The sequence below is a fragment of the Abrus precatorius genome, unplaced genomic scaffold, assembly GCF_003935025.1.
Source record: "Abrus precatorius isolate BTA unplaced genomic scaffold, Abrus_2018 Scaffold4, whole genome shotgun sequence".
NCBI lineage: Eukaryota > Viridiplantae > Streptophyta > Magnoliopsida > Fabales > Fabaceae > Abrus > Abrus precatorius.
The window spans coordinates 10,165,219-10,237,307 of NW_020874384.1; the positions used below are offsets into that span (position 1 = coordinate 10,165,219).

At 30.9% G+C, this 72,089-nt stretch overlaps 4 protein-coding genes and 1 pseudogene across 6 annotated transcripts; 2 read left to right on the top strand and 3 right to left on the bottom strand.

The window, feature by feature from the left end:
• The first annotated feature begins 3,671 nt into the window (after positions 1-3,671).
• On the top strand, positions 3,672-24,652 carry LOC113865967 (probable leucine-rich repeat receptor-like serine/threonine-protein kinase At3g14840). 3 transcript variants are annotated; one of them, XM_027500800.1, is made up of 24 exons: positions 3,672-3,860; positions 3,989-4,163; positions 6,116-6,187; positions 6,283-6,351; positions 6,620-6,691; positions 6,812-6,883; positions 7,019-7,090; positions 7,334-7,405; positions 7,511-7,582; positions 7,668-7,739; positions 7,881-7,952; positions 8,180-8,251; positions 8,916-8,978; positions 19,910-19,975; positions 20,060-20,095; positions 20,227-20,267; positions 21,207-21,583; positions 21,830-22,025; positions 22,107-22,250; positions 22,512-22,630; positions 22,756-22,966; positions 23,068-23,317; positions 23,511-23,661; positions 24,073-24,652. In XM_027500800.1, the coding sequence occupies exons 1-24, from the start codon at positions 3,767-3,769 to the stop codon at positions 24,433-24,435; spliced, it is 3,003 nt and encodes a 1,000-aa protein (XP_027356601.1). In that variant the 5' UTR covers positions 3,672-3,766; the 3' UTR covers positions 24,436-24,652. The 3 variants fall into 3 exon arrangements, with proteins under 3 accessions (XP_027356601.1, XP_027356602.1, XP_027356603.1); XM_027500801.1 differs by lacking the exon at positions 6,812-6,883 and having other exon boundaries at positions 3,685-3,860; XM_027500802.1 differs by lacking the exon at positions 3,672-3,860 and having other exon boundaries at positions 4,137-4,163; positions 6,116-6,201.
• Positions 24,653-35,125: 10,473 nt separating this feature from the next.
• Positions 35,126-37,559, top strand: LOC113866102 (protein trichome birefringence-like 42). Its single transcript, XM_027500991.1, has 5 exons — positions 35,126-35,388; positions 35,583-35,757; positions 35,866-36,050; positions 36,160-36,318; positions 37,292-37,559. The coding sequence occupies exons 1-5, from the start codon at positions 35,126-35,128 to the stop codon at positions 37,557-37,559; spliced, it is 1,050 nt and encodes a 349-aa protein (XP_027356792.1).
• Positions 37,560-42,752: 5,193 nt separating this feature from the next.
• On the bottom strand, positions 42,753-44,029 carry LOC113865959 (pentatricopeptide repeat-containing protein At5g04780, mitochondrial-like). The gene has a single exon (XM_027500793.1). The coding sequence runs from the start codon at positions 43,447-43,449 to the stop codon at positions 42,787-42,789; it is 663 nt and encodes a 220-aa protein (XP_027356594.1). The 5' UTR covers positions 43,450-44,029; the 3' UTR covers positions 42,753-42,786.
• On the bottom strand, positions 43,462-45,520 carry LOC113866103 (annotated as a pseudogene).
• Positions 45,521-51,522: 6,002 nt separating this feature from the next.
• Positions 51,523-54,933, bottom strand: LOC113864729 (50S ribosomal protein L13, chloroplastic). Its single transcript, XM_027498784.1, has 4 exons — positions 54,530-54,933; positions 53,722-53,907; positions 52,456-52,626; positions 51,523-51,904 (listed from the first exon to the last, which is right to left on the bottom strand). The coding sequence occupies exons 1-4, from the start codon at positions 54,788-54,790 to the stop codon at positions 51,788-51,790; spliced, it is 735 nt and encodes a 244-aa protein (XP_027354585.1). The 5' UTR covers positions 54,791-54,933; the 3' UTR covers positions 51,523-51,787.
• Positions 54,934-72,089: the final 17,156 nt, after the last annotated feature.

Consider the following 72,089-nt stretch of genomic DNA (forward strand, 5'->3'; position numbering starts at 1 on the left):
TATAATTGCAACTAATAATTTAAAACAAATATATTAAAATTAGTTTTATTCAACTTTAAAACAAAGGTTGTATTAAATTTTCACAAACAAGTAACTTGACAATTTGCAAAGTAATGGAAAACAAAAACAAAGACAGTGTGATATGAAAAAACATAGTAAACAACACCAAATAAAATATGAAATACTAGAAAAGATAGAATTTAAACAATTAGGTTGTCTTTGATGGTAAATGGGCTTGAAACCTACTTATTTGTTCATTGTTTCTTGCAAATAAACTTCCAAATCTGCTCCATCATTGGGATGGTATCCAAAATCCATACTAAGGAGAACTTTAACTTTTAGAAAAACAGAAAATCCAAAATAAATGCATTTCATTTCATACATCGCATGTAGAAAACTATTCTCCTTAATTTTGAGATTTTAGAGTAACATTTAATCATTTTTTTAGTAATAGAAAAGTTAATCATAATCTGACATAAGAAATTAGAGCAGAAAATAAAAGAGTGAATAGACAAAGTTATTTTAATCAAAAAAATAGAGATTATAGTGGGACAAGATAATAAACTAGAAACAACCAAATCAGTATTTATGCAACAAGTAAGATTATAAAACAATTAAATAGTACTACATAATATTAACAGAGTTAACATGAGTGTTGGCCGTGAGAAGCTATGAGTGTTGGTACTAATAAGCGACGAGACACAGTCTTGGAAGCAAGGCAAGGTGCAAAGCCTTGGAAGAGGAGTAGAGCTAGGTGCAAAACCTTGGAAGAGGAGTGAAGTAGTGGAAGAAGAGTGGAGGAGCGAAACGATAAAAGAAGAGTGGTGGAAGAGGAGAGGAGTAGTGGAAAAAGAGAGGCATGAGGTGCAAAGCCATGAAAAAGGAGGAAAGTAGTGTAAGTTAAGGTTTGCGATTGGAATGATTTGGATAAAATCTGAAATTTAGATAAGATTTTAAGGTCTGAGCTAACTCATAGATAACCCTATCCTAACCTATATATTATGATCTAAATAATTTAGGACCTAATTATTATATTTAATTAATATAATATAATAATTATATTTAATAATTTTTATATTTTTATTTTAGAGTTGAACAGTACTTACCTCAAGGCGTGGATCCTTTTTTACAGCTATAAACCTTCTTCATTTTTAATTTCCAAACTATCAATTATTATATTTAAAATAATACTAAAATTCTGAAATAACACAGTTATTTAGCTGTGTCAGTCTCTCACCAAAGGTGAATTTCTTCGGACATTTAACATCTTTGGCTCCTAGCCAAATTAATTATCCTACCGGTACCTAATTAAGTCGCCGTAAGTTATAGTTAGTCAAACTTATTTAGTTGACCGACCTCGACTGAGAGCAAAATTTTGGTGTTACCGGGAGGAAATAGTGGTCTTGCACATTTCCACGTAACAATTCTGTCATATTTTAGGGTGGATATGATTTGGAGGTTACATAACTTTGGATCTAAAAGTAAAGAACTTCTTTTTTACAGGAATGAATTTCGATGATGAGTAGAAAGTCACCTATGTTCTCGAGGGTGGAAGTTAAGCAATGGTGACAAGGAAATAGACAATTGATTGTAAATGTTCTGCAGCTATAAGTTGAAAAACTTTTTGGAAAAGTGAGGCAAAGCAAAAGACGCTGCGTTTCTTAACCTTTGACAAGGGTTGTGGCGTTAGAGACAGTGATGTTTCAATGAGATGGTTCCGATAACAGTTTGATGGTATTGATGGTGAGCTACGGTATACGTAGCTGGTTTCCGTGGTTGAAAGTGACAAGGATGGAGACACAGGTTGTGGATTTGATGATGTTATTTCACTTTCACTTTGCCTTTTATGAATGTATTTGGCGATGAATTTAATCAATGTCTATCTATCTATGTGATTCGAATATATCATTTTTGCATTTCAAAATTACATATCTATAAAATTGGTTTGATGCTAGTGTAATCATATTCTAAATGAATCAGAAGCAATGATGGTATGAGCATGATTAATCTAAGCCAAAATGAATGCTATTATCTCATAAATCACCGACAAACCAAATGTAACATAACATTCAAGGGGAGAGGACAGAGAAACCTTACCTAAAGAAGCAATAATTTAACAGCGATTTTCTATTTCTCTTGGACTTTGTCTGTCATCTTGGAGGAGAAGAGAGAGAAAGAGTTCAAAAAGAGAGAAAAGGAAGGAAAAGAAATGGAAGTTAACCTCTTTCTTGTTTGGATTATTATATTAAGATAGAGTGATAAAAGATTTAATTATATAAATAATATTATATTTTTTATTTTTATAAAAAATAAATATTTTTTTTTCTAAAAGTTAATAATTTTAAAATTAATAATTTTAAATTATAATTTTTATTTTTTATAATTTTAAAAAAATTATCACTTAAAAAATTAATATATATTTTTTAAAAAAAGTTAGAATTCTATATATGAAAGAGTATGAGAGTGTGAGAGAGAAAAAACTTTTAAAATAGAAAAATGTTAAAAATTAGCTTTGAAAAAATTTTAAATTTTTTTTTCTTTTAATTAAGTAACTTTTAAATAAAAATTAAATTTTTAAAATTTTTTTTCTCATTTTTCCTCTCCTTCTAAACATAACTTTAATGTTTGTATTTCTCTTTTAAGAATGTCTGAACTCGACCTCCTTCTATTTTGCCTAGCAAACTGCGTATAAACTACCCTTACCCTCTATTGTATGCTTTCAGTTTATAGGCAGAGGTGTGTGTGATGTTTAAAAATATTGAAATAAAGAATGCAGAAGGCTTTATGTACCAATATAATTATTTAGATTATAGTTGAAACAAATCACTGAAATGGCGTATCATTTTTAAAGTTATTCCATTTCCATGATTGCCAAACAAAGTATAAGCCTTGTTCATGCCACCTTTGCAATATCTTTTCTTTTTTCTTTATTTTTATATTTGCTCTCTTCCTTATGTGAAAAATAAGGGCACAGCTTGGACTTTTCAACGGGGGTAGGTCGTACATTGTTTTGTTCTTTCTTGGTCCAGAAGTCGTACATAGTTTTGAATTGTATGATGATGATAGGTTTATGCTGTATCTGTCACCGTGAATGGACTCCAAAATAATCTGGATATTTACTACCAGTACTTTTATAAGGTGAAAAATGAATCACGCATCAAGTTTTATTATTTAAATTATTAAATATTAATATATATTTTTACTATATTGTTAGATAAAATTATTATAAATTGTGAAATTTTATTTTTATTTATTTATAAAATAGAATAACTTTTATATTTAATCTAAATTTTTTATTTAATTTATATTTAATAAATTATAATTTATTACTAACTGTTAAATATAAATTAAATAAAAATTTTAAATTAAATATAAAAATATTTAAACTTATATTAATATAAATTATATATATATATATAATATTAAAAATTACTTTTATTTTTTTAAATTTTTATTTCTTTCAAAAATTCTAAAATTTCACCCCAAAAAAATATACACGGAGCATATAACATTTTTTATACGCATTTGCCGAAGTGAAAATTCAAAAGCTTTCGTTCTAGTCATATACCGGTTCAGCGATGACAGCTCCTCTTTATTATATATTGACCTGTTTTGTCCTTGCGTTGCGTAACCAAGTCTTCTTCAAAGCCTTATCCTTCTTGTATTCTAATGCTTTCGCCTTCACAACAGAATAACTCATTTCAACTCTCAACTCTAACTTTCCCATCCTCTTTAATTTGAGTCTACTAATTTACCATCCATAATTATGTGTAATACTTTCTCTCCATTTCCCCTTTTATTTTTCCTCCCTCTTTGCTTTGCTTCATTTGGATTTGGAGCTACTTTGCCAGAAGATGAAGGTAATACACATACATATATATCCATGCTTGGTCTCGTGCTTGGGGTTTTTGGTTATTTCTGGTAGTTAATTATTGCTTAGTGCTAATGTTTTTTACTTCATATTTGCATTATTGGTGTGTGGGATCAGTGCAAGGTCTGAGAGACATAGCTGTAACAATTGGGAAAAAGAATTGGGACTTCAACGTAGATCCATGTAGTGGAAAGAGTAACTGGAAATCGGCTATTCAATTGCAAGGTTCAGAAAATTCCGTGACTTGTAATTGTTCTTTTGCAAATCACACGGTTTGTCATGTTGTCAGCATGTAAGTCTCTCTCTCTCTCTCTCTCTGTCTCTTGTGAACGGTTAGATGTTAGATGCCAACGACATTCATTTACATTTTTTTTATATGTTTAATTAGAGTTGGAATTTTATAAACACCGATATCAAGGACCGCTACAAATTACTAAAATTTAATTTTAACTTTCATTCAATCGCAACATTAATAGTTCCTCTAATAGTACACCTAAATTTTGTATTTTTAATATTAGATTAAATTTTCAGTAAATTTTAACTATAATTAGTAACGTTGCGTTGTTTATGAACAACGAAGTGGTATTGCAAACGATAACAATCGATGTTAAATGTATTTTAAATTATTATGTATGTGATTAACCATTTAGTTGATCATTATATTAAGATTTTAAGTTAATTGGTATTTTATTATTAAATTAAAATTTCTGAATAATATATTATTAGTATTAAATATTGAGCAAAATATTATATGTTTCAATTATTGTACTGTCGTAATTATTTTTATATTAAAAAATTTTATTTTAGTTTTATAATGTTATAACAATAATAAATAATAAATTAAGGGAATGAATTTGAATATAATTATAGTTATGGAATCTAAGAGCTGATCTAGAAACTGTTTAAAATTTTTATTTTCATTTACTTAAAGAATATCATGTGACAGTAATCTGTTGTCCAATTCGTTAATTAATAAAACTCAATTGAGAACTATGACTATTTTTTAATAGGTTTAAAAAGTTAAGGACTCTATTCTAACACTATTTTATTAAGACTAAATTTAATCCGTTTAACTTTTGTAAGGACCAAGTAATAAATCCAAAGTTAAGTTCAACTATTTATCACTTTTAAATAACTACTAAGGACTTTTGCTCATTTAAACTACTTTTAGTGCGGATGCAATGATTTTAACTCATTTAACATTGTATTCGTATAATATATCATGTTATTTTCGGATAACAACCTAACCCTAATACAATATTATCATGATTAATCCATATAAAATGTTTCGACAAGTTTTACATTAACTATTAAATACCTAACACAATTCTTCTCCTTTGCCTAGGCTTGGACGGGCCATAGGGGGAGTTTTAGGGAGAAAAGAATATATTTGAAAAAAAGAAATTTAAAGTATATATAATTAAGATTTAAAATGAAAATAATTAAAATTAAGATTTAAGAATTGAAAACTTGATACATATTTAGTAACTTTATCTTGAAAAGCAACTACTTATTTTTTTAAAAACTTTTTATAAAGATGATAAAAAATAATAATTATCTTTTAAAAATAAACTAAATTGAACAATAATAAAATATGCAATCCAAAAAAAGCATGTTGACATAAAATGATTGTAAAATAATTAAGAAATTTGATGAAAACTAATTATTAATATCAGTTTTAGAGTATGAGTTTAAGTAATTATTAATAGTAAAATTTAATAAAAATATAAGTATTTATGATATTTTTATAACTTTAGGGTGAAAATGAGTTTTTTTAATATATATTTTATGTTTTTATATGTTTAAAGTTATTTTACAGAGCAAGAGTAACAAAATCTTAGAAGTTTAATCATGAAATGAAAGAGAGCAGTAGATTGTACTCCCTAGTATTCTGACTAATTTCAAGTCAAATGAAATGAACTTATTTAAAGAAATCTCTTACTTTAGACAATAGTTGAGCTCATATCATGATATCAATTAGAAGGTTTAAATGGAATCAAGTCTTTGCATTTGTACCAAGAAACTTTGGTTAGAGACTAAAGTGTACTTAATTATTCAACGTCTAACATTTTGCTAAATTACTTTATCAATAATTCTGATAAAAATAAAAGTTCTAGGTTCGCAATATTTTCGTTTGAAGGCAGAAAGGGAGGAGGAAACATTGTAGTCTGGAAAACAGTTAAGGGAAAGCCCGTTTTGGTGATTCTGCATTAACAAGTTTCATGTTTTATAATCACTATGCAGTGTTTTAAAAGCACAAAATCTTTCGGGTAGCGTCCCAACGGAGCTTGGCCGGTTGCCTTTTCTCCAAGAAATGTACGTCATATGATGTAAAATTCTTAATCTCACTATCATATTATATGGTTTCATGCACTTATATTTGATTGATTAATTCTTTCTCTTTGATGCAGTGACCTCACCCTCAACTACCTTAATGGTACAATTCCTAAACAATTGGCCACCTTAAATATTGTCAACATGTAATTATCTTGCTTTCTACCTTTGGTTACACTGTCAATTTTCCTTCCTCAGGCATTAATGGGCCCAAGCAATAATATTAGAAAATAAATACTGTTTAGTTAGTATTCTCTTCAGGATAGATGTAAGGTAGCTTAGAGTTTCTCTTCACTGACAAATGATTTTTGGTTTGTGCTTCATTTTTATGTTTCATATTTTTATTTTTTATCTTGTACTTATTTTCTGAGAGATAAATGATGAATCTAATTGTACAATTTTCCATTTGGTAAGTTCCTTTTATGGAAACCGTTTAACGGGTCCTATCCCAAAGGAGCTTGGAAACATCACCACTCTCAAAAGTTTGTAAGTTTCTTGATTTTATATGTTACATTTTGTCCTGTTTTTTGTGTTTTTGTGTGTGTGTGTGTGTGTGAGAGAGAGAGAGAGAGAGAGTTTTTATAGGAACTTAATTTCAATGAACAGGGTATTGGAGTTCAATCAATTATCTGGAAATCTTCCTCCAGAGCTTGGGAATCTTATCCAGATTGAAAGACTGTATGCCCTTTTCAAAATAGTCTCTCTATCATTTTTAATTTGGCTGATTGATATTAATTTCTGAAACTTTATTTTTAGTGTACTGGTTATTTGGTGCATATTCTATGTCTTAATTGATTATTTGATGTTCCTTAGGCTTCTAACCTCCAACAATTTCACTGGAGAGTTACCTGCAACATTTGCTAGGCTCACAACATTGAAGCATGTGTAAGGTTCTTGCTTTTACTATGCCAGATTGTATTGTTATTTGAAACTAACAAGGTATAGGCTTTTTTCTATATTATACTGAAATTCAACCTTATTTAGAAGAATGAGATTGACAAGGATTTAACTCTTGACCATTTTGATATAGAGGCTATAATAAGCATTTAGTTGACGCCTTGAAGGCTATGATTGGTTTTATTTCTAACATTATTAACTTCTATTTGTGGCTTAACCTCCTCAATGCAGTCGAATTGGTGGTAATCAATTCTCAGGAGCAATACCCAATTTTATACAGAGCTGGATAAATCTTGAGATACTGTGTGATTTTCTTCTCCCTTTTTTAATGAGCTTTAGTTGTTTTAAATTTTTGCTTTACATATTTTCAATTTATCTAAAACATTTTTGTCATTATATATTTCACAGCGTGATGCAAGGGAGTGGTTTGAGTGGGCCAATTCCTTCTGGAATTTCACTTTTGAAGAACCTTACTGACTTGTATGATTCTTTTTAATGTAGCCAAAGTTTCAAAATTAACTTGCTTTCTTAATGTGCAAATAAAGTCGTAAAATATGTTATGCAGGAGAATTACTGACTTGAATGGATCTGATTCACCTTTTCCACAACTTGATAACATGACAAATTTGAAAACACTGTGAGTCAGACGATCTGATTATGATTATTTCAAGTTAATGTCTTAATCAGGAAATGTTATAGGGATAGAAAATAAAGAGATGCTATTGTTAAGCTCATGTCTTGTTGCTATCATTATATATATTGTCTGACTGGTTGCCAGAATGTTGAGGAGTTGCAATATTATTGGAGCCTTGCCTGAATCTCTTGGAAAACTGACTACTTTGCAAGTATTGTAAGTGCTATTTTTCTTTTCTTATTTTTTTGTTGATGATGATAACTCTTGATTTTATTGCAGTTTTCAATTGAAACTTGTATAATTCTTGCATATTTCTCTAATGGATCTGATGAAGAAATTCGACATGCTTGTTTCATTTAAATGAGTTATAGGAGCTATGTTTAATGTTCCATTTAACTTTCTTCTTAGAAAAGAACATATTCTAACTATGATTTCATTTTCAGAGATCTTAGCTACAACAAATTAACTGGACCAATTCCGAGCAGTTTTGATGGTCTACAAAACATGAATATGCTGTAAGAAATTTTCTAATGTTTCCTTGACAATTACACCAAAATAAACTCATGCATTTCGTAGTAGCTAGATAGTAGTATACTACTATTCTGTTTTATTTTGTTAGCTTCACTTTTAGTTTGAAATTAGCAGAAGTTATAACCGAGCTGCTTCCATTGGGCATACAGTATTATGACATTGAAAATGCTGACTACCTATCAGTTTTTCAGCTAAGACAGTAGCTAATTGGTTTTTCTGTAATTCTTTCTTTAATTGAAATACACACATACATCCATCATTTTTTTTTTTGTTAATATTCAAAACAACCTATTTGTACCTTTGAAAGAAACATTTTTCTGTCAGATAATTATGTTTTCCCTTTTCTGTGAGGGGAAAGAGACAATCAAAATAAAGAAAAAAAAAATGTATAGGAAAAGAAGGGGAGTTGAGAGGAGAGGACAGAAATATCGGTGACTTAAATTATTTTCTTTCGTTTATTTTATTCGCTAAATTAAAATAAATATTTTAGTCGCTGAATTTAAAAAATTATTGTTGTGGTTTAACCAGTTAAGTCCTTAAGGATAGTCCAGATAATTTGGGATGTACATCACTAGTTTATTTACAATTTTACTGGTTTATCTTTAATTTGAATTATACGAATTGACTTATGGATATTGGTTTTACTAGATTTTTAGGTGGGAATAGTCTCACAGGATCACTACCTCAGTGGATAGATAAACCAGACTTTGTGTGAGTTATCTTTCAGATCCTATGTGATTTATTAATTTAAGTAATTTAAAAATTCTATCTGCTAAAATAGTGCACTTGCACTAATTATTTGTTGCCTTTTGTTTATCAGCTTTTGTCCTGGTGCATTTAGTGCCATATATGTAGAAAAATTCTAACCTCATCCTTAGGCGGAGGAGAGAATCCTCCACTCTTTTCATTGGATAAAAAGACTAATCTTATGCATTAGAAACAAATAATCTTTAAGTGCGTTGGTTAAATTTTATAGGAAAAGAAACTTCAAGCTTGGACCTTTCATTGTGGTTTCATCTTTGCATTTTGATAAAATTGCTATTTCTCCCTTGCCTGTTTGTACTATAAGTATAAAATCCATCTGACTGAAACAAAAATCTGAATATGAAGGGGAAAAAAACAATGTTTTGACAACATTTCATGCTATACTTTTAGCATGATACGAGCCATGAGGACAATCATTTGGGAAAAAATCAATTGCAGCAGCTACATGGATATTGAATATAAACTAGTAGACAAGCTCATTGTTCTGTTTCCCACTATTCTATTATTACTTCTTATAAGGTGAATATCATTATAAGCCACCCTAGTCAAGGTTTATCTATATTAATTTGATGTCAGATCTTAAACTGATAATAGTGAAGGTTTATATCTATATTAGAGTGAAGAGAAAAATAATACAATTAAAGAGGAGGATAAGATATTGGCATTACTAAGGATCAACTCTCCTAAAAGATTAAGATGCTACGTAAAGAAATATGTTAGGACCAGAGAGGAAGAACAAATGATTGACACTAACAAGACATCTAAAGTATGGAAAGTGTATGTTAGGAGGAAAGGAAGGAAGGAGCCAACGGTTAGTTAGTTAGTTGTTATTTGTTAATACCTTTTAAATAGAGTTAGGGGGAATAGGAGGAAATTATGCTTTTGTTTGTAGAGAAATACTGAGAGGAAATATTATTCAGTGTTTAGGGAGCTGTTAGCTCTAGAGGATTCTTGAATCCTTATTCTTTTCAAGGCATTAATAAAGATTATTAGAATTATTCAGTCTTTTGTTCATCTTTTTCTGATTTTAAAAGCTTTGCCCCTAACAAAACACGAATGGTTTTATATCTTCAGCACTATTAGATAGTGAATAAGAGAGAAAACTACAAGCAAAAGAAGCTTGCAAATCCATTTTCCTATCTGCTAGAGATATTTCCATAAAGAAATCATCTGTGGCGTGGGGTGACCCAAGGAAGACATCAATAAACAGTCTTGTCAGATAATAGATCTAAAGAATCTAACTAGAGCATTTTGCTCCAATGATATATACACCAAAGAGCAGCATAAACTTCACACTGCCATAAAGCTTTACACTCCTTGTTATTGCCAAAACCTTTGAACTTCACCAAAAGAAAATGCTCCAAACTCAAGGTAACATGCCCAATGTTTGTGAAAACTCTAATTTGATTATTCCATGAGGGAAGTAGTGATTGACAATGTAAAAGTATATGGAAATGCATATTGAGCTAGATTCACACATAATACTCATGTAAAAACAAAAGAGCTGCATGAGGCATATAAATATGTAGCACATTAGTAGTACTTTTGGACTTTTTGTCCTGTTAAGTATAGCTGTACTAACAAAGATTTGACATTATGGATATGAAATTGTAAATGGGTTTCTCATGAAGGAATTAGAACTATTGCAAAAAGTGGGAAAGGTAAGCGTATGTGTTAGAGTGGACATCTGTTTTGATCATTTACACTACATGGCAGAATTTTTGGTAGTATCTCTTGAGAGAGAAGAGGTTGAGAGACATAGAGTGAAATTCGTGTGTGTTTGATATGCAAGTGCAACAAAGAGCTTTATTTATAATATGATAAGAACCTTGGGAGAACTACACTACAAAAGCTAGCTATTTTAACTGGAGAACCCAAAGCCTTATAAACCCCACATTAGAATCCTATACTTCCAATGTGGGCTTCAAGTTCCAAACCTTGAAATTGGATCCTAACATCCCACCATGGTCCGCAGCCCCAGCGCTCATGCAGTCTGGCTGTGCACTAGCCCCTTGATTAGTCTCGGGCAAATACTACAATGGTGGTGTCACCACTCGTGCTGCTCGTTTGCAGCTGGGAGACGTGGTGGAAGGATTTGATACCAATTGATAAGAACCTTGGGAGAACCACCCACAAAAGGTAGCTATTGCAGTTGGAGTGCCCAAAACCTTATAAATCCCACATTAGAATCCCACACTTCCAATGGGGTACTCAAGTCCCATACCTTGCTAATGGATTCGAACATCCCACGACACTCGGCAGCCTTGGCACAGTGAAAAATTGCAAGCTTCTTTGATCTGTTACTATGGTAAGTCGCGTGCCCATCAAGTAGTGATGCCACTTCTACACTGAAAGCACCACTGCCATCAATTCTTGTTCATAAACCGACTTTTGTTGTGCATGTTCTGAAAAGTCTTGGCTGAAAAATGCTATTGGCTTGCCCTGTTGAGATAAAAGAGCCTCTATTCTTTTACTTGAAGCATCTGTTTCAATTACAAAGAGCTTTGAAAAATCTGGTACAGCCAGTGTAGGTAAAGGAGACATGGCTGTTCTTAATTACTCAAAAGCCTGAAGTGCTTCCTTTCCCCAGCTAATATTGTCTTTCCATGGTAGTTGAGTTAGACGTTTGGCTATTTTTGCATAATTCTTTACAAAATCTAAAATAATAGACAGTAAGACCTCTGAAACCCTCTTACGCCTTTGACATCTTTTGGTACAGGACAAGAACACATTACCTCTACATGCAGATTTGCTTACCAATTATTCTGCCAGTAAATTCCATTGTCACGAAGGGAAAAGGGGAGATAAAGTTCTTAGGAGAAAGAAAACGAATTAAGTTGAAGATTTAGATAAAAAGAAAGTTTCTAATTGAAAAAACATAGCATCAAAGGAGATAATATATCAACAAAGAATGGGAGAGTAACACTCGTACAATTGAGAGAATGACTATAGAGTGAGATTATGAACAAAACATGTAGACCTAAACACTCAAGGAGGAATAAAGCAAAGAGAGTGATGAGTATAGAGAATTTGGTGAGGAGGCTGACTCTTAAATACATTAGATGACTTCCTATTCCTATTGATAAGATGGCAGACAATAAGAATAATATCACTCTTGAATGATGAACATGTGAGTGAATGAGAAAAATCCAAGTAATTTCAATTAAATGACAATTTTTACGCCATGCTATCCCATTTTGTTGAAGAGTATGACGACATGAGGTTTGATGAAAATTTCCATGAAAGGCCAAAAAGGTTTGAGAATGTGTAGATAAGTATTTACAAAATCTGATACTTGAATGTGTTTTTCTGTGTATTGCATGTGACCCAAGGGTCTGAATTTATACATGTATAAGAAAATATATATTAATTACAGATTATTATCTTAATAAAGGTAATCCTGATATCATGCTTTAATTACACTATTTTACTAGCTTAATTACTATAATTACACATCAATCATGCCTGATTACTATATTTACATATCAACAGTATTCATGTGCATTGTCACTTTGTAACCTACAAATTAGAATTTCAAATATTTATTTCATTTATAAAAAAATTATAAGACAAAAAACAACTTAGATCAACTAAGTACATAAAAAAATCATCAATATAGGTAACAAGGTATTTAAATCCTGTTGTAAACATAATACAACTAAGACTCCAAATACCAAAGTGAACTAAAACAAAAGGAGAAAAAATAAAAAAATCCATCAATATAGGTAACAAGGTATTTAAATCCTATTGTAAACATAATACAACTAAGATGCCAAATACCAAAGTGAACTAAAACAAAAGGAAAAAAAAAAATCCTATTATTAGAATGACAAAAAGAAAGTACAAACGTGTTTACCTAATAAATGTGACTCACAAGACAATGACAACAATTAATAGACTTGGCACCATCTTTTGCAACTTGGTAAGTTTTAGATATCTTATCTGAGCATGAATCAAAAGAGGAAAGTCCACTACAAAACTAACATGACATGGTTTAAGTAGTTGGAAAGACCATGGGACTCACATGATCCAAAATTCCAGTCCTGCAGTAAAATAAGTTTTTTTATAGTAAAGAAAATAGTGCAATTAAGAAACTGGGTGAAACAACTTATGGAAAACAAGTTAAAAGGATCCAAGAATGTAAAGGACATTATCAACAGAAAAGAAAGAAAGAAGAATGAACAGTATCAATGCCTTCATATTAGGTTTGAGAATCATTAGTCATAGTGACATAAGGTAAATATTTAGAAGTAGAAAGGGTAAAGAAAAATGATTGATTACAAGTTATATGATTGGTGACCCTTGAATCAAGTACCCAGGGACCAAGAGAACAAGAATGAGAGATGTCAGCATAAGAATTACCAGTGTGTGCAGTAGGATCAGTGAAACCAAAAGCCTAATAGTTCCTTATACCACCTCAGAAAATCATTGTAGCTGGGATGTGGTGCCTATGAGGTGTAGGCAAGAGAGCATAAGTGGAAACTGGCACAGTACTCTAAACAACATGAGCACTGTAAGGAAGGTGTCCATGTAAAGCATAACACTTGTCAATGGTGTGATCAAGCTCGCCTGCCTTTTAAATGAGGTGTTTCTCATAATTTTGTCTACAAGCCAAAGACAAATGTCAGAAGTCCAAGAGGTATAATTCTTAACATTCAACAACTCTGCAAAGAGTGGAGCAGTGACGTGATTGGTAAAAGTAGTAGGCTCAACCTTTGAAGAGTCAGAAGATGCTATGGGCCGAGGAGAACCAAGTGCACAATAATAGTGTAAATAGTAGCAAACACCCTAATTCGAGGAGGAGGAAAGACCAAAATGAAGAAAGGAAGGCATATCCAAAACAAGGAGGAGAGGAGAGGTGAGTCCAACAAGCCAATCGCCGGCAAGAAAGGTTGTCGAACGTGCTTTCATGCACTGTATCAAAAATGGCAGTACATGAAATATTTGTGCCAAAAAGGAGCATCGTATGGTAGCTTCGATAACAGTAGGGCTATGTAATAAGTAAATAATAATAGTTTTAGTAGTTAGTTACTCAATCGGTGACAGGGAAACGATTGGATAAGGTTGAAGAGATGATAACAGAGGTCTTGAAAATTGTTGCAGAACCAAAGAAGAAAACCCAATCAAAAGAAGGTAATGACAGCGACATTGATACTAAATCTGTCCAAGATTCAAACAAGATTGTGGCAAGAACTCAGATTCCATTTCCCACCTTCGACGGCACAAATTACAGCGAATGGTGCACAAAAGCTGAACAATTTTTCGATTTGGAAGAAACTCCGGTGACACAGCGCGGGAAACTTCTGTTGTTATCAATGGAGGACAAAGCCTTCACATGGCAGAGACATTACACCCAACATGGCAAGGTGCAATTGAAGTCATGGACTCAGATTCTACAAGATGTTGCAGCAAGATTTGATGTAGGAAACTATGATGACCCTATAGCAGAGTTATCGAAGAGAAGATGGCAATCAGTTTTTTCTTGGGAGGGTTACAAACAACCTTGGAAAAATCCGTTCGTGTCCACAACCCTCAGAATATTCAAGATGCCATGAGAATGGTATGATTGCAGAATGATATTTTGAAGGATCTGACAACACAACTGACTCATTCTCAGTTGTTGCCAACAAGTGTCTCTAGGAGCAATAATAGAACTTGGAATTTGTGGAGCAATTCAAACAAGGCACCTCCAATCACAAGTTTGCAGCAACAACAAACTGTGAATGGTTCTAACCCCAATTCCAACAAGGACACAAGAAGTACTGTGGTTAATCAGAAGAAAGAGATGAATGACAATTTTTAAAGGATTATGCAGATTTTGTGGAGAACCATGGGAAAGGACACATAAGCAGAAGTGTAAGGTCTGGGGAAAATTGTCAGCAATCTTTGCAGCTCAGAACCGGATCACAGTGGAGAAGAAATTCCACAGGAAGATATTGATGAGTTATTGTCAATAGGAGAAAAGATTCTTGAAGATGAGGATGTTCATATTTCCCTTCATGCATTAAAAGGGATTGTAGGTGGGCAAACATTACAACTGCATGGAATCATTAAGAGGCAAGAGGTGCCATTTTTAATGGACACAGGCAGCACTTACAATTTTATGAGTGAAAAGTGGGTGAAAATTTTGGGATTTAAAACGGAACACATAAAGGAATTTCCTGTGGTAGTAGCCAGTGAACAGAATATAGCAATTACTAGAAAATGTGAGAACCGTCATTCAAAATTTAGAAGCCATGAATTTAATGTTGATTTTTTTGTGCTACTAGGATCTTCTTATGGTGTTATATTGGGCATGCAATGGTTCACAACCTTGGGGGAAATTCGATGGAATTGTGCCCAGTTGACCATGCAATTTGAACATAACAACAAAAATGTAATTTTGGAAGGTGAACAAGCTAAGATACATATATCAAAAGCAAGAGGAAAATTGAAAGCAGCATCATGTGGAGCCTTGTTAATGGCAATATCCACTCTTCACAACCCAAGTAAGGTCACCCATGACAAGAAATTAGAAACTTGGCAGAAGGAGCAGCTAGAATCACTTCTCAACAACTACAATCATGTATTCAAAGGGCCTACTACTTGACCACCAAAAAGGAAATATGATCACCAAATTACTTTAAGCAATAACCAACCTGTCACTTCCAAACCATATAGATACCCTCACTTGCAGAAGACAAATTTTAGAGATGTTAGCCACGGGTTTTATCAGAGAAAGCCACAGTTCATTTGCTTCTCGTGTGGTCTTAATCAAGAAGAAGGATAGCGGCTGGAGGCTATGCACTGACTACAGGAAATTGAATGCTGCAACAATTAAAATCCGGTTTCCTATTCTTTTAATAGAGGATTTATTAGATGAATTACATGTTGCTACTTATTTTTCAAAGCTTGACCTTAAAAGTGGATATAATCAAATTAGAATGGTCTAGAATGATATACCAAAAACAGCTTTAAGAACCCATAGTGGACACTATGAATGGGTAGTACTTCCATTTGGTTTAACTAATATGCTAGCAACCTTTCAAATTTAATGAATGACATTTTTAGGCCACAATTGAGAAAATTCATTCTTGTATTTTTTGATGATATATTAGTATATACCTAGTCTTGGAAGGAACACATGCAGCATTTAGAAACTACATTGAAGATCCTGGAACCCAATTCCCTAGTCTTGAACAGAAAAAAATGTAGCTTCGGCCAGAGGAAGGTAGTGTATTTGGGGCATGTGATATCTGCAATAGGAGTGGAACCAGATTCATAAAAAATAGAAGCTGTTTCACAATGGCCAACACCTAAGACAGTCAAGGAGCTGAGGGGATTTTTGGGACTTTCTGGGTACTACAGAAGGTTCATAAGGAATTATGGTGTCATTGCTAAGCCATTAACAGTGTTGCTGCAAAAAGGCAGAGAGTTTGAGTGGACAACAGAGGCAGATCTGGCTTTTCAGCATTTAAAAAGGGCTCTGACAATAACACCAGTACTTAGGTTGCCAAATTTTGAACAAGAATTCACTATAAAGACAGATGCATCTGGGATTGGCATTGGGGCAGTGTTACTTCAAGAAGGACATCCAGTGGCATACATCAGTAAAGCAATGGGGAAGCAGTATTAACTACTTTCAGCTTATGGAAAAGAATTCTATGCAATTTTGTTTGCAGTCAAAAAGTGGCAACATTATTTATTAGGGAAGCATTTCACAATTAAAACAGATCAACAAATCTTAAAACATTTGTTAGAACAACCACCTACCACCTTGATGCAAAACTGGGGGCTGGAGAAACTCATGGGTCTCGACTTCACCATTGCTTATAAAAAAGGGAAAGAAAACAAGGTAGCAGATGCCTTGTCCAGAAGAGCAATTGACAGAACCTTAAAAGCAATTTTTCAGGTTGGTTCTAATCTATCCAAGGAGGTACAAGCAACTTGGGAAACTGATCCAAAGCTGAGAAAAATCATAGATAATCATATTGACTCAACAGAACTATAAGAAGTATGAATGGGATAGGGTAACACTAAAGAGGAAGCGTAAAATTGTAGTAGGAAATGATGCAGACTTAAGGAAGAAGTTGCTGCACTACTATCACAATTCTGTCTTGGGAGGACATTCCGGTAGTTCACAAACATATAAAATATGAGAAATATTCTATTGGAAAGGGTTGCAAGCGGCAGTCAAAAGATGGGTCAAGGAATGTGAAGTTTGTCAAAGAAATAAAGCTCAATTAACCCTTCCAGCAAGATTGTTACAACCTCTACCTGTGCCTAGCCAAGCATGGCAATCCTTGGCCATGGACTTCATTGTGGGACTATCCAAATCACATGGATATAGTGTTATTTTAGTTGTCATAGACAGACTAACAAAATATGCTCATTTTCTACCATTTAGTCATCCTATTAATGCAGCTAAAGTGGCACATAGCTTCATGGAGACTGTGGTAAAACATCATGGATGGCCTGAAGAGATTATCTAGAATAGAGATCCAATTTTTATGAGCAAATTTTGGTAGGAACTATTTCAGAGAAATGGTGTGAAATTGCTGAAATCTACTGCATTTCATCCACAAACAGATAGCCAATCAGAGGCTTTAAACAAGGCATTGGAGGGATACTTAAGGTGTATGGCTGGGGACACACCAAAGAAGTGGCAGGAGTACTTGGGCATGGCAGAATTTTGGTATAATACCAAATTTCATTCAGCTACACAGATGACTCCATTTGAGGCACTATATGGGTACTCTCCAACATTGAGGAACCCATTATTAGTAAGAGAATCCATGGTTCAATCAGTTTCTCATATATTGAAATCAAGGGAGGAGTAGCTCAGCTACTGCAACACAAGTTAGCGAAGACTCAAGAAAGAATGAGGTTGTATGCAGACAGAAAAAGGAAGGAAAAGGTATATCAGTGTGGAGATATGGTTTATTTAAAATTACAACCATATAAACAACACTCTACCTAATTCTGCATTCCACAAACTAGCAGCTAAATATTATGGACCATTTGAAATAGTAGAGAGGGTTGGAGAGGTAGCTTACAGACTCAGGTTACCAGAGACATGCAAAATCCACAAAGTGTTCCATGTTTCTTTGCTTAAACAACATCACGGCTCAACTCCAGCAGAGGTTCACCTTCCAACTTTTGATGATGAAGGAAGTATGGTGCTAAAGCCTACTGCCATATTGGATCGCAGGGTACAGAGGAAAGATAATAAAGCTATCACTGAAATATTAGTACAGTGGGATCAAACAAGTCCGGAGGAGGCTACTTGGCATGAATATCACACTGTTAAGCAGTTATACCCGCATGTGGATTGGGCGAATGAATTGGAAAGAGCTGCATTAGAAAGACCTTGAGGGCAAGGTTTGTTTTTAAGGGGGGGAACTGTAATAAGTAAATAAGGAAATTACAGTTGTAAATAATAATAGTTTTAGTAGTTTGTTAACCTATAAAATCGGTAATTGATTGTACAAGCCTTAAAAGGCTATAAATACTCTTATAATTCCCTGTTATTAAAAGAAAGGAATTCTCAGTTTAGTTTAGCATTCTCTTTCAATAGTTCTTTCGGTGTGAGCATTATTGAAGGGTTGTGAGTGTTCTTGAGTGAGGATCTCAAGAAGGTTAGGAAAGAGAAAACTTTCTAACAGGCTATTAGGGTTTTTCCGATCGTCACTTGTGCTGGAACAGTGGCATGAGTAGCAGAATAAAAAGGAATTAAAAGTGGAAAGAAAGAGAGTTTGGAAACAGAAGAAGAAATATGGTTGTGAAAAATGATTTTCCCTAGTGTGTCATTGGATAAAAACACCAACTAGGTTTGTCTCTCGTTAAGGTCTAGATACCATGTTGAGAAAGAAGAGATGGGAGACATGGAGTGAAATCGTGTGTTTGATACATAGTGGAAAGCTTTATTTATAATGACAAAGGGGGAGAAATAAACCACAGTAGGTTCCCTACTCTCAATGTAGGACTCATGTCCCATACATTATAATTAGATTCTAAAATCCTACCATGCTTCGAAGTCCCGACACTCACAAATACACTAGCCTTTTGACTAGTCCCGGGAAAACACTGCCATGTTGGCATCATCGCTTATATCGCTTCATTGCAGTTGAGACATGGTAGAATTTGATACCAATTGATTAAAATTATTCTCAACAGTATTATCAAGATAAGAACCTTGAGAAAAACACACCTCAAAAGCTAGCCTTTGTAGTTATAGAGTGCAAGGTCTTATAAACCCCACAATAGAGTCCCATATTTCAAATGTGGGTTCAAGTCTCATACCTTGTAATTAGACTCTAACATGCCACCAGGTTTTGTAGTCCCAACACTCACAAGGGCTGGCTGTACCCTAGCCCTTTTGACTAGTCGCAAGCAAACACTGCTATGTTAGCATCACCACCCGTATTGCTCTATTGCACCTAAGACATGGTAGAAGACTTTGATACCAATTGATTAGAACCTTGGGAGAACCACACCACAAAAGCTAGCTATTGTAGTAAGAGAACCTAAGGGATGTGAAAGATATGTGTTAGTATAGTCTGCTGGTATCTTGGGAGAGGGTCATTCTGGAATATGTTAGTCATTTGCTGTGACCATTGATTGTGGTTGGAATTACTTCTTTTTACTTCTATATGGTGGTATTGGATGTCGCTGTATGCTTAATTCAGTAGTTAATAAGTAGAGAGAATGGGGAAACATTTTCAAACTTTTCCTTTATTGGTGTTTCACTGTAAATTTAATTACTAGATAATCAAGCTAAAAAGATTCCATATTTTTCAATTAATATTTTTGGAATTCTTCTGAGCAATGATGTGCATGAATTCAATATTTTGTATCATTTCACTTTCAAAATCACACATTCTGTGAACCTTACACAGTGATCTCTCATATAACAACTTCAGCATCAGAGGCATAGAGCAGCAGACTTGTCAACAGGGAAGCGTGTAAGATTCCTTGCAATTTTGTACTTTTTAATGTTGTAGGTTTAAGAAGCTACCTGAGCCTTGACCACTTTCCATATGCCTCAGGAACTTGTTTGCTTCATCTTTGAATGGAAACAGCTTGTAAGTTTTATATTCTTAATGCTATACATTTTCCCCAAATATTAACAAGTTTTATACAAGTCATAATGGGTGCTGATTTGTCCCCCTACGCCATCCCGTTCCACCTTTTTATGTTTTTCTTATTTTTTCAGAGGAAATGTTTCATGTTTGTCAAACATTCCGTGTCCTAAAAGTAAGTTGATTTATCTTGGATTTTACTGTAGGCTGTTAATTATTGCTTTGACATTTGAAGTTGATGGTTTTTAAATTATTTATATATTTTTCAAGTTAGAGATACAGCTAGAAAGGGATAACTATCCTTACATTAGATTCCATACTTCTATACCAAAAACTTGTAGGGTTTGGTAGGAGTTTATTTTCTGAATCCATATGAATGGTTTCCTTAAGGATGTCAATGGCATACTGTCTTTGTGAAATAGTGATACTAGCTTTGGATTGTGCCACCTCTATGCCAAGGTTGCACTGATTACAGTTTTCTCTTATCACATTCTATATATCTTGTTAAAATGAAAAGAATATGAGACATATTATCAAATCCATGTGTTTGAATTACATGACAAAGGTTTTACTATATAAAGGTAATGTAATTGCAAGATTCACAGGTATCCTAATTACTTTAAGTACAAGATTTGATTAACCTATTTACATGATTTCTCTAAAAAAAATAAGCTCATACACATCATAAAGCAATGTCATATATGTATTTAGTGATAATAAAACTCTACTTACCATGTATCTTACTTCATTGTGTTATTATCAATAATAAACTCCGTCATTGTGTTATTATCAATAATCAACTTAAACTCCATGGTCAAACTCAGTACCACTGCACCACTATCTTCCTTCATTCCTGTTGAATTTGGACTTAAGCCTAACTCCAAAAATTAGCTTGCAAGATGAGGATTGTTTTAACCTTTATAAGCTCTTATTTAGCCATATCTACAGCTGATATGGGACTTCAACAATCCTATAGGGATGAATAAATTTGGAGTGTTAGAAACAAGAGGATGTAAAACTGTATAAGGAAAATCTTGACGTATAATTTCCTAATATGGTTTATAATGGTGATGAATTCTTTAGGTAGTTGCTAACCAATTTCTACTTGTCCCAGCTTCGTATTCTCTCCATATAAATTGTGGTGGAAAAGTTGTAACTTCTGATGGAAACCAGACATATGAAGATGACTCCAATGCGACTGGACCTGCAAGATTTATTTACCCTGGAACAAACTGGGCACTTATCAACACTGGTCATTTCTTTGATAGCAGTCACTCAGATTACTATACATGGTCTAATACAACTAAGCTTGCAGTGGACAATGCTGAACTGTACATGAACGCACGTGTTTCTCCCAATTCTTTGACTTATTATGGATTTTGCCTGGGAAATGGAAACTACACAGTGAATCTCCACTTTGCTGAAATAATGTTTACTGATGATAAAACATATAGCAGCCTTGGAAGGCGTGTATTTGATATCTACATTCAGGTGAATAATTTTGTCATTTTCCTATGTTTTTCAACCACTTGTTAAATATTCAACATAGTGGAAACTAGTCTCTTTGGGGACTTCACGATACCAGATTCATATAAATCTTTGATTTAAACCAAATTTTCTCATAAGTTGTAACCACTTAATAATGAAATAATAATGTAAAATTGTGTTCTATAAATATTTTACAACATTTCCAGACTAATAATTTGAAGAGTTATTTTGTGGATTCTTAATTTGCAGAGGAAGTTGGTAGTTAAGGATTTCAATATTGCAAAAGAAGCAGGGGGTGTTGCTAAGGCAGTCATAAAAAATTTCACAGCTGTTGTGACTAATAATGCCTTGGAGATCCGATTATATTGGGCTGGGAAAGGAACCACTTCTATTCCATTTGGATCAGTATACGGTCCTCTTATATCAGCAATATCTGTTGATTCTGGTGAGTTGTACTTCTCTAGTTTTTTTTTCTGCCATCACCTTCATCTTCTAATCTAACGTAGCTTACACAATAATCATGCAGACTTTACACCCCCATCAGAAAATGGTAGAAGCATATCTGTAGGGGTTGTGGTTGCAATTGTGGTTGTTGGAGCAATTGTTATCATCTTTGTATTTGGCATATTATGGTGGAAGGGTATTATACATCTGAAAAGATCAGCCAGAGGTAATCACTTTGAAGTTAACTCTATTACCCAGATTATCAATTGTTGCTTGAAACAATAAGAAACACGTACACACAAAACGTGTATTTTAGATTTGTGGGACATGAATTGTTTCTAATGTTTTTCTATCAAATTAGTGGACTTTTCTTGATTATTTTGCTAACTCCCTTGATTAAAGGAACAGTACTGGGATGGTGGATCCAGTGAAGCCATTTGTTTTCCTAACATAGGATATCTATTAAATTTTTTGCCTCTATTGACAGAGTTAAAGGATTTCAATTCACCAACTAGTTTATTCACCCTGCGACAAATCAAAGCAGCGACAAATAACTTTGACAAATCCTTCAAGATTGGAGAAGGAGGGTTTGGTCCTGTTTACAAGGTATATTCTATTACAACCCGCCACTTTTGTTTGATCATAATAAATGAGATACTATAACTGTGTTAGTTTATGAAATGCTCTTTTCCAACTTTTCAGAAACTAACATACTACTCCCCAAAATTTAGGGTGTTTTATCAGATGGCACAATAGTAGCAATTAAGCAACTTTCTACTAAATCAAGGCAAGGGAATCGTGAATTTATAAATGAGATAGGCCTGATTTCTGCTTTGCAACACCCTTCTCTAGTGAAGCTCTTTGGATGTTGTATGGAGGAGGATCAATTGTTGCTGATATATGAATACATGGAAAACAACAGTCTTGCTCGTGCTTTATTTGGTAATTGTTTTGTTCCATTTTAAAGTTTTTCTTCAGCTTTCTAATAATGGAAATCTTGTATGTGTAACTTATATTCATATGTTGTCTAATTTCCATCAAAGTCAAAAGTGATGACCCTGAAAATTCTCCGTTGAGATTGGATTGGAAAACAAGGCAGAGGATTTGTGTTGGTATTGCTAAAGGCTTGGCTTACCTTCATGAAGAGTCAAGACTGAAGATTGTTCATAGGGACATCAAGGCCACTAATGTGTTGCTGGATAAAGATCTCAACCCAAAGATATCTGATTTTGGTTTGGCCAAGCTTAATGAAGGGGACAAAACCCACATGAGCACTAGAATAGCTGGCACTTAGTGAGTTCCCATATATTTGTTGTTTTACCATTATGCATTGATCTTTATTGAGCTACATTTGGACACACTATCAAACTATAGAAAACTAAAGACAAAAAAATAATATAGGTAATATACTAAAATACCTTATCATGGTTTATGAAAAAATAAATGTTCTTCAGTTACTGTAATTAATGATGTTTCAATACTGCAGTGGGTACATGGCACCGGAGTATGCAATGCTTGGTTATTTGACGGACAAAGCAGATGTCTATAGTTTTGGAATTGTTGTATTGGAAATTGTTAGTGGGAAGAGCAACACCATTAGCCAGCCTATGGAAGAGTGCTTCTCTCTTCTTGATTGGGTAAATTATGTCATTTTACTCATGCATTCATGCCAATCTTATTTTGCTAATATCTAGCATGGTTGTGTATGTTTTGCGTAAAGCTATACAACAAATTTAATTCAATTTCATCTTTTGACACCATTGAAGGGAAATACATTTTACAATTAAAGTCTCTCAAATCTGCTGTAATGTCTAACTTGAATAAACCTGAGTATTATACACCATCAATTTCTTGCATTTTGAGAAATTCTGGTGCTGACCCTACAAATGTGATAAACTACTTATCTGCAAACTACTTTTTTCCATACTATATTTTATATTTTTATTATAAATTCTGCACCTTAAATTTAAGTTTTTTTTTTTTTCTGTTTCAACTGTGAAATGAATTTGGAATCAAATAACGGTTGCATTTTATATTACTACTACTAGGTGGATGTGCTGAAAGAAAGAGGGAACCTAATGGAGCTTGTGGATAAGAGGTTGGGTGAAGACTTCAACAAAGATGAGGCATTGGTGATGATCAATGTAGCTCTTTTATGCACCAAAGTCTCTCCAACTCTCAGGCCCACCATGTCTTCAGTGGTAAGCATGCTTGAAGGTAGAACCGTTGTTCAAGTGGTGTCAGACACAAAAGAGGTAATGGATGATAGGAAATTTGAGATGATGCAACAATATTTCCAACACAGAGGACAAAATCACATAATTGAGAGTCAGAGCCAGAGTGTCCCAACAGATGAAACTTCTGGACTTCTATCTGATACGGGTTCTTCAAGGGGGGAGATCAAAAGTTAGAAAAATTTATAGAAATGAACATCTTATCATAGTTTTCTGTATAGAGTTAAAATATTATTCATTTTTCTACAACATTTTTATATAATATTTTTTTATTTGTATTTGTCACACATCACCCATTTCATTACATACTTCTCTCTTCCTCTCTCTCACTTGTGAGTATAAGTTGTTGTATAAAAATTAAGTACACGCTATATAATTTACCCACAGAAATTCCTTATTTCGCAATATCTTACCTTCATGAAAATGTATTTCCAACGCTTTACCTATGGATTTTGTTGAACCATATCACTTTCATGAAGTTGCCATTCCTGCTCCTATGCCTAACAATTCTTTATTTCTCAATTACAACTCTTCATCCCATCACGAATCTTCACCAAGACATTAACTCTCACAACCTTCTCTCCTCCATTACTTCGAAGATCAACTAGAAACACTATACCACTATCATACCTTCAAGATTACTTTTTCTCTACTTCTAATCAATCAATACCTTACATACCCAATTCAACAATTATGTCCTGAAAGGAACAGAATGATATAAAAGGAGACAATATTATTGATGAAACCAAAGATGGTGAGCCTGAGATCTTACCGGGAGAAAAGCTAGAGCTAACGCTAAGGCTCCACTGAGAATTAGGGTTGGTTTGTTTTTTCTTTTAAAATATAGTTTTTTGTTTTAAAAAAAAAAAAACTTGTTTGTTAATGTAAATTTTAAAACTATTTTTAACAATAACTTTTTTATTTTTAGCTCTTTACAACTGAAAAACAGAATTACAATTTAAAGTGTTTTTGTTTTTTTTTTTTCTGTTTTTTTTTTCTAAAACTAATAAAAATTTAACTAAAAATAGTTTTGAAAACTAAATTACTAAACAAATTTTATTTTTATTTTCCTAAAATAGTTTTAAAATGTAATGTTTAAAAACTAAAAATCAAAGATAAATCAATCAAGGCCTTACTATTGTCTGACCAACAACAACTCAAAAAGCAATTCCTACCTTTCTCCTCTCTGCCCCTCCTCCTGTAAGCATATTTTATAATGTAACCAATTGACAGACTCAGTAACATGTAACTAATAGTATGTTTGATTTCTGTTTTTAAAAATAAAATATAATATAAATTTATATTATATTTTAAAAACTGTAACTTTCACCCCAAGACACTTCTGCTTCATGATCCTTACTCATGTTTGGTACTGTATCATGTTCTTGCCATCTACAATTATTTCATCACATTGTTCAATTCTTGGCATGGTGCCAAGCCATGAATAAAGAAATTAATGCCTTAGAAGCCAATAATACGTGAACCTTGGTCCATCTTTCCTATGAAAAGCATTCTATAGGCTGCAAATAGAATTACAAATTAAAATATAATCAGGATAGCACAACAAATTGCTTAAAGCTTGCCTAGTAGCTATGGGCTACAATCAACAAGATGGATGGTATTAGAATATATTATTGTCTTCTGTTACTACAATCAAACACTAGATCTTGATTCCATTGCATATTAACAAAGCAATCCTTAATGGTGAATTGTTTTAAGAAGTATACATGGAACTCCGACATAACTATAAAATTGAAAATAAAGGCCTTGTATGCAGAATAAGTAGTTGTATGGCATAAGGCAAGTCTCTCATCAATGATTTTCCAATTTTTCTTCGCTTTAATTGTTCACGGATTCAATCAATCATAGAATGATTATTCTTTATTCACATCTGGCTCTAGGACTACTCTTGTTGTCTTGAGAGTATATGTCGATCACATTATATAAGCAAGACTATACCCGCTAAAAATTGTTGAAGCCCAACAACTGTTCAAACTTAAGGTAATTGATGACTTCAATTTTTTCTTAGGACCAAAATTTGTGAGGTTTACTAAGGGCATTTGTTTGTATCAATAAATATACATTAAATTTACTACAATGCACAAGTAACCTGGCCTCTAAACGAGCTCAATAACCTATTGATCTCAATCTCAAATTATCAACCTATGAAGGTGATCCTCTACCTGTTCCCCTAATATATAAAAGACTCGTTCGCAGGCTTATTTATCTAAATCTTTTCAAAACTGACATTAGTTTTGTCATTCACAAACTAAGTCGATATATGCAAAATTCTTATACTAGTCATCCCTATTTTGTTCACCATTTATTGGAGTATCTCAAATAGGCTCCAAGCCAGGGATTGTTCTTCCCTACCAACAACTTTCTTAATCTTTTTACTTATTTTGATGCCTATTAGGACAATTGCTTAGATACAAGGCGATCTCCTACTATTTTTTGCATCTCTTAATGATGCATTAATTTCCTAGAAATCCAAGCAGCTAAAAGTTTTAAAGTTTCTGTTTCTTCTGTTATCATTTTTTTGCGATAACCAATCATCCATTCATCTTGCATCGAATCCAGGTCATCCCAAAACGATCCAAGCACATAAATAATAACTGGCATTTTATACGCGAACTAGTTCAAGCGAACATTATTAAGCTTATTCACTTTAAAAAGTCAACAGTATTTGATCTTTTCACCCAAGCCCTTCTTTTACCACAATGTTCTTCTTTCGATCCCAAGTTGGAGACTTTTGAGATATATACATATATATAATCTTCTCACACTAGTCTACGATCTAATCAAATAGTTCATTAGTTAGACAGTTATGTTAGCAAATTACAGCTAATTATCAATCTAGTAGCTATCTAATGTCTTGTGCTATATATACCAATATGGCCTCTTGTAATTCAATTCAGATTATTGAATCATACTTCTATTTTTATTTCTTTCTTTACTTGATAATTTAACATAAATTGGATGATTAGACTGATAAATTGATCAATTCACTGGTGTAAGTAGCACAATGAATTAGAAATGTAATGAAATCAGGTTAAACTAGTAATATTTAACCAAAATTTTAAGAAACTAATGAACTAAGGATTTTCAACAAGTCAGATGAGTCGCAAATTTATAAAGGAAATAAAATAAAATAAAATAAAAAACCTTTTTCCAAGCAAAATGGTGTTGTTTTACATTGAATTTGAATGTTTAAGGTATTAATTGAATAACTTAGGAAGTTAGAGTTAGTTATAAAGTTTATTATTGTTAGCTGATAATCACTTCTATATGAGGCACAATTATGCTTAATTGTATCATTTTAGTTGTTTCCATTAATTATACATTTTCACCAAATTCTCTCAATCACTCTCTTAAAGCAAACAAGAAAGTCATTCATCAAAACTACACATTTTATCATTGTCCATGAAGGCCAACGTTCTTTCACTTTTGTTGTTTGGTCCCAGACATATAATGCGTGTATAAAAATGTGCATAATATCTAGAAATTGTGTATAAGATGGACACTTTTAGGGATGGCAATGAGTAAAGTACCCGATGGGCACCCACAAAATTTATCCACAATGGATAGGGTATTTACCCGTTATACGGGTATGGGTATGGGTGTGGGTAAAAATCCGCAAATTTTAATGGGGATGGGTGTGGGTATGGGTATGGGTATCTAAATACCCACCCAGCCCCATACCCGCATATATATATATATATATATATATATATATATATATATATATATATGCTTGAACTTTATTCTACAATTATGCATTGAATTTTTGTATTATTATATTACTTATGTGAAGTTATATAAGATTAATATAAAAATATATTTAATAATAAAGTAAACCAAAAAATTTATTTTAGTTTATATTTTTAATAGAAAAATTTATTTACTATTTTATATCATTTAATTAGGCTAACATAATTTAATTATTACATAGTTAATATGAGATTGACTTTTTTTAAAATATTATTTATATATGACACACATAAAATATTTTTTACACAAATATTTTTGTTAATAAAATCATATTGATGTTTAAATCATAAAGTGAATGATAAATTATAAATATATTATAAATATTTTATAAATTTTATAATCACCTACTATTACCGTAAACTTATTATTTATTAATAATATTTAAATTTTATTTTTATATTTTAATTTAAAATAATATTTTTCTATGCAACATATGTATTACAAGCACAACTATAATCTATTGAATCTAAATAATATTATTCTTACTATTTATTCACATTCAAAGAAGTTTTTGAAAAGATATAAATATAAAAAATTATTGTTAATTTTTATTTAAGATAAAAAAGTATAATTTTTTTAATATACACATATATTTCTTTATTATAAATTTTTATTGTAACTATTTATCTTTTATTCAAATTCTTTTTTTTAAATTTATATACATTATAAATATTTAATTCACTAAAATAATTTTTCAAAAATTTATATTTTTGATAAAATACTTTCGTATAGTATATGAGTTAAAAAATACTAGTATTAATATATATATATATATATTAATTATATTATATTATTTTAATTAAATCTATTATTGTTCTTACAATTTTAAATTCAAAAGTTAAAAAAAAATATTTTATGTATTAACTTTCTATTGTTAGTATTGAATTTCTCTACTCTAACTCTATTCTCATTCTCAATGTCTGTCTCATTAAAACTTAATAACTATGAAATGTTATTCATTAGAGTTAGTTGTCAATACTGTCATAAGAAGTTACTAAGTGATCCCACACGAAAGGACAATCATTGTACAGATCTATTTCGTTGTCGCTCTGACATTACCAATCAATCAAACCTCACACAAGATAGGATTATCACTGACAAATAACTTGTGTGTTTAGTTTTGCTTATTGTTTCTAAGAATTTTAGTTTAGAATATTATTATATTAAGATACATTTAACATTTATGATCTATTTGTTTTTTATCTATGTTTGTACCTTGTTCGGCAACTACATATTAAATTTTTGTATTATTATGCTACTTATGTGAAGTTATATAAACATATTTTTCTTTATAAATATTTTTTTTCTCAAACAAGCGCGGGTAATGGGTACAAAACGGGTATGCGGGTACCCAGAGGGTACGGGTACGGGAATTAATATTCATACCCACGCGGGTATGGGGCCGGGTACGGGTATTTTTTTAAAACGCGGGTATGGGGATGGGTACTGTAGTACCCTACCCATACCCTACCCATTGCCATCCCTAATACTTTTCAGTATGAATTGTCTACAAGATAGTACCATTAAATTCATATTTATGAAGCAGTGTCTTCTAATGAAGTTTCTTCTTTAATATCCAGCACCAGTTGTTTGAAAGGATTTCTAAAGAGCTTTCAAAGCCAAAAACATGTCTTCCACTACTTAAAATAATCTTGTAATGATTGAAAACTTATTACTTTTTCTGAACACGTGACTATTTTCATCATCTTTACATTGTCTTTTGAAGATTTTGATCAATCTCTTTGGAGTTGTAAAGCTATTTTGTGGCATATTAAATAGTCCTAGAAAAGAAAAGAAGAATTAATAAAAACAATAAAAATAAAGGAATGTTTCCTATTCAAGAGAAGAAGAAATCTCTGAAGTTACAAGGACATGACAAGCTAAAGTTTAAGTGATATGCATAAATACATGTTTACTCCTAGAATTCATATATATAGAGATAATAATAATAATAATAATAACAATAATAATAATAATAAAAGTTTCTTCTGTGAGAGTGATGAGTAATCAAATCTCATGAATCATAAATATGAGATATCAAGTCTTAACACATGTCCACATTAAGGGTAATGATATATTGGACTATCCCACTACGAGAACGTTGCATCAATCCTTACATGAATGTCATAAATAGTTCTCAATATGATTATGGTTTATGTATTGCTTGTAACAAAGTGATAATAAAGGCAATAATTAGGTATAATAAAAATCATGTTAAGGAATATGAGTGATGTAGAGGGAATTTACCCCTCCTATTTATCAAGAGTAATGTCTAGTACCACTTAACAAAGTAAGATTTTAAAATGCATGGTCATACTCAGAAAGGGTAAATATGAGATCTTTATTTCTAGAAAGTTTGTTCAAGTATTAAAGCATATAAATTGAACTATGTGAGGATGACATGTCTATGCCTCTTGTTCAATTTAGATATATGGATAAAGGGATCAATTATATAAACATAATCACATAATATGTTATGTCAATTTAAAGGCATTCTTAATATTTGGGTCATAGTGATGTATTGTTAGATGTTTCTTACTATATGTGAATATTAAACATATCTAATTAAGTTCAAGTGCAAGTTAGTAACTGCTGGTATATGCACTAAGAACTTGAATATTTATATTTAATATAATAATCAAATATAAGAAATATCTACATGGTCACACATATAGAACAGGTTCAATAGAAAAGTAATATTTCAGTTAGATTGAAATAATATTTTATCATATCAAACTCATTAAGGATGAGTCAGTCACAACTCGTAAGTGAAAATTAGGATTAGTCATCCTTGTGCTTACAAATAAAGTATAAGATATTAAACTTAAGATATATTTTAGAAAAACCTTATCACTTTCTATATATTTTTTTTCTCTCTCTCTCACTTCCACAATTTACTACCCACATAAAAAGTAATCTTTATTCTATTTTTTGTATATTTTGTTGCTTTGAAATATGTATGTCACAAGAGTAATTGAGAATCTTTAATATTCTATTGCACTATTAGTGTTCGGTTTCCATCATAAATACTTTGACAAAGTTTATCATATTTTTCTAACAAGTCAAGAAATATAAGACAAATCTCCAAAATAAAATTCCTTCCAAACATACCTTTAAAGTTTTTTTTTCTTAAAAAGTGTATGATCTAAATAACTGTATTTGACCTAAGAGCACAGACAAATCTCTACTTATATAGTTTTTTATTGACGATGATTTTCAACATTTGTTCAACTGTTGCAATTTAACTTACAATATTAGTTTGAAATAGAACTTTGTCATGCATACTTATTGTGATTAATAATATGTGTTTTGGTTTATAGCATCTAAATGGAGTAATCATGGCAAATTGGCACGTCCTTATTGTATTTACAATACAAAGGTTTTTTAATTAAATTATGATTAACAAAAAACTTGTGGTTAGATTGCCTTTTTAATTTTTGCAACGCATATTGCTCTTTCAAAATAGTAATATATATATATATATATATATATATATATAATTATTCAAATTGTATTTATCATTCTTAAATTACATCCAATAATTAAGGAAAATGTAATTGAGGAATGACACATAGGGATGACAATGAGTAAAGCACCTAATGGGCACCCGCAAAATTTATCCACAATGGATAGAGTATTTACCCGCTACATAGGTCCCTATATATATATATATATATATATATATATATATATATATATATATATATTTGAACTTTGTTCTACAACTATGCATTAGCTTTTTGTATTACTACATTACTTATGTGAAGTTATATAAAATTAATATAAAAATATATTTAATAATAAAGTAAACCAAAAAAATTATTTTGATTTATATTTTTAATAAAAATTTTTTTTACTATTTTATATCATTTAATTAGGCTAATACAATTTAATTATTACATAATTGATATGAGATTTACTTTTTTTAAAATATTATTTATATATGACACACATAAAATATTTTTCACACAAATATTTTTGTTAATAAAATCATATTGATATTTAAATCATAAAGTGAATGATAAATAATAAACATATTATAAATATTTTATAAATTTTACAACCACCTACTATTACTGTAAACTTATTATTTATTGATAATATTAAAATTTTATTTTAAAATAATATTTTTCTATGCAACATATGTATTACAAGCACAACTATAATTTATTGAATCTAAATAATATTATTCTTACTATTTATTTACGTTCAAAAAAGTTTTTAAAAGGATATAAAATATAAAAAATTATTGTTAATTTTTATTTATTAATTTTTTTCTCAGATAAAAAATTATAATTTTTTTGATATACACATATATTTCTTTATTATAAAATTTTATTGTGACCATTTATCTTTTATTCAAATTCTTTCTTTTAAAATTTATATACATTATAAATATTTAATTCATTAAAATAAATTTTCAAAAATTTGTATTTTTGAAAAAATACTTTTGTATAGTATGAGTTAAAAATACTAGTATTAATATATATATATATATATATATATTATATTATTTTAATTAAATCTATTATTTTTCTTACAATTTCAAATTTAAAAGTTAAAAAATTTATTTTATGTATCCACTTTTTGTGTTAGTACTTGAACTTCTCTACTCTAACTTTATTCTCATTCTCAATGTATGTCTCATTAAAACTTAACAATTATGAAACGTTATTCATCAGAGTTAGTTGTCAATGTCGCCACAAGGAGTCACCAAGTAATCTCATACGAAGGGCTACCCATTATACAGATTTATTTTATTGTCGCTCTAACGTTGTCAATCGATCGAATCTCACACAAGATAGGATTATTGCTGACAAATAACTTGTGTGTTTAATTTCGCTTATTGTTTTTAAGAATTTTAGTTTAAAAAATTATTATATTAAGATACATTTAGCACTTGTGATATTTGAATATTTATTTTTTTATCTATGTTTATACCTTGTTCGACAACTACATATTAAATTTTTGTATTATTATGCTACTTATGTGAAGTTATATAAACATATTTTTCTTTATAAATATTTTTTTTCAAACAAGCGCGGGTAATGGGTACAAAATGAGGATGCGGGTACCCAGTATTCATACCCACGCGAGTATGGGGCTAGGTACAGATATTTTTTTAAAACACAGGTATGAGGATGGATACTATAGTATATAAAAGAGGTGACTTTACATACATTTTAGTTTTACTATGTTTTTGTTATTTTAAGTGAAATTTTAAGATGAGAATTGTAACAGCCCCCAGGAACTTCCCAGAAGGTCACCCATCCCATAATTGCTCAAAGTTAAGCCTTAACTTTGAAGTTTTTAAGTGATAGGCCACCGAAAAGTAAATGCATTTTGTTGATATAGGTAATCCTAATCAATTCCTTTAAGCTATCCTCAACTGTATAGTCTCATACCTACACAGCTTCTGGATCCCTCTCATTCTGGTATAAGTTCGATTCATTCATGTGTCCCTTACTGCTGCAAGCCTGCCTGGTAGCTGCTCCTTGTCCGTGTTACATTGCACCGGCGATCACTCCTCGCCCTCACCTAGTGCCTGTTTGAATCGAACTTATACCAGAATGAGAGGGATCCAGAGGCTGTGTAGGTATGGGACTATACAGTTGATGATAGCTTAAAGGAATTGATTAGGACTATCTATATCAACAAAATGCATTTACTTTTTTGTGGCCTATCACTTAAGAACTCAAAGCAATTATGGGATGGGTGACTTTCTGGAAAGTTTCCAGGAAGTGTGCGAGTGAAGACAAAAGATGCTAAAAAGTCTTGTGTTGGTTTATGAGGACAGTCGTCAGTCCCGAATAAGTTGCCGGACTGTTACAAGAATTTTAATTTAATAATTAAAAGTTAAGAAATAAAATGAAAAATAAAAACTAAAATAATATTTTTTATATAAAGATAAGAGTCTTGTTAACTTTGAGAGACTAATTATAAAATAAGAAATAATAAAATTTTATTAAAATCTATATTAAAATGTATTAAATATTGTGAGCATAAAAATGTATTATATTTTTAATAAAATATACTTTTGTAGTTAACTAATATCTTAAAGATTTATTTGATGGATTAAAAGTAATTTTTTTATTAAAAATTATGTTAATATGTATTAGGAAATACATGGCAAGATTAATTAAAAATAAAACCAGTCTCGCCCTTATACTATCACAAAACCGGAAAAAATTTAAACCGAAATTTTTTTTCAAAATATTAATATTTCAATAAATAGTTTCTTAAAAAATAAAAAAAAGCCATTTTTAATATGCTCTCAACAGCGTACAATAAAAATATATAAATGATAACATTTTTTAAAATTAATATATTAATAATATGAGTTACAATAATTTTAAAAAATTATTTTATTAATGTTTTATTATATATCTTTTAATATATGTTAAAAAAATATTTTATAAATATATTACTCAATACACTTTATATAGTTAGTTTATTTTGAAAAATAAAAAAATCATTTGTATATTGATAATTTTTAAAATATTATTTTGAATTTCTAAAAAGTAAATCAATTATACAAAATATATTAAAAAGTGTGATTAAAAGATTGTGTTGCTTTAACATATGTAACATGCACAACATATGATTCAATTTAGGTTAGATTATATTAATGACTTAATTATTTTATTTTATATTTATTTTTATCTTATATTTCATTAGTTTTAAAATTTTTATTTTATTTTATGTTAGTCATTTTATCATAAATTTTTTTATTCAACGATTATTAAAAATAATTGATGAATTAGTTTAAACATTGTAATACGATCAATACATAAAAAAAATAGTCATTTTATGTGTTAAACTGATAAATTGAAAGTGAAAGTTAATTATCATTTTCTTATGAAACTTCAATTTTGAACACCTATTTTTTTTAAAAAAATTGCTTTCAATGATTATTAAAATAGAACCTAATTTGTACAATTAATTTTTTTAATTGGCTTTTATGCAGATAAAGTCAATATAATATGTAGCAATGTAATAATTTTCCTGAAAGGAAGCTTCCCTTTCTCTCTAAAGCCACTCCCACGTACCCAAATGGCAAAAGTACATGGTGTGAAAAGGTTTGGGACAATTTCAAATGGCAATCTATATCTGGTTATGTTTTCTGGCACAGGCCTTTGCTGTTCTATGGGCAGTGGCATCTCCACTGTATCATATTCAAGGCAATGATTGTGATTTTTCTCAGGGAAGCTGGGTTGTTGATGACCCTTACTACCCTCTATATGATGCCTCAAGGGATTGTCCTTTCATAGGCCAAGGATTTGATTGTCTCAGAAATGGTAGGCCTGATCAAGAATACCTCAAGTATAGATGGAAGCCCTCTGGTTGTGATCTTCCAAGGTAATGTTTTTATTCACCACTTTTTCTTAGTTTAAGATTTTCATTTTTCATGTTTCATCACTCATAAGCATTTTATTTTACTTTCACATTGAAGCCTTCATATGGCCCAAAAATTGCCCTTTTGAAATTAAAGATGAATTTTCCTTTTTCTTAAAATAAAAATGTCACTTCACATGTGATGTGTTGGTTAACAGGTTTGATGGAATGAATCTTTTGGAGAGTTACAGAGGGAAGAAGATCATGTTTGTGGGGGACTCCATAAGCAACAATATGTGGCAGTCACTTATTTGTTTGCTTCACATTGCAGTCCCAAAATCAAATTACACCTTAACAACTCTAACAAAACATCTTTCTGTATTCTTATTTCCGGTAGTTTTTTTGAGTTTATATTTTAATTTAAAGGGAAATTTTTGGCCTTGACAATTATTGTTTGATTAGTCACCTTATTAATAACTCTGTCAAATTATTGTGTTATAGGAATACCAAGCTTCAATAATGTGGTTGAAAAATGGGTTCCTAGTGGATGTGGTTCATGACAGAGAAAAACGCAGAATTGTAAAACTGGATTCCATTTCCATTAGATCTGGGAACATGTGGAAAGGAGTAGATGTATTGATTTTCAACACTTACCATTGGTGGACCCACGCAAGAGATTCTCAAACGTATTGTTATGATTTTGAACTATAGTTTTTGCATTTTTGGAAGCTAGGATATTTGTATTAGAAAAGTTAGGCATGTCGCTAATTATGCATTCATGACGATGTTTCACAGATTGGTTCACTTTCAATTGGGCAATGAGATAATGGAAGACATGGATCCCTTGGAAGCTTACAAGATTGGGTTAACCACTTGGTCTAAATGGATTGATTCTAACATTGATCCCTCAAAAACTAAAGTTTTGTTCCAAGGAATTGCTGCTTCGCATTCTGAGTAAGTTTAATTTTTAATTCCTCATTCCACTCCAATTAAAGTTCATAAAAGAATTCAATAATACATTTTACTTACATAGTTGGATATTATTAGCATTTATTAGTCCATGAATGTGAGTTACAATCCTTTTTATTTATTCCATGAAACCACCTCTTTGATGGAAGCAGATTTGATCTAATCATGTACTTGCCCATGATATAATAGACTTTACCACTCGAGCGAAATTAGATATTGTTAGTTTTTGAGACGGAGAATAAGAAAATTATAACAAAACATCGATGATGTAGTGTATCAACATGCATAACTTCCCTCACATGTTGATTTGAATATAAAAAATCTGAGATTTAATATGTGAGATGCAAAAGTTCCATCCGTAACTTCCTATTTTTTCTGTTTAATTTTTAAAAGCCCTTACAAAAGTCAAGCATAAAGGTTATAAGTATTATAAATTAACTAACTAGGTGCCATCTAAATGTTTGTGTATAGTATATCATTTATCTATCCATCTAAACTCCTACATGAATTTAGCAATTTTATAAGAGAAGGGAACCAGAAAAGGCAAAATACGAAGCTTTCTTCTCCCTTTTTTTGGTAAATCTTTTTGAAGAAAACAGACTAGAGTTAAAGCTCATTAGCATACTTTTACACACTCTCGAATAAAAGCTCACTATGCAAATTTTTTTGTGGTACAAAGCATGTATTCAAGAAAAATCTAAAGTACCCAAAAAAAGACTATTAGAAGGCCCTAAACCTTAACCCTTGACCACTTAGGCCCAAACTTAAATATTAAGTCTATACTAAAGATTGAAGTCATCTCACAACTAAGCCAACTTAATTGAACTAAAGGGAGCTTGACAAAGAAAGATATATTTAGAGAAATAAATCACTAAATCTAAAAGCTCATTATTATGGTTAATAATATTGATTGGAAAAGTTGTATTCAAAGACTCATATTTTGTCCTAAATTTTCAAGGGGAAAGGGTTGTCTCAATCAAACTCGCCCAGAGCAAGGATCAAAACCACAATATCCTGGTGCAGACACTGTGAAGAACATTTTGAGTAGTATGACAAATCCTGTTTATTTGCTTGACATTACATTCCTCACACAGCTAAGGATAGATGGCCACCCATCTATATACACAGGCAAAGGCAATGATTATGTGGACTGCAGTCATTGGTGTCTAGCTGGTGCTCCTGATACTTGGAATGAAATCTTATATTCTGCTTTGCTTAGACAATAATATTTTTTGTTTCATTTTTTATCTCTAATTTATGTTTTCTTCTCCCCTTAAGCGAACAAGACTCCTGCGATTTTGGAAAATGATCCCCTCTTCTTTTTTTTCTTTCTATGTTGTTATAGAAGAGAATTTTTATTTTGATTTATTTATTGTTTTGTAAGTTTAAAATAGTATTGACTATTATTTTTTAATTAGATCTTATCATTTATCTATATTCTACTATTTTAGTAGACTTATCAAGAAAGAGAAACAATGGTATGAGAAATATTAAATTAATAAATAGAAAAGATAAGAAAAGGCTATATGTTGAATTTACACTCTGCAGAAAATGGAGATGCTATCACCATCGACCCCAGAGAAGAAATCATCTACAGGTCTTTCCCACCCAGCATCCATCCGCAACTGGGGTTCAGCCTTTGCCCAGCACTTCGCAATCGCAACTGGGGTTCACCCTCGAGTCGCATATACAAGGATGTGATGCACGCGAAATTTGGCTCCATTTCCTGATCTGCACCCCTTGAGAAACAAAGCCAATGGGTTTGGACATACTACGGATGAATGTATTCAGCTAAAAGAAGTAATCGAGGAGTTCATCAAAGAACGCAGACTTAGGCGATGCCTATGCCGCGATGAGCAGCAAAGCCCAGGCAATGATTCAAGCAGCATAGGAACGACCGCGGTCGCAGAAAAACCAGAAGCCTAACCCGCGGCGGCGTGACTCGTGATAAATTTATAATTATAGTTTATTTATAAGGTTTAATATCCAGAATATTAGTTTAAATTAATTAAAAAGGCATGAAAATGATACGTTTCTAATTGAAATTTGCTTAATGATTGAAGATAAAAATAAATTCATTTAATTGCACGTTTTTATTAAATTTATGAGTTTTTTATGATTTTTAGGACTTTGATTATGAAAACAAAGCTTAAGTCCTTAAGCGAAGATAGTTAGCATTCCATCATTAGTGTGGACGTTTTAATGTTCAATCATCATAGAAGAACCAAAATGATGCATGACTTGGGCTTTTCAACGCTCAGCAATCAAGAAAATGAAATTTGAGCTGTGTTCCAACATGAATCTAAGCATTCCAATGCATGCATCATTTTTAAGGAATTTTTAAACAATAATTTTTTCATGTTTCAACGACTATAAATAGATGTTAGGAATGTCATTTTTAAATATTTCTCTCATTTTATTAAATTTCTAATTTTTGATATAAGATTTTTTCTTAGTTTTTTCTATGAAGATCTTTTATTTTTCTTTTGTCATTTTTATTTCATTTTTTTGTAAATTTATGTAATCTGATTTTGTTTATTCTAATTTATGTGATTCTTAATAAATTGTATAGTTTTTCTTTAATACCGAAAGTTCTAATTGAATTAGTCATTTGATAGTATTATTTTAGAATATTTTTTTGTATTGGACACATTGATTTAAACATCCTGATTCTGAGGCGAACTGCATTGATTTTTTCTAATTTCTTAGACAAGGAAAAATGAATAAGATTCTTTTAATTCTTATTTTTCATACTTTTCTTAATTGAATTTCACCAAAACATTAGATTTTTCCTAGCTAAAAGTTAAGGTATTTCACTAAGACACCAAGTTTACCGTATCAAAGAATTAGATAATGCAATTGTATCTTGAACTTGTATTAGAAATTCTTTTTTTTATACCTGAGTGATACTCCTATTGAAATATGAACTTTAATCATTTGTCACTCCTCCGTTAGTACTACCACCATTTGTAGCGGTCTATTGTCATAAGCCTCCTAATATGAAGGAGAATAACGTGTAGAAGCAATGATACTAGACTTGAAAGATCTTGATGAAGCACTCTTTTAGTTAAAATTTCATTTGACTAAGGCTCAAGAGCAAATGAAACATTTTGTTAACAAAAAAATAGCAAATGCGTAATTTTTTTTATTGGATAGTAGGTATTCTTGAAGCTATGTCCACGTAGGCAGTAATCAATTGCTCAATGCATTCATCAAAAGTTAGCTACTTGCTATTTTGGGCCCTATCAAGGCATTGAGTGCTTGGGAAAGGTGTTTTATTGGTTGAAACATCTTAGGGAATCAAAAGTGCTTCCTATTTTACATGTGTCGCAATTGAAAAAAGTTGTGGAAAATTGTGAGGCAGATGTTACTCTTCTTCATGACCTTATGGTTGAGATTACAGTGGAGTCTTATTCTATATTAGCTAATAGAGTCATTTCTCTAATAAAGGCTAATAGAAACTCTAGTACTTAATGCATTAGTAAGGTAAGTCTACAGAAGATATTATGTGGGAAGATGAATTTATTCTTAAGAGTTAATTTCCTAATTTCAACCTTGAGAACAAAATTGATGATTTAACAACTGTTGATAGGTCCAACAAGTCTATTTTCTTAGTATTAGGCCTCCAAGGCCTAATTAAAGTGTATACTACAAGAAAGAAGGCGCGAGAGGATAGGAATGCAAAAATGGCAAAAGTTAGTTAAGTAAATTTGTTAGAATATTTGGATGTATACAAGATGGGTGGATAGCATGATGAAGTAACCTTTTTTCTTTTTTCAGTAGGTTTTTGGCATTGTAAGAGACCTTGCTAACCTTTTGATGTAGATCTGTTTAGTCTCTAAGAAGAACATTTGGCATTGATAGGAATAAGATGGATCTTATTGATGACAACCTACAACATCATGACCAATGATTGTCCTAAAAAATCTTGACATAAAATCTATAGCAATTATGTCTTATTTCCATTTAGAATGCTTAGAGTTTTGATGTTTGTTTCTTGAGTTTGATAAACAAATTTGGCAACATAATAGTCAAAATTAAGATCCTACATAAAATAAAAAAAAGGGATCAAAGATAGAAGATAAAGACAAACACAGAAATGAGAAAAGGGAGCATAGAATAGGAGAAAAGAAGAAAAATAGGTTAGATGTTGCATTATAAAAATTAGTTAGAAGAATATTTTATCCTTAAAAATAGAGTATTTTAAGGATAAAAAAAGGAAGTTAGTTTATCTTTAAGAGATAAAAAGTCCTTTTTTATCCTTAAAAAACTCTAAAATATGTTGTTTTGGAGTAGAAAGGGAAAGTTGACATTTTTACTCTAGCGGAACTATTGCTTTGTCAAAGGCCGCGAGTTAAGTTGCCATGGCCGCAAATACCGATGGTTGCAATGCTACAGCAAAACACTCCACTATGGCAGGTATGTGGCAGCTGAAGGCCGCTTGACTAGGCACTGCCGCACTATCGACAATTATAAGACAACTGGGTCGAAAAAACGGGTTTGGGGTCCAAACACACGGACAAGTTAATGTGGACATAAAAGGATCGTGCCCATCTTGCATGGCGATTCCACGCGATCCTACAAATCTCCAATCTTGCTTGCAACCCAGCACGATATGGTGGTTCAGGATGATCGTAGAATTGCACGATTCCACGAGTCAACATGCAATTTTGACTACCATATTTGGCAAGTGCACCAGTCGTTTAGATAGAGCATAGAAAGTTATTATTCCCATGGAAATTGACCTACAAAAGCAATAATTGATATAGGATAAAAGAAAATAAACTCAACTAACATCTTTTTAAAACATGGAAACAAAAATGAAAATAAGCATTCTGTAGGCATAAAAGTAGGTTAGAGACCAAAATCATTCAGTGTTCTGATAATAAATAAACTGAATTAATATTTTCTGTTAACTCTGTTTTAAGAGCATGAAAAATGACCTTGCACAGAACAATGGGCTAAGATTAGTTTCCAAGGGCTAATTTTGTTTGACGTTGGGGCATTAAGGTATGATAACAAATGGAAAGAAACCACTTTGAACAAATACATAGGCATGATAACAAAACTCAAAATCTTTTAGTTGTTACTCGTAGGTTTCTTTGATTCAGATTTAACAGATCCATAATTTTCTCATTGTATAGCTGCGAAGACAAACACGTTTTGTTTCAAAAGGACTAAAATAACAAGGTTAAGCAGGCCAGCAAATGGAAAGAAATTATTCAGTCATTCAACCTCAAGAAAAGGAGGATCCACAGCACTATACTTGACATGTCAGTCAGAAGGCTATTTTGATCCTGCCAGAAATTCAACTGCAAACGTCGTGAATCACTGTATAGTGTATATAACTTAGAATGATTTATCAGGAATAAAATTCAACCCTTACTTCATTTATTATGGAAAAGAGCTGCTAAAAGATATCTGGTTTAAGACATTGTTGATCATTTGTTATATTTTCTTCCGACAAAGAATAGCCAGGACCATGTTGGAGCAAATGGGAAGAAACTGGTCCTAAGAAAATGCTGAATTATGAAATCAACCAAACAATTGTTTTTACAGAAGCACCCAAACAAGCACAAAAGTATCCGGTTGGAATCAGCAGGTGCATTAAACACCAAAAATCAAGTAATTTGAAAGAGTTAAAGATTCAGTTCAGCACAGAATTTCAGATCATGCGTGAGTATCCCTCATGTCAGACAAGATATCAAATGTGAAACTCTGGCCTTTAACGGAGCAAATCTGCGTTCATGCTGGCATGAACTCAAAATCACAATTTTAGGACAACATACAACCTTGCACGTCTCAATCAACATCCTCAACCATTATTGCCTTTTCCTTAAATTTTTCTAATATGAACCCAGCAGAAATATTGGAAGAAAAACAATGAACCTCAACTAAATTAGATATTTGACTTTTAAGTAGTAATAGGTGTTTGATTGATGTACCCACTTTGGTCATGAAACAATGTTAGGTAACCCCCATTAGTAGTTAACCATGATGTTAGTTAGGAAAATATTAGTAGTTAGTTATAATATATTAGATTAATTAGTTATTTAAAATATATTAGTTAATTAGTCTTATTAAGTTAGTAATTTGGGATGGTTGAGATTGTAAAAAAAATAAGGCATATTCCCTCTATAAATAAGAGGGAGGAAGAGAGAGGTCAGTTTGTCAATTGTTAAGAGAGTTAGGCCCTTTCACTTAGGAGTTGCAGTCCATTGAAGATCTGTTGTGTGTGTGTTTTATTCTGTAATGTTGAAAATATCTTCTTGTATTTCTTAATAAAGACATCAGTTTCTATCAAACAATTACAGTAGTAAAGATAAAAAATCAACGTATCTTGTGGAACAGAAAGAATGAGCCATCTTGATGATATTACCAATAATCGCCGCAGGAACATGATCCATCTTTAAAATGGTGGAATCTATTAATATCTCTGACAATAATTTCCCGTCAAACAATTTTACATACAAATTTGAAAAAGGTGTGGCAGTCAATACAAATTCGTAGATTCTTCTTCACCCTTATTGGGGCTGTAGGTGGTGTAGCAATTAATCCAAAGGCTACAGCAAGTTTCTCACTATGGTGATATAAGAGCTGCTCCTTTTCACTTTCATTCACATTATGTATATCAATCTCTATGATGGGTTTATATCCAGCTTTACTTAGAAGGTCACCCAACTGATCCAATTTAACATATATTTCATCACTTCTAGAATGACTTCTATCTCCAACAATGAAGGTGTATACCTTGTCTTTCACTTCAATCCAACTCATTGCAGGCTCCTTCTTCACCTTGCTATCTTTCATAAGCTTTCTAACGTTAGCAACATTACCCCACATCCCTGCTGAAGCATAGATGTTTGCAAGGAGAACATGAGTACCAGATTTCTCTGGCTCGAGGGCAAAAAGCATCTCCGCAGCTTTCTGACCAAGTTCTATATTTTTATGGATCCTTGCAGCTCCAAGAAGTGCCCCCCAAACTGAGCCATTGGCTTCAAATGGCACTGAATTTACAAGCTCCACTGCTTCATTTAATTTCCCAGCTCGTCCCAGGAGATCAATCATGCAAGCATAATGCTCTTGTGTGGGTTTAATCCCAAACATTGCCTCCATTGTTTCAAAATATTATCTTCCCTCATTCACCAAACCAGCATGATTACATGCACAAAGAACACTAACTAAGGTAATATGGTTGGGCTGCAAACCATCTCTAAGCATTTGATTAAACAATTGAAGAGCCTCTTTACCATGGCCATGCTGCGCATATCCTCCAATGATTGCAGACCATGAGACTATTCCTCTATTAGGTATCTCAGAAAAGGCATGATCCGCATCCTCTATGCTTCCACATTTTGCATACATATTCACCAGAGAACTGCTAGCAAATATATCAGACATAAATCCAAACTTGATGGCATGGACATGTAATTGTTTCCCATGCTCATATGCAGACAAATTTGCACAAGCATTTAAAAGAGAACTGCAGACAAGTGGATCTGGTTTGATATCTGCATTTTGCATTTGTAAATATAGCTTTAAAGCCTCCTCCCCATCCCTGTATTGAGAATATGCGGTTATCATGGATGTGTAAGCCACCAAATCTTCCCAAGTGCGCTCTTCAAATATTTTTGAAGCTTCATCTATATGGTTACATTTTCCATGTGTCCAGAAGACTGTTTATGACATAGAAATCCGAATAAATTCCAGATTTAATGGAAATTGTATGAATCTTCTTACAAACCTTAATTGCCTGCAAGCTGGCCACAGACTTGAGAACCGTTGACAAAGTAGTTTGGTTGAAATTTACATCTTCATTGTACATTTTAGTAAAAAGTGAGACTACTTCTGAGTCATCACAACACTAAGAATAACCAGAGATCAAAGCATTCCACATAACAATGTCCTTTTGCATCAAATCAAAAGCTCTCCTTGCATCATCCATCATTTCACACTTGGAATACATATCTATCAGTCCAACAGCAGCAAACAAATCTAAATCAGTATCCAATTTTATCAAATTAGAATGTAACTGTCTACCCAAACCCTTGAACCCCATTGCAGAACAGGCCTTTAAAGCACTAGATAACGTAAACATATTGGGATGAGTTCCTGAACTCTTCATCTCATCCAACAGCATCAAAGCCCAATCATTACACTCGTGAAGAACACAACCACCAATAATTGCATTCCAAGAAACAACATCAGGGTGCACAATTTCCTGAAAAACAGCCACTGCATCATCAATTACCCCTGCTTTAGAATACATGTCAACCAACGCATTTGCAGAAAACTGATCCAAATCAAGCCCCAACTTTAGCAAAAGCCCATGAACCATCCTTCCAAGACCGCCATCCCTCAACCATGAACAGGCATTCAATATGATAGAAATGCTGAACTCATTAGGCATAATTCCACTGATCACCATTTCCTTAAACAAATCCACAGCCTCGCGACACAACTCCCTTTGCACATAACAAGAGAAGAAGGCATTCCACGAAACAACATTTCGCTCGGCAATCCCACCAAACAACCTCCTAGAATCGTCTAGCTGCCCACACTTGGCGTACATAACAACCAAACTGTTAGTGACAAAGCCATCAGACTCAAACCCTGTAACCACGGTGATCCCATGAACCTTCCTCCCCATGTTCAAATCCCTCTTCATTGAACATGCCTTCAGCACACTGGGAAAAGTAAAATCATTACACTTAACACCCAACATGCACATCTCATTAAACGCCAAAATTGCCTCTTCCACTAACCCATTTTGCACATACCCAGATATCAAAGAAGACCAAGAAACCAAATCTCGCTCAGAACTTTCATCAACCAGTTTGCGGGCATCCCCAAAACGACAACACTTGCAATATAGAGTTACGAAGTGGCTCCTGAATCTTGGTTCGCGGGAAAATCCAAACTTGATCAAGTGGGCATGGAGTTCCATGCCTAAAGTTACGGACTTGGAAGCAACACATTGTGATAAGAGCTTGGTGTAGGATGTGGGGGGTTTTGTGAGGCTTTGTGAGCAAAGAACAACGTTGGTAATGGTTTTTGAATCTAACAAGGAGGCAAGATAAGTGGTTTGTGTAGTAGGGAGTTTGAATGGATGGTAGAGACGTTGTAGATTAGTGTGTGGGAGGAAATTGATGTACGAAAACCTTGGAGATGTTTTGTTGATTGACATGCTACAACTGTTGTTGAAGCACTTCCTTCCTTAAGTTACCAAAAACAAGAAAGTGCATTAAAAAAATAAAAAATAAAAACAAGAAAGTGTGTGTGGAAATTCTAAACCTAGCCACTTAAAACAATTACATACTTTTGTTTTAGCTTAATCTTACTGAAATAATGATATTATATTTTTTCTGATAGTGTGAAAAATAAATTATTTAATAAAACAAAATTAATTCAAAAGCATGCTTATTATATTGTATGCTTGGCTTGTTATTTTAATAAAATTTTTATTGTTGCACATTTTTTAATCAAAATTTATTTTAATGATTTTTGAAAAAAAATCTAAAGCATAATTTCCACGATAAAATTAATTTAATAATAATATATTTTTAAAATATTAATTTTTAATAAATCAAATGTAAATCTTATTAAATAAAAAACCTATATTATTTAATGGGTAGTATAAAATTTATTTAACGGCAGAAGATGTATTTAAAAATGTGTAAAATATATTATTACACTGGGTATCAAATTTAAATATTGACTTGAATCATTTTATATTATTTTCATGATTATATATATATATATCAAATTTTACATATTTTGATTACAAATATATATTTTAAAAATATATTGTTTGCTTAAATAAAATACTTCTGCATTTTACTTTTGTATAAAATTGATTTACTTAATAAAAATATTTAAAATAATGATTCAATTTGATAAATCTTGGCTTTTATTTAAATATTGCAATTTAAAAAATAAAATCTTTATTTATTATTTTTTAAACTATTCTTATGTCTATAGTGAATCTAGCCACATGGCAAAAGTTTTTATTAATATGGTTGGTAAAATTGTTGAATTTTAAATTTTTTAAAAATAAATTTTAGTACCAAATGTAAAATAAGTATGATTTTACTACATATCACAATTTTTATAATTTTATCGTATATTTAGTAAAATTAAAAGTAAATTTTGTTATCAACAATATGCAACTTTATGATGATAATACATGTCACCAATCGATGAGTTTTACTACAAAGATGGCACAACTTGTAAAGAATTAACATGTAATGCAAATTTAGCAAGATGAGCTAATGATATGATGAAACTTGCTTATAGATAAGATATTTTCACGTAAGTATATATTTAATATATATATTTATATATATATATATATACATATTTTTTTAACATAATAATACAAATATCATCTTCATTATAATAGTTTATATTTTTACCTACAAATTATTATTACATCATAATGACATAAATTTAAATTTATAATTATATATTTTATACAAATATCAGCAATAAAAAATCTTATTTTATAATTCAATACAAATTATTAGTACTTTTTAATTAAAAAAATTTAAATTATAAATTTAAACTTGCACTACGTGAAAATATGTACCTACCTAAAAATATCCAAGAGATAAGCAAGTTTTGCTATATTATTCATGCATTCCTTAAACTCACACCATGTATCAACTCTCCATAAATTATGCCATTTTCATGGCAAAACTTACTCAAACGGTTAGAAAGTTGCGCGTTTAGGGTGAAACTTTTTTTTAATTTTGTCAATCATATGCACTTATTTTGCATTTCTAGTGGCAAAATTTTTAAAAAAATAAAATTTAACACTTTTACCAACTGTATTTGTGAAACTTTTGTCACATGGTCAGATTCACCCAAAATAGGAAAATAGTTTAAAAAAAACTAAATTAAAAATTATTTTAAAATTATAATATTTAAATAAAAAAGCTAAAAAAATATCACATCTTATAAAAAGTTATTAAAAAATGTAAGTGTTAAAACTTATGCATTGCATAGGAAAATATTATATTTAAATTAAAATTTTAAAAATTAAAATATATCAATAATAATATAAATATTATAAAAATAATTGGTTATAAAATTTATAAAATAATTAAAATATGTCTATAACATTATATTCACTTTATGTTTTAAATATTAATTTTATTTAAAGCAATATTATTCATTTGAAATAAATATTTTTTGTGTTTCATATTTAAATTACTTTTATAAAAATACAAATAATCATTTATGTAATTTAGAAACTACATATTTTCATATCATTTTTTATTATCATATAATATAAATACTTAATCCTATGATATAAATTAAAATATTAAAATTTTAGATTAAATTATTTTGTTGGCCCCCATAATTTTTTTTTTATTTTTAATTAAATCCTTTGAGTACCATAGAGCACGTGAATTAACTGATGGAAAGATATTTCAATTTAACTTGTGATCTCGAGTTTAAGTCCTAACGAAAGCAACTATATTGAATACTCAAAAGGAGAGCTTTAGTTGGTAGAAACTTGTTCTAGCTTAATTATTGATCTCAAAGTTTGAGTTTGGGTAAATGCAACTGTGTTAAATACTCAAAGAAAAAGTTTGTTATCCATAATAGTCCTAATCAGTTAAATATCTGGAGGGAGAGTTTTGCTACCTCTAGTAGTCCTACTTGACTTAAACAGGATTGCCTATAGTAAGTTTAAATTTGTAATCAAATTCGTATGATTAAAATATTTTAATTAAACCTTTAACAATCAATTAAGATGTGATAAATCAAAAATTTGTTTGAATACTTCTTTCATCAAACTCTGAATATTTTATTTCAACAAATCAATAAAAGATTTAAAAAATTACTTTAAAATTTATCTCAATCAACAAAATCTAAATATGTTAACTGCGATATCTCTATTATTATTAATAATTCAATATCTAGTTTTGTAATTGTGTCATGTTAATTTATAAATAGCATGTCAAATTTTGAAACTAAATTTTTTTCTAAATACAAACACACATCATAATGCTATTATACCATGTCATGTTATTGGGACCTAAGAGTGTAAGATTCTAAGGACTTTCTAGTTTTCTTAATTTATTCAAATATATTACAAACTAACGATAAATGAAGGTTGAAGGAAAGTTCTAGGTATACATAATATACATAAGGGATCTCCTAGTAGCTCGTCTCTGTCTACTTCCTTGGTCCCTCTAGAGGAGGATTGTTGCACAATAAAGAGAAAAGGAAATCTCCACCCCAACAACATTGAACATGATTATGGGAGAAATATGAGGATTGTTAATTGTAATAATGGTTAAGATAAAATGACAGATAAAAGCAACCATTTGATTAAATGTATTATAGTCCTATCTGTCAGCCCATGTACTAAATGACATTTTTTAGTTGAGAATGACAGGTATATCCTCGTAATTTATTTTGCATTCATAACATAGTTAAGAGACATAAAATAAGAAAATGGTGAGTATAATCATCCATAAATATCACATAGCAATACCAATTGCTTAATGAATAAAATACATAACCAGTAACCCAATCAAACATTACAATGTCTTTGATCTATATTTTCTCTATAGAGTAATTAATTATCCATTACTTTAATCTTTGGGAGTTCTGTGTTTGTAGTTCGGATAGTGTCATAGGTACAACATCTCTCATTGGAAACACAAATTTTAGTACATAATTTCTATTATGGTCACTTCTAGTGGTTTACACCCATACCAATCATGGAATGCTCGATAACTAACAAGATAGTCTAGCATTTGTCCCTTATCACAATACGAGGTAGCTAATTCTAGTCTTTTGCTAATGCTCAGATACCTTACTATCTTCATTGGTAGATACGTTAACTAATCACTTTCTACCTTATGCTTGTATCTAGCATTTTCAATTACTTTCCTTGTGAAATTAATTTACAATTACAAGCCAAAACAAATCATTACTATGGACATGATTGTTGTAAGATTTTCTAGATTTTATGCACCAACTTGTAAAACTCATAACTTAATAATCAAACAAGTACAAAAATCATACAATCACTAAGGTTTTCTCTTCTTAAGTTTTTATTTTCATGTGATAATGCAAACATAAATTCAACACTCACAAAAAGTAATATGACACTTAATTCTTCTTTGATGTTCACAAAATATCATTTTCAGAACCTAGTTTATTAGAAAATTCATAATTGATTTATTATAACTCCAAAAATAATGAAATTAATGAGGTTATGTTCCTCTAAATGTATATTATCATGACAAAAAAAAATAAAATACTAATATAGACCAAACAGTTACATTTTTCAATTTGAGTCAGTGTTTGTCTACATGTCATAGGTTGTCATATTTCAATAATAAGTTCTTATAAAAATCATAACTTAGTCATTTTAATTTAAAAAATGATGAAATTTATTATGTTATTCTCCTATGTGAATCTATTTTCATGTAAAAATACTTGTATAAACTTGATATTCATAGAATTCTCTATAAAAAACAAACTTTCTATACAACTCACACGAAATCACTTTCACTTTTCAGTTTGTTAGAAAATTCAAATCTAACACAATTTATATCCAAAAATTATGAAACTATTGGGATTAATTTTCTATAAATATCTATTTTACACAAAAATATAATCACTATTTAGATACCTGCATATTTTCACACGAGCACAAACTTTCTCTGTAGGTTACAAAAGTTCTTTTTCTAAAAATAGTTTAGTAAAAAAATTATAATTGATTCACTTTAAATCTATCTTTATTAAAACTAGTGAAAAATTAATTTTAATTCAGTCCTTCATCTAAATAAATTGCCTATATAATTTATTACAAGATAGTCCCTTTAATTTTTAAAATTTACAATTTGACCTGTAAACTTTATTGATTTGCAAAAAAGTCTTTTTTTTTCAAAAATTGGTAAGTTTCAGGTTTTATAGCATGTTTCTTCTAGATTTCTAAGGTATTCTTTTAAGTCTCAACATAGTAAAAAATAATCCTTTGGTCCCACTACTCATGGTCCAATATTTTAAAATTTTAAAATTGTCAAAATCATGGTATCATCTCCCTTAAAGTTTCAACGTTTCAAATTTAATCCAATCCTCTTGTAATTTCATGTCCCTCACACTTTTTAAGTGATTCAAAGGTGTCCAAGGTTTCAAAAATTTATTAAATGATCACTTTCCATTTTTTGTTAATTTTCTCTTAACTGTAATTTATTTAATTTAATATTCAAAAATTTGGTTAAAATATTATTTAAATTAAAAATAATTCAATTAACTTTTTTATAGCTAACTTTTTTTATCTCTCTACCTTATATAGTAGAACCGCTCACACCCTTGTTCACGTTCCCTTTTGGTATAAGAAATGTTATTTTTACAATAAATTTGTCACATATTTTTTTGGCAAATTAGAGAAAAAAAAAGGAAAAAAAAAGAAGGTTGTTAGATGAGTAATATAACGAAAAAAATTAAAAAAATGTTTGTGAAAAAATTTTGTTCCAAGAATAATATAACTATTTTGGTATATCCATGCTACCACCTTTGATTCATTAATGAATTTGTGCCACATAATCCCTACCAAGTACCAACTATTGAAGCTTGACTATTTGCTAATGTTTATTATGAGATTTTTGCTTTATATATGTCAAGTTTGCTAAATGACAAATAAAATACTTAGTTTCAACCAAAGAAAGTTGGTCCAGTAACAAATAACTTGGTATCGTTTAAGCAAAATTTCGAATTTAAGTCCTTCTATATGCAAAAAAATCTCCGGTGATAAACTCACTTATCACATCCAGATGCGCAGGTCGAATCTGAATTAAACTAAATAAAAAACTAAAAAAAAAAAGAAAAGAAAAAATACTCAGTTTCATCCACTAGGCGAAGTTAGTCATAGAAATCTCAATGATAACTAATAAATGACAAATGTGAATTCTCCAAAGAAGTGACACTCATGCAATCCATATATTTCGGTCATTCTTGAGGGTTGGTTTATTCAGGTGCCATCCAAAACAATATAAAGAGATTAAAAAAGGGGAGGGGGGGGGGGGAAGCATCTTCAAGTGAGTATGATAGCCTCAATTTTGATTTTTTTTTTCTTTGATTCTTTATTTTCCCTCCATTTTAGTGGGGAGAGAGACTAAATAGGAAGAAAAAATGAGATGGAAGATTTCCTCCAAATGAAAATGTTGTCAATGAACTCAAGCATATTAAAAAAAAATTACACGTCTAAGATTCAAATCTACAACAAAATTATTATGAAGATTTGACGAAGGACCTTGAACAAAAACAAGTAATACAATATCAGTTACAACTACAGACAATATAAACATTTAATGGAAGACATCAGCAAAGGAGCAGCCAAAGCAAGAAACTCAATGTTCTGTGAAATGGATTTGCAACAATCTATGATTGTCATATTTCATTCCACATTCTCTGCTACACCTATGACCTATTTCTGCAAATGTATTCTCTTATCCCTTATTGGCAACTCAACGGGTTTCTGTGCTGCATGTGGATGATCTTGGCCCTTATAAACCTTCAGGTGAGTGAATAGTCTCCTGCCAAGCTGTATGCACCAACCATTGATTATTGTAGATTCGATTAAAGTGAAACGATATATAGAAAAAAAAGAATCAAAGAACGCATGAAATACTATAAGGAGGATAAGAAACCATCCTTAGAATATACAATTACCAAAAGAAACCTAGCAAAAGCTTTTAACCATGGCCATGAATGCAAGAGTTTTCCAGTCCTGAAATATTATCTAGGAAGCACCATAAAAAGGACTTGTGTGTTAAACACCACAGGGAGTCGATCTTCTCCTAAAGTATGACCATAAGTACATGTCCTTCAAAATATCCACACATTCCTTTCAAACCAAAACTTAAATTCTTCAGCTAATTTACAATTCTGGGATTTTTACTTCATTCTTCACTACTAAACTCATCCATCAGTTATGAGGATGAATCTTGCATGTGATATGCCATGAAAATTAGTAACATAAATTATAATTATGCTACCATGTCTACAATTACCATGAATCAACAATCCAGTTTAACATGTCTACTTCTTATATGTGTGTGTCTTGGAAAAATATTCAACAGTAGTTGAACCTACCCTCCCTTTTGGAAGCATGCCACGAACAGCATGTTCAATAATTCTTTCAGGAATTCTGTTTTGCAGCTGGGAAAATGTCTCCACCTTCATGCCACCAGGTCGTCCAGAGTGCCTCCTGTAAAGCTTTTGGGTCCTCTTTTTCCCAGATACAGCAACCTTCTCTGCATTTACCTTCAGCTCCCCAAGTTAAATAATAGTGGTTCAAACTTTGTATAGCAATAACATAACTTTGTAAGTCACAACACATATTCTTCACCACACACATCAATTCGAACAGAAGAAAACATAATCCACAACATTCATGGCTTAAACCTCAACAGAGGGTTCAGGCTGCTTAACATGGACAATCATGTGAAAAGTGAGTATTATGATTAGTATAGAATATTTCCAGAAAGGAAATCCTCTTTCATCAATATATATTTTTATGTTCTTGAAAAATTGTTTATCTTGGAACATTGGAAACTGTTGTAGGATCATAAGTTGTCCTCAAGCCTATATAATTCAAATCAAACTTCAACTGTAATACTGCACAGAAAATGCTTACAATCTAGGGAAAGTAAGATGCATAAAAAATCCTATCTTCAAATTTACATATTGTGGATTAATAGTGTTTCTTGCAGCTACTGCATATGATCCAAAAACAGGACAGGTTTTCAAACATAACTAGATTTAGGGCTGGATAATTAAGACTCTCCCAAATATGATGTTAAACAATAAGTTGATTACAGAATAAGCTGAGACTTGAGAATCAACATCCAAAAATGTGAAATTTAATCCAAGGCTCTTTGTCAAATAAGACAATATTACAGAAATAAAGTTAAGAATGATAATGACAATTTAATGAAATATGATATCTAGGGGTGCACATAATCCATTTTCATGGTTACCTACCTTTGAAAAGAAAGTATAAAATGCAAGAAACTCTCTCTCTCTTGCTTGCTCTCTCATTGCCAAGTTTTCGTGAGATGAGGTTCTCTTCCTCCTCAAACTCCTATACCAAGTGTAAAATCTCCCCATTTTCTCCCTATTCTTGATATAAATTGTCCACAGTTCTAAGTTCTAACTCATAACTAATTTATTTAACAATTGATACACTTATCAAATTGTTGAGTTCATTCTGACTAACTGCTTATATTTGGGCCATGTATCTAAAGCATAAATTATCTGCTGTAATGCACAATTTTATTTTAGCATAAGTGGTAAACCATAAAAAAAGTGTTTCCATTGTCAAACACAAATAGACAGGAAGAATGCAGAAATACATACCACAATTACAAATGCACCCATGTCCACACTAGGTGTGTACGTCGCTAAGTTTTTCCCTCGGATGTGAATAGCAATTGTAGAAGCTAGTCTTCCAAGAACTTTGTCTGTTGCATCAACAACATACCATGTTTTCTCTGTATTCACATGATCTGCAGCTTTTGGATACCAGGTCTTGTTCCAAATATCCTGCAATTATTATTATTTTTTCGTTGGGGAGTTAAAATTCATTAACAAAGCATCTAAAAGATTTAAAAAACTTCAAAAGAATACAACACATACAGAAAATGCATTTAGCTGCTTAAATTTACAATTATTTTTAAAAAATCACGACAAACACCCGGATACACTTTCAAGTTAAATTTATTTAATGTGAACTCAAAACTGAAGTAGAGATTAAAAACACTAAAAGATTTGAGTGGCTATGTAAGGTCGATATTATATTATGCAATAAATAAATAAAATAAAGAGAAAAAGGAAACAAGAAACCACTTGTACATTGCCAAGCTAATTACACAAGTAGAAAAAGAAAATGTAAGCACAAATTACTAGCACTCATGTAAATCTTACAGTTAATTTACATCAATTACAGCAATGAATACTTCAAATTCCAAATCAGAAGACAACAAAACTTAAATACTATAACTTCACACGCCACTTCCACTCCTTCTAACGCAAACAAAGAATCGCAAAAAATTCAAAAATTTCACAGTAAAACTTGAAACTTTTCTATTTCTTATGCTTAATTATTGAATACCCAGTAATGATTTCAAAAGAATCTGAGAAAAAAGAATCAAAAGATAGGTTCTACCGGTCCTTTGAAACGGGGTTCAGGTTCAACGCAAATGAAGCGAGGATCTTCTACGACAGGAGAAGAAGACTCCTGTTGACATCGGACAACAGGAGTTGCGGTTGCAGGTAAAAGGGTCTTAATAGAAGAAGATAACGAAAGCTTAGGTAGAGGCAATTGGAAGCCAACAAAGGAAGATTTTGTTGCAGTTTTGACATTCTTGTGAGAAAGGAACGAAGATGGAGAACACGTCACCGAAGATGAGCCACACAGCAGCGCCATTCTCTTCCACTGCTTCGTAACAGTGTGCTATCTTTTTATTATATCTATCTCTCTACCCCTTTTTGGCTACATGCCTTTGTTCCTCGCCTTGGATAATGTAGAGTGAGAGGAGACAGTAATTCATTGCCAGTTGCCATGGTCTTATTTTTACTATACTAGGTTAAAATTTATAGTAAGATTTAACATGTAATATTTTCTAATTTGGTTTTCATATAAAAAAAAAGAAGATATTCACTTTGATATGTATAAATAACTTTTAATTATATTATTTTTATTTCTTGTTATTAATTAAAATTAAAAAATATTAATTATACTATTAATCTTTTTTATTATAAAATATACTATTTAGTCTATTTGAATAATACTATAACAATTAATCTTGAAAATATTTTAATTTTTTTAAAAATTTAATATTTATATATGATAATATTATCTTAATTTTTTTTATTTATACATAGTCTAATTTTATTTATATGTCCTAATTTTTTGAATTATTTTACACTTTATTTTTTTTAAAGTGTTGAAGACACTATTCATCTACACACATTGTAGGTACGTGGATTTAAAAGGTGAATCGAACTCATAGTTAAAGAAGGGAAAACAAAGAAGGAAGGAAAAAGAAACAACCCAACTATTGAGGTGCTCAAAGATTAAAAGACTCTTTACTAGGACAGAAATCAAGAACTAAATGATTTTAGGGTGGCTCAATTAGAGGTATTTTCATTACTCAAGAAAATACAAACATGAAACTATATAGAAATGTACCATTGAAGGTTACTACACTATCCTGCAAGATCAATTGAAAAGCACTCTCTATCAAAAGTTCATTTGTTCAAAAGAGGAATACTTTTTAGTTGAAGGAGGAAGATGCAAGGCGTGTCAAACCCATTGGGAAGTCACCGATCACATTTTCTTTTAAATGCAAAGTAGATGTTCAAAGTGTGGACATGATCACATCTCAATTGGATGAGTACTGTAGTATACACACAACACAACTATATAATGACAATCTTTAATGCACATGTTTATATTTTTTTTTACCTAGTTACGTGATGTAATTTTGTTTACTAATATGTTTATAGATGTAAACAATAATGATAAGTGCAACAATTGTTTTAAAGGATATAATACGTATAGTTTCCAGAGGAATTGCATTTAATTAATAATTTATTTTCTTCAAATTTTTATTTGAGCTTTCAGGGCATTCATAAGTCATTTAATGCATAATTGAAATAGAAAAAATATAGTAAAATATTCTTAGTTTTATATTTAAATGAATGATAACAAAAATAACATAAACTATAAAGGAAAAATTAATTAAAAAATGATTAAGATTTGAATTTTTTCTATTTCTCTTTGTTTATCATTGATATAAAAAAGACTTTCTACAATAAGTTTTTATATCTGTTAATAAGAAACTGATTTAATAAAAAGTATGGTGATATTTTTAAAATAATAAGAACTTTTAACATCCATTATAAAAATAACTGATGTAGAAAATACTTTTTACGTTGGTTGTTTTTTAAACTCACGTAAAAAGTAGGAGATAAAAATTAAAAAAAATAGAGAAATATTAGAATTTTAGAAAAAAAAAAGTTTGTGTAAACTCTCTTTAGATGTTTGGGTTGGATAGATCTTGAAAAATTATATGAAATAAACATATAATTTGTATAAATTGGAGTTCCATGTTAATAGTTGTATAATTTCAAAGTTTATGACAATAAAAGCAAAAAATTACAGAATTTTTTACATCAACTGCTAAATAACTGATGTAAAAAGTACATTTTACATCAATTATTTTAATAACCAATGTAAAAAATACTTTCTATATAAGTTGTTTTGGAATCAATTCAAAATAAAAATATTTCATTTTTGCGCGCCAGTGCTTAATTACTACATTAGTTTCAAGAACAATCCATGTAGAAAGTACTTTATACATAAATTAACTAATGTACTGATGTATAATCAATTCAAAATAAAATATTTTAGAGATATAAGCCAGTGAAATAGCATAAATTGGAGTTAGCGAACATGAATTTTTACTTATGTTCTTAAGCTTCTATTAGAATTTTTATTTCATTCTATATTTTCTTATGCTATTAATAAACACAAACTCTTATCATATATATCAATTATTTTATTTTGCTCCATTCTGTGTTTTCTTCTTTCTTGGCAAACATCGTATATTTTCAACCGTTGTATATTTATCAATAATAAACATTGTATATTTTTTATTTACAAATTCAACAAATATCAACAAAAGATTGACAACAAACACTACATATCGAATACGATTGAGATTGAATATTGTATATTGATGAATATTGCATATTTTTCATTTACAGATTTAACGAAAGTTAAATATTAACATGTAAAAAGACGAACATTAACGAATATTGACACCACCAAAAAAATTGTTTGCTAATCTGTAAAAAGAACAATTACCATTGATGAACAAAAAAAAAACATTTTTTACATCGATTAATTAAAAATTTGATGTAAAATGTATATGTTTTCTACATTAATTGATTGGTTAACTGATATAAAATCTTCTCACTTATTATATTACATGTATCTACATTAGTTCATCAATTAAGATTAAAAGTTATTTTTAATTGTTGTAAAAGGTCTTTTCTTTGTACCTGTGTATATTAAAAGTTATTCAATCTACTTCCTACTCATGCAAAGAAAATCAAGTTCTCTAATACAGAGTCAGGTCCAATGTTTTGGATGAAAACTCCCTATAAAATCAACCAAAATTCCATAATCTCTTAGGCAAATCAAACTAGCACATGCATAATAATTCAAGAATTCAAAAAGACATATAGTTACTTAATTTAGACTTAAAAACTAATTTTTCAATCACGAAATCAAGTCCTAGATTATTTTTTAGTTAGTCGAATCCCAGAAAGTATCAAATAAAGAGAAATTCAATCAAACTATAAAAAAAGAAATAAATAAAAATTTAATATTCTTAATAATATAAAGGATTTAAATAGGAGTTCATCCCATCTTAATTTAAAAGAAATTAGTTAAAGATATATACAATTAACAACATAGAAAAATAACAAGATAAGAGACAAAGAAGTCTTTCAAATTCTTAAGAAAGAAAAGAAAAGAAAAATGAGAGAAAATGAAAAATAGAAATAACTCTAAGTGAAACTAATCAGAAATTCAAAATAAAAAATAACTATATATATCTAAAAAATAGTTCCCATTATATTTACTTACGGACTTTGAAGTATGTTAGGCATTACAACAGCGCAATGCGTGTTGGAATGTTTAGAAAATTTCGAACAATATTTTTCTAGGTTCTATGTTTGAACATTGAAATGCCCATAGATCATAAGATTCTTAATTTCTCTAATATTTAGCATTGGAATGTCAAGTTCTGGATGTTAGGACGCTCAAATGTTTGCAACAACTTGGTGTCTTTAATAATCAGTGATGAGATAGTGAGTTCTAATTTTTTTCATCTTTTACATTTAACTTTATTGAATTCTTCGAACTTTAAATTCTTACCGATCATTTAATAAATAATAAAAATGCATAAATTAGTTAAATTCTTGTATAAAATAGATAAAAAAATATTAAATATTCAATAACTTAGATAAAAATTATAAATGTTGATTATTTTGCAAATCTAGTTCATAAATCATATAAATTAAGATTAAATAGTCTCTAAAATATAACAAACCAATGTTTAATAACAACTTAATTGTGATTTCATTGATAGATACCAAATAGGTTTAGATCCTCTCCACTAAATTTAAGCGAATGTTAGGAATCCTGGTACCATGAAACACAACAATAAAAGTTGGGCTCACCTTTTCCCACGCTTCTCACCTAGCTATTCTACTGCCTGGAAAAATGTTTTCCACTCTTTTTGTACCCACTTCGTGTTTTAGCTTCTGAATGATCCAACAAATCTTGTTAACAGAGATGCAATCCTTTTTTAAGTTTAGAGTCTAACTGGGTCTATTGCTGATGCTCTACAAATTTGAAGGCAAAAACTAACGAAGTGGAAAACATTTAGCTTTGTGACAAAAGGGATTCTCAACTACAATTTTTTATCCCAGTTTCTCCTTTCAATTATGATAAGCATTGCTATGATCTAAAGCTCAATAAAACCTTGAATTTAATTTCTTCTGTTCTGGACTATACCCAAAATTCCTGATTAAAAGGAACTAGAATTTGAAGCCGTTGCCTTAACCCTTGTTTAAAAATTAAAATGCATGAAGTATGTATCTCACTTTAGTAATTTATATACAGGCTTGCTTTGCACATCATTTGTTTTTATTTTCTCGTTAATAGTTTTCCATTAGATAATCTTTACATGCTTATCTGGGTAGAAAGGATGACACGTTAATATAAGAGGAAAATTTATAAGGGTTGATAAAATAATGCTTCACATAGCCTCCAATATTTATTAGACTTTCACTAACAATAATCTGAAATAAATGCAATGGCAAGAAACCAGTTCACAACTTCACATCTTTACAAACATTTCAATTTTTCTTTTGGCTGCATGACAACAACATTGATAAACAGGATAGTTCCTTGTTTTCCTTCTACACATACCTTTTCTTTTCCATAAATTGGATTTTATTTTTCATTTACACATTAGTCACGTACGCAAAAGGCCACAAAAGCCTTAACAAATAAAGTAAAACAATGGTTTTTCTACACATCATCAGACTGCTCTCCCTTCATCTTTTTACATGTTTTTTGTTTTTCACATATTTAATTAATTATTTTGTACACCTAAGATCTAGTAGCAATATATCGAATATAAATGGTTAATCTTTCTCTAGCTTCTCATCAGGCTGAAGAGTGCATATATTCAAATTGCTCGATAGAAAGTGTTCCTTGATGGTAAGCAAAGAAATAAATTGTAAGAAAATTCCTTGAAATGAAATGTTAAAGGAAGAAATTGATCGATTAGTATTGGCTCCGCATAAGAGAACCAGTTAACTTTAGTCTAACAGTATAACAATTTCATATTGCAACTGAAAAGTAAACTGAAAGCTCAAACATGACATTGCATTTCACAATCAAGCAATCCTCGAAACTGTATTGGAAATTATTTGACCAATTTATAAGTTGAGTTCTACATATAAAACAACTCTATGCTCAAGTCTGCCAATTCATGTGAATAGATAATCGGTGCAATATTTATAATACCGTTTCCATAACTAGTGCAGCTCAAGTCTGCAACACTCAGGTCTGTCAATCTTGTGAACATGTACATATAAAGGTAGGTTCTTACCTCTAACTTATCACTTGAAAATTAATAAGAAAATAATAGCGTCAATACGAACGTAGTAGGATGCACAACCTAAAACTTGCAACAAATGATATGGACTCGTCAACTTTTCTTTATTTTTCTGAATCTCACTTTTCAATGTTTCATCCCAATCACTAACTAAAAGTTGAAAGTGAAACCATCACAAACTTTATGCTATGAGAACTCATTCCCCTATTTATCTGCAACAATCAAAATGCTGCATGCTTTTATCTGGAACGATTAAAATGCTGCATGCTTTTATCTGCAACGATTAAAATGCTTCATGCTTGCACTTTTGCGTGACTGAGGAACCCAAACTCAATTTGGTAATCAAATTCAGGTTGCATCTTCATTTTGGATTGCATCTTCTATTAACAAAATTTGTTGGATCGATTGAAATGAAGAGCTAAAACACGATGGTGAAAACTTTTTCTAGGAAGTAAAATAGGTAAGAAACGTTGAAAAAGGTGAGCTCAACTTTGACATTTGTATTTCATGATCTCAGGAATGGTTAAGCGAAAATGACTGGAATTTTCTATTCTCACGTAAGCCGGAGAGGATGTATTCAATGCAGGTAAATTGTTATGCATTGGATACATACCTTTTCTGTTCGGTGCTCCGAACTATTTTGCTCATCGTGATATTGCTATCTATTTCGTGTGCTTTTATATATATATATATTAGTCAAGTAAGTCATTCGTTAGCAAAATGACTTAATATAAAATTGATTTAGAAATTTGAATATTTAAAATTTAATTATTAATAAATTTTGTAAACAAAAAATCTCAATCTCTTAAATATTTAAAATAGATTTTTTTTTTTAAATATTTTTTTTTAAGGTTAAGAAAGAATATATTATTTATTCACATAAAACTATATCATATTCTCTCAAACTCACTCTCATCTTTATTTTAAAGACATTCAAGATTTTGTTTTGTGTTTCCAATGTAAAGTTTAACAATAAATTAAGTGATTACAGTTGAACTTTACTTAATAAAAGTTTAAAAAGAAAAATGCAAGGTAAGAGATCTAATGAAGTTAAGTAATTCTCTTTTGGAATATTGTCATATAAGCTTTGTTCAATTTTTCTTTTTTTAATTTCAATTCCTTCTTATTTCTCCCAAAACCCGTTTTTCACATTTACCTGAAACCCTAAACCTATATAACCATTTTTTTCTTTGGATTGTTATACTTTCAAATGTAAGGGTTTCCTATTTGAAAACATCATATACTCATCCCAATTATCTTAAAAATCATCATTTCAGTTTGATCAGGGGTAGTGCCTAAAAATATTTTGTTGAACAAGAAAAAAATACAGAGAATTCACTTCACTGTAATTTTTGCTTAAATCGGAGTTATCCGCTTAAGCTAAATTTAGACAGAGATAAATCTAAATTTTTTGTCAAAATTAGCTTAAGTCATAGCCTATTCGCTTAAGCAAATCAAAGACATATATGAATTTAACACACATTTGCTTAAGCTAATATCCATCGCTTAAGTCGTTATTGTTCTGTATTTCACCCTTTTCAAATAGGTTTTGCTTTAACTAGTTTAACTAAAAAAGACAACTAATTTATTTGGAAAACTGACTGTTAAAAGAGGTTTTAAAAATTAAAAAATAAATTAATCAATATCCTTGTATTAATCATTCTAAATCCCATAAAATTTGTTGAAGTATATAGTTGATGCCTCAAAAATAGTTTATATTGTGTATTAATGTGAGAGAAAAATATAGTTGTGTATATATCATGAAAAAATTTATCCTATTCATGACAAAGAGAATCAACAAGATTTTAAAATAAAAAATAACATGATTTTGAAACTCTAACATCCTCAAATCTTTATTTAAAGATAAGTAAATATTTATAGTACAAAAGAAAAGTAAAAGAATTATATTTTGTTTCATAAACTTAAAAATTAAATAAAAATCGAACTTACATTTTATTTAAGAAATTTTATAAGATTTAAGAGTATTTAAAACTTACAAAGGAATAGTTTTAAGATTTTAAAGTGATGAATAAAATTTTGATTTACATCTAACAATTATTTGATTCGTATCACATACATATAAGTTTAAAATACCATTAAGAACATTTCCAAATTATTCATTACAATAAAATTTTCTAAAGAACTTTAATTTCTCAAATCTGACATTTAAAATGATTTAAAAATCTTGGTCAACATAAAATGTAATTAGAGTAAAGTACTACAATTTCTCAAATTATTCTAGTCCCTATAGAGCAGTCTTCTTTATAATATCACTGGACTATGATCCTAGAACAGATTAATCATCTTTATTACCTCCTTATTCGCCTTCCTGAAAATAGTTAGTAAGGGTGAGTATTTCCCACCCTACTAAATATTTTATTCTATAGAAGGAAGATGAATATATATATATATATACATATATATATATATATATATATAATATTAAAAATATTATCTAATATACATTGGATTAACAATAACACTTAAATCATATAAATCATTATCACAATACAATAGAGCACACACATAACAACCAATCAATCATCTTTGCAAATAATTATGACATGCATTTTCACACTAGTCTGTATGTCATGATACATATATTATACTATGTCAATCAATATGTTACAATACACGTGCCCTAATTGCACCCGTCGATGTATTACAACACATATATCATAACAATATCAACCAATATGTTACAATGCATATATTATAATCATATAATTTCTATACTACATATTCACCACACTTTCACATTTATTACACTTTCGTATTCATTACCTCTGGGATTCCTTGAAAACTTTATAGCATAGATAGTTACTAGTTAGCCACAACGACACAAATACACATATGTGTCGATCCGGCCCTTTTTAGCAAAGGTATAATCAAGGTTTTAGGTTAAGAAATGAGTGCGAGGCTTGTGGTGTCTTTTCTCTCTATTTTCATTAATTTTGTGCAATCATGGAAAAACATCCACCACTCTCATTTCCTCTAGATCTTTACAATCACCCTCGTCTTCCACACTCCAGTGTATCTTTATGACTATCAATACTTATTCTCAGCATTTCTCATATCATTCTCATTCTTTTCCATATTCTTCTCATAGATCAATTTGTCATAATACACGAGTCTTGATCATATAATTTAATGTATTATAATACATATATTATAAGTACACATTTCAATGTACCACAATACCTATATCATAATAACATTCATCAATCTATCTGACTCACGTATTATAATTACGTCTCTCATACTTCTTTCATCCTGTCATATCATTTACTTTTATACATAAAACTCTTTCTTCATTTGAGAATAATATAACATTTTTCATCAGTAACATAATTTTACTCATTTCAACATACATCAACAAACATTCATATTTATAGTATCATATTCATCTAATAGAGAATGTCCTCAAACAATTTCACACAACACAGATCAATACAATGTGTCAAATGTAACGGGACTGAGACCTGACAATCCGACTACTTTTAGAAAACTTGACGTGTAATATATATAGATTGCTATTAAGAGTCTTGGACCAAATGAAATTTTTTTTTTACATAAGTGCATAGGATTATTTAACTTGGTTTATGGATATCACTATCATTCTTGAGTATTGAGAAACTTGCTTTTAATATATTTTAAAGTGACATGCAGTCACGGCATGGATCTTGAGTCTTCATGCACCTGATAAGCAACATTTTATAAAAATTCATGTCATACTCTTATTATTAATAATTACTTATGATATTTTGTTTTCTTCGTTTACTCATAGTTAAAACCTTTAGAAAATCATAATATTAGTAAGTACCACCTGAATAATATAGTCATACCATGTATTGACATAACTATGCAAGTGGACTCCAATCTTTTTCACCTACTCATGAGCCAATTACTAATAATATGAGATACAACATGTGGTTTATTACTTCAACTAGAACTCTCTTAAGGGACGAACCCATAGAGTTCACATTCATTACTTGCATGCATTGAAGAATCAATTTCCTGCCTATTTAATTCCATCCAAATAAAAATTAGAAGATAATTGATAACATAAACCTGGTCATATAAATAATTTCATAATTATCCAAAGTAACCCCCAAATTCTTTACGAGCTTACAAAACTGTCTCCAAAACACTAGTTGGTATGTCACCATATCAATTCATGTTTGGAAAGGCATGTCACCTGCCTGATGAGTTGGAACACAAAGTTTATTGGACTACCAAGTGGTTAAATTTTGACTTGACCAATGCCGGAGAGAAGAGAGTACTTTAGCTACATGAGCTGGAAGAATTTAGGCAATTTGCCTATGAAATTGCAAGACTATACAAAGAGAAAACTAAGAGAATTCCTGATAAGTTTATCTTGCAAAGAGAGCTTAAACTAGGACAACTAGTCTTATTGTTCAATTCAAGATTAAAACTATTTCTAGGGAAGCTCAAATCAAGATGGTCAGGACCTTTTCTAATGAAGGATGAATCTCCCTTTGTTGCAATTTTGATTGAAGATCACAAGACAAGAAGAGAGTTCAAAGTCAATGGCCAAAGACTCAAAATTTATAATGGAGAAACATTTAACAAAAACATCTCTTGCATTAAATTGGTTTCTCAATATTGAGAAACATAAGGCGTCAAGCTAATGACGCTAAAAAAGAGCTTTGTGAGAGGTAACTCACATTTCTAACTTTTAAATTTTGTTAGAATTTAGATTAGAGATTTTAAATTTTGGTTAAATTTGAATTTTAGATTTCTGCATATTTCTGAATGTTTAAGTTTGATGAAATAGTTGATTCTGAGTTTTTCATAGTAATAATTGTGTATAATTTGAGTTTTGATTTTGTAGGTGTTGATTTAAGTAGTAAGAAATGAGACAAAGTGAGTGCATTTGTGTCTAAAGGAATGTTCATCATCTAAGTATTCACTTTGAGGAAGTGAAGTTGAGGCGCAAAAGTTGTTTTTATGGAGTTCACCATTCAAGTGTTCACTTTAAGCATTTAAAGTGAACACGCAATTACTCAAGATTGTGTACCTTGCCTTGAAGTTAATATTTTATGCATTTGAAGTGATCACGCAAAGCTATTTTTCACTTGCACCACCCCTATCTCCATTCCCTCCCTTTCTCATTTCTCACACCTGCACAACCTTCTTTCCCTCCCCAAAATGGAATGATGAAACTAAATAAAAAAATACTATATGATATAGCATGCCACATAAGCTGTTAGCACTCCAGTGGCACCATGTGGAGCGTTGAGTTGACTTTCCTTTAGCTAGCTTAGCACTTAATAGAGGGGGAGATTAATGGCAAAGACTAAATCCTAAATTTCTAACTTTCCAGGGTTACATCCTAACAAAAATATTTTATAGAAACTTACCATAAAACTACTTATATTTATAGAAACCAATAATATATTTAAGCATTTTTATTATTATAAAAGATGTTGTAAAACATATATTGTCTTTAAATATTTTTGCATCAGATAATTTATAATTAACCATCATTTTACTACCATTAGCGCTGCTTACTCTTTTTGTAGTATTCTCAAAATATTTTATAGGTATTAACTCTTCTTTTATGTAGTTTACATCTTCACCTAAATCTATTAGTGTAATGAATTTGAATTTTTCTTTTTCAATTGCCAAGACTACTTCACATAACCACTTATAAGTAGTAATTAAATTTACTAATTGCATTTGAAAGATTTTTGGTTCTTTCTTCAATTATTTTAATTAGTTTGTTGTTCTATTAGTTGTTTTCCTTCTAGTATCATTATTTTATATTCTAAAGTTAGTTGATTTTGTTTTAATTCTATAACTTGTTATTTCAACCACTTAATTTCATTTTGCAATTCTTTTATTGTTGTTTGATTTTGTTTTTCTTTAAATTTAGATAATATCTCTTTCATTTTGAATGGTTTTACTTTTTCATTAATATGTTCTATTTTTTTTGTATTAGTTCATTGATTTTACTGAAAAATTCAATTTTTAATATGAATCTTCTAATTTTTCTTTAATGGATATTAAGACTCCTGTTTAATCTCTGAGGTCAACATATTTATTTGTAGACTAGTACATTAATTACAATCGTATAGTCTTAGCTCTCAAACATTTTTTTTGTTCTTACCTTTTCATAAATTGTATAAGAAGAATTATACAATTGGTATATTTCATTATTGATATCTTTTTCAACTTTATCTTCTTAACTTTCAGGCTTAAGTTCAAAGTTCATCATTATCCTTGTAGCATTAATTTTAGCTCTTCATTTCCTAGAGTTAATTTTTTGTTGTGCCCAACAATTTTTTGCAATCTGGCCAAGTTTTCCACATTTTTAACAATTATTATTTCTTACTTGTTTCTTATTTTGTTATCTATCTTGTCATTTTCCCTATACAAAGACTTTTATTGTCTTTACTTATTTTCATAATTTTTTTTTTTTGAAATTATTCACTACTAGAAAAGCGATATTTACAGACGAATTTATAGACGAATTTGTGGATTATTTTTTTTATTTTCTAAAAATTCATCTGTAAATATGTCTGTATTACAGACAGATTTTAACCCGTCTGTAGTTTGTCCGCCATTTGGCGCGAAATCGTATAGACAGAAATTACATACGGATATTTTCGTCTGTAATTTTATAGCGGGAGTTACAGACGGATTATCCGTCTGTAAATATGGCCGTTTTTAACCAACCTTTCGGGTAGCAAATTACAAACGGATTTTTTCGTATGTAAATTGGTCATTCCGTCTATAATTTGCCACCTGAAACGCACAATTTCATTAAACACTTTATAGACAGATTTTCCCGTCTGTAATGACTGAAACCCATAAAACGACGTCTCCCTCTTCCCCTTCCTCATTTTTTCATCTCTCTCTCTCTCTCCCCCCCTCTCTCTCTAGGAGTTCAGTGTTTTGGCCTTTGCGAGTGATTGGAGCATCTATTTGAAAGATTTTTTGCATCATTGTATTCCTGGTACGATACTCTAACTTTTAATCGATTTAGTTTTTGAATTTTGTATGTTTTTCAGAGACTTAAAATTTCTAAGATAGAGTTGTAGGATTGGAGATTGTATGACTGGGGGAAGGGCATAGAGGTCCTTCTTCGAACCTAATTATTGTGTGCTGTAGGATTGTTTGTGTTTGTGGAGTTTGTAGAATATGCATGTTGTGGAGTTACAAGGGGATGTGCTCTAGAACGGTTTAAGATTGTGATGTGTTTGTGTTTGATGTATCGATTAATATATTGTTATATAATATATTAGTTATATGTGGTGAAATTTTGATTTTTGTAAAAAAAATGGTAAACAAATGTAAGGAAATGGACATGTATTAGGGGAGATTCTGCCAAAATTTATATTAAAATTTAGTGTAATGTATAATAAAAGGTTGATACCACATTGTATATTTGTATTAGGTTTATATAGTTATTGAGGAAGATGTTTCTTAGAAATCGTCAGTGGATGTATGATACGTTGCACCCAAGTCGGGGGGAATAAAACCTAAATTCTTTGAAGGTGTAAAGGAATTCATACGTGTTTATTGTAATTCGCAGGAATTCATCACCAACCAAAAAGTTAGGTGTCCATGTTCTAAGTACAAGTGTAGAAAGTTTTTGGATATTGATTCAATTAGATATGATTTGTATAAGTTTAGATTTAAACTTGATTATTGGATATGGATTGAGTATGAGGAAGTAGTTAATTTGGAAAATCAAGTAGGTAATTCAAATATATTGCAATTAGGTGAGGATGTAGGTAATGTAAGTTGGGAAGAAAGCAATAGTCGTTATCAAGAAATGGTTTATGATGTTGTTGGTCCTCAATTTGGAATTTTTTGTGATTTTAAAGTTGAACAAGAACCTAATGGAGAGGTTGCAAAGTTTTATAATGTTTTAGAAGCAACAAACAAGCCTTTATAGGATGAGTGTGTGCATTCAGAATTATCTTTAACAGTAAGAATGTTAAGCATAAAGTCAGAAGACAATCAAAGTCAAAGTTCATTTGATCAATGAGCTACATTAATTAGTGAGTTTAGTCCCCAATTTGACTCCATCCCAACGGACTTTTACCAAGCAAAAAAATTAGTTTCTAAACTTGGATTAAAAGAAGTCAAAATTAATTGTTATTTGAAAGGCTGCATGTTGTATTACAAAGATGATGTTGTTTTGACCAATTGCAAATTCTGTGGAGAGTCTAAGTTTAAACCAAGAAGAGGTGATAGAATTAGTAAACATAAAAATGTACCACAAACTAGAATGCATTATTTGCCTTTGATTCCTAGGATAAAAAGGTTGTATGCGTCTATGAGTTCAGCTCCTTACATGACGTGACATGCTGAAAATAAAAGGAGTGATGAGATAATGACTCATCCATCTCATGGTGAGGCTTGGCAACATTTTGATGAAGTGTATCTTGAGTTTGCATCCGATCCTACAAATGTAAGGTTAGGGTTATGTGTTGATGGGTTCGCTCCAAACAATCAATTTAATAAACCATATTCTTGTTGGCCTATTGTAGTTACACCTTTTAATCTTCCTCCTGAAATGAGCATGAAAAAGTTCATATTTATTCTTGACTTGTATAATTCCTAGTCCAGAAAATTGAAAGGCTAAAATTGATGTATACCTTCAACCTTTGATTGATAAGTTGAAAGAGTTATGGTGTGAGGGTGTAGTAACTTATGACCTATTAAGGAAGGAGAATTTTATCATGAAGGCAGCACTGATGTAAACGATAAATGATTTTTTTGCTTATGGAATGTTGTTTGGATGGATGACTCAAGGGAAGTTAGCATGCCCACTTTGTATGGAGGATACAAAGGCATTTACTTTAAAACATGGAGGAAAAAATTCATAGTTTGATTGCCATAGGAGATTTTTAGATATGGAACATCCTTATAGGCGTCAAGCCTACAAATTTAGGAAAGCAACTGCTGAGAATGAGGACCCCCTCGTCCGTTTAAATGGTCTTCAAGTATGGGATAGAGTTAGATACTTGCCAAAAATAACAGAAATAGAAAAATCCATTAGGTTTCCTGGTTATGGGATGACACATAATTAGACCAAACAAAGTATATTATGAGAGCTCCCATATTGGAAGGACAACTTAGTTCGTCATTGTTTAGATGTGATGCATGTGAAAAAAAATGTATTTGATAATATCATGAATAATGTAATGGACATTGATCGAACTAAAGATAATGTAAAGGCAAGACAAGATTTAGAACAATATTGTAGGCGTCCAGAATTAAAGTTAGAACAACTTGCAGATGGTCGATGGTCAAAGCCAAAGGCAAGTTACACTCTGACTTTACCACAAAGGCAAGATGTATGTAAGTGGGTGAAGGACTTAAAAATTCCTGACAGTTACGCTTCAAACCTCGGTCGTTGTGTGAATGTTAAACAAGAAAGATTTTTTGGGATGAAAAGCAATGATTGCCATATATTCATGGAGTGTCTTCTACCTGCTGCATTTAGGGAACTACCAGACCATGTTTGGAAGCCATTGACTGAGTTAAGTGAGTACTTCAGGGACCTGTGTTCACCTACTCTTAGGGTTAAAGATCTAATTATGGAGAAAAATATTCCTATGATTTTGTGCAAACTAGAGAGAATATTTCCCCCTAGTTTCTTTTACTCCATGGAGCACTTGCCTATACACTTAGCATATGAAGCACGTGTATGTGGACCGGTACAATACAGGTGGATGTATCCGTTTGAACGATAAATTGGAGGGTTCAAAAGGATTGTGAAAAATAGAGCTCAAATGGAAGGATCATATGCCAGGCATATATATCAAAGGAGACATCAAATTTTTGCACATACTATTTTGAACCTCATGTTCAATCTAGGAGAACTCGGGTTGGTTGAAATGATGATGGGGGAGAAAGTAGTAATGAGCCAACTCTATCTATATTCAACCAAGCAGGTCGTGTATCTGGGAAATGCGATGAACGATGAATCTTTAGGTGATGAATCAGAGGCCGCACACTTGCACATGTTATTAAATTGTGATGAAGTTCAACCATTCAGAACGTAAGTGACTTATGATTGCTTTAATGACTTTTTCTGATCATAGTGATTGAAATCTAATTAATGATGTTACAATGTTTACAGATATTTTGAACAATTATATGGTCATGAATCCCTTAATCAATTTCCATCATGGTTCAAAAGTTATGTACGTCATGAAATTTCCCTAACATTTTAGTTTATCGACTTTTGAATATTATTCTGTATTCAATCAATTGACATATTTAATGGTATGTGTAGGTGCATGATCCTCGTAATGGTATCACAGATCTTGACCTATATAACTTGTCCAGAGGTCCAAAAAATAAAGCATATTGTTGGCTAATTTACTTTGTTAATGGGTATAAATTCCAAACCATTGAATCATGTAAAGAGAGAAAAACAGATAATAGCGGAGTTAGTGTGAAAGGAAATTCAAGTGATGGTGACTGTGATTGGTATGGAAAACTTCATGAAATAGTTGAACTTAAATATGCTGGTGAAACCATAAAAATGATTGTCTTATTCAAGTGTGAATGATTTGATCTAACACGCCCAACAAGAACACGTAAATATAACCATTACAATATACTTGAGATTAATCATACCAAAATAGAGGCTTTGACCCCTTTATCATTGCACAAAATGCAAGAGAAGTATATTCTTATCTTACCCTAGAAAATGTAATAAAAGTTGGAGGATTGTAATAAAAACTAAACCAAGGGGTCAAATTGAAAGTGATGAAGTAGATGATGAAGATGCATATCAAATTGATGACTCAATCCCTTCACGTGTAGTAATAGACACTGTTGTCCCTCCAAATTTATCTTCTCCTTTGAATGAAATTGAAATAATTGACCCTCTTACCCAAGTTTTGAGAAATAATGAATTGGATGACATGACTGAAGATGAGGAAGAAGGATTTATGGATGAACTTTCATCGACTGATGATGAAGGTAGTCTTGAACTATCAGAGTAAATGAGGTGAATTAAGTAGGTTTATCAATTTACTATATTTCCATGACTATTTATATTGACTTATCACAAATATTAATTATATTTTATAGCGATTATAGTATTTATCACTAAACATATATTGTATTTGATTCAGACATAGCAGGTAAAGGTAAGAAGGGTGTTACTCAGCGTCCTAATCGTGGCAACACTTCTTCACCCAGGGCTCCCACTTCGACCTCCATACCAGCTACAGTGCAGACTTTTGAGGTTATGGACAAGAGGAAATTATCATGGTGCCCAATCCAGGGTATATTGTTCCTCCCCCTCCAGTACAGCGAGTTTCACATTCTGCACTGCCTACTACATAGGCCACACAGTCACCTACTACACAGGGCACAGGAGAGGGATCCACTGTTGTCCCAGTTATAAGTGGGCAGCAGTCATCACAGGCTCAGACATCATTGAGATCGTTACAAACTTTGAGATGGGATGGGTCCACTTGGTAAGTTTCCTTCAAAATATGCCAAACATTGCGTATTTTATGTGAACGTTAGTCCTGATGTTTTATTTTATTGTGTTATCAGTTGGATACCACTACAGAAAGATCTCCATCAGGTCACAGATACGATTAAGAAGATGTTTGATGCGCCTTACACAAGTTTTGCAAAGGTGCCGAAGGATACAAAGATGGAATGGTTCAAAGATTGGAAGATAATAATAGTGTATTAATTTTAACTAAGTGTAATTACATATGACTGTTTGTACTTTCTCTAATGAAATTATGTTTTTTGTAGAGCAACTTCTCCATTCTCCTCCAGGACGAAAAGATGATTTTCAAGGCTTGGAAAAGTTACACTGCAAAGCGACTAAGACAGATGTACACTGAGGCTCGTCAGGACCCTTCTACTGCTGATTGGATAGCACCCAACTTTCTTGATGCCTTGCAGGAGTATTGGGGTGCGGATGAGTTTAAAAATCTCTCCGTAAAGAACAAGACAAACAGGGCATCTAATAAGAGGGGGTCACTGCATACTGGTGGGTCTACGACT

What these genes read in the sequence shown, in the direction of transcription:
- LOC113865959 (XM_027500793.1), bottom strand. Translation starts at nt 43,449, where the DNA reads ATGGAGGCAATGTTTGGGATTAAACCCACACAAGAGCATTATGCTTGC.
- LOC113865967 (XM_027500800.1), top strand. Translation starts at nt 3,767, where the DNA reads ATGTGTAATACTTTCTCTCCATTTCCCCTTTTATTTTTCCTCCCTCTT. An exon ending in ACCTTAAATATTGTCAACAT is followed by an intron (nt 6,352 to 6,619) that starts GTAATTATCTTG and finishes CCATTTGGTAAG; the next exon opens with TTCCTTTTATGGAAACCGTT. An exon ending in TCTGAAAAGATCAGCCAGAG is followed by an intron (nt 22,251 to 22,511) that starts GTAATCACTTTG and finishes CTCTATTGACAG; the next exon opens with AGTTAAAGGATTTCAATTCA.
- LOC113866102 (XM_027500991.1), top strand. Translation starts at nt 35,126, where the DNA reads ATGGCAATCTATATCTGGTTATGTTTTCTGGCACAGGCCTTTGCTGTT. An exon ending in TCTGGTTGTGATCTTCCAAG is followed by an intron (nt 35,389 to 35,582) that starts GTAATGTTTTTA and finishes GTTGGTTAACAG; the next exon opens with GTTTGATGGAATGAATCTTT. An exon ending in ATTGCTGCTTCGCATTCTGA is followed by an intron (nt 36,319 to 37,291) that starts GTAAGTTTAATT and finishes TAAATTTTCAAG; the next exon opens with GGGAAAGGGTTGTCTCAATC.
- LOC113864729 (XM_027498784.1), bottom strand. Translation starts at nt 54,790, where the DNA reads ATGGCGCTGCTGTGTGGCTCATCTTCGGTGACGTGTTCTCCATCTTCG. An exon ending in TGGGTGCATTTGTAATTGTG is followed by an intron (nt 52,627 to 53,721) that starts GTATGTATTTCT and finishes GGGGAGCTGAAG; the next exon opens with GTAAATGCAGAGAAGGTTGC. An exon ending in GCATGCTTCCAAAAGGGAGG is followed by an intron (nt 51,905 to 52,455) that starts GTAGGTTCAACT and finishes TGGTGCATACAG; the next exon opens with CTTGGCAGGAGACTATTCAC.